General features: G+C 32.4%; 5 protein-coding genes and 1 non-coding gene across 10 annotated transcripts; 3 read left to right on the forward strand and 3 right to left on the reverse strand.

Moving 5' to 3' along the window:
- The first annotated feature begins 1,418 nt into the window (after positions 1–1,418).
- On the forward strand, positions 1,419–6,520 carry LOC11434953 (BTB/POZ and TAZ domain-containing protein 4). 4 transcript variants are annotated; one of them, XM_024784635.2, is made up of 6 exons: positions 1,419–1,576; positions 4,066–4,342; positions 4,723–4,853; positions 5,285–5,591; positions 5,702–6,012; positions 6,100–6,520. In XM_024784635.2, the coding sequence occupies exons 2-6, from the start codon at positions 4,085–4,087 to the stop codon at positions 6,218–6,220; spliced, it is 1,128 nt and encodes a 375-aa protein (XP_024640403.1). In that variant the 5' UTR covers positions 1,419–1,576; positions 4,066–4,084; the 3' UTR covers positions 6,221–6,520. The 4 variants fall into 4 exon arrangements, with proteins under 4 accessions (XP_024640403.1, XP_024640402.1, XP_003611597.2 ...); XM_024784634.2 differs by having other exon boundaries at positions 1,421–1,587; positions 4,071–4,342; XM_003611549.4 differs by having other exon boundaries at positions 1,422–1,587.
- A 1,225-nt stretch (positions 6,521–7,745) lies between these two features.
- Positions 7,746–12,787, reverse strand: LOC11434954 (formin-like protein 6). Its single transcript, XM_003611550.4, has 4 exons — positions 11,137–12,787; positions 10,809–11,020; positions 9,102–9,343; positions 7,746–9,014 (listed from the first exon to the last, which is right to left on the reverse strand). The coding sequence occupies exons 1-4, from the start codon at positions 12,612–12,614 to the stop codon at positions 8,220–8,222; spliced, it is 2,727 nt and encodes a 908-aa protein (XP_003611598.1). The 5' UTR covers positions 12,615–12,787; the 3' UTR covers positions 7,746–8,219.
- Positions 12,788–26,995: 14,208 nt separating this feature from the next.
- Positions 26,996–29,076, forward strand: LOC11418759 (glucan endo-1,3-beta-glucosidase 12). The gene is made up of 3 exons (XM_003611553.4): positions 26,996–27,152; positions 27,316–28,494; positions 28,749–29,076. Exons 1-3 carry the CDS (start codon positions 27,110–27,112, stop codon positions 28,778–28,780), a joined length of 1,254 nt encoding a protein of 417 aa, XP_003611601.1. The 5' UTR covers positions 26,996–27,109; the 3' UTR covers positions 28,781–29,076.
- A 2,589-nt stretch (positions 29,077–31,665) lies between these two features.
- Positions 31,666–31,739, reverse strand: TRNAI-AAU (transfer RNA isoleucine (anticodon AAU)). The gene has a single exon. It is a non-coding gene; the product is annotated as a tRNA-Ile (tRNA).
- A 628-nt stretch (positions 31,740–32,367) lies between these two features.
- On the reverse strand, positions 32,368–39,423 carry LOC11418720 (cyclic pyranopterin monophosphate synthase, mitochondrial). Of its 2 annotated transcripts, XM_003611555.4 has the most exons (5): positions 39,133–39,423; positions 38,917–38,988; positions 37,555–37,618; positions 34,606–34,798; positions 32,368–33,206 (listed from the first exon to the last, which is right to left on the reverse strand). In XM_003611555.4, exons 4-5 carry the CDS (start codon positions 34,729–34,731, stop codon positions 32,616–32,618), a joined length of 717 nt encoding a protein of 238 aa, XP_003611603.1. In that variant the 5' UTR covers positions 34,732–34,798; positions 37,555–37,618; positions 38,917–38,988; positions 39,133–39,423; the 3' UTR covers positions 32,368–32,615. The 2 variants fall into 2 exon arrangements, with proteins under 2 accessions (XP_003611603.1, XP_024640374.1); XM_024784606.2 differs by lacking the exon at positions 38,917–38,988.
- Positions 39,424–47,374: 7,951 nt separating this feature from the next.
- Positions 47,375–52,731, forward strand: LOC11430283 (BTB/POZ domain-containing protein NPY5). The gene is made up of 5 exons (XM_003611559.4): positions 47,375–47,760; positions 48,134–48,838; positions 50,340–50,409; positions 50,576–51,739; positions 51,842–52,731. Exons 2-5 carry the CDS (start codon positions 48,777–48,779, stop codon positions 52,436–52,438), a joined length of 1,893 nt encoding a protein of 630 aa, XP_003611607.1. The 5' UTR covers positions 47,375–47,760; positions 48,134–48,776; the 3' UTR covers positions 52,439–52,731.
- Positions 52,732–62,430: the final 9,699 nt, after the last annotated feature.

Raw genomic sequence — 62,430 nt, forward strand, 5'->3', positions numbered from 1 at the left:
TCTTTAGCTAACAAATAAGGTATTTTCAAAACGTCAGTATAAAACTAATTTATACCGAATGTGCATATATTTTTTCTGTTGGAGAAATACTAATCGTACTTCTCTTCTTCAATGTAACAATCAATTTTCTATTCCCACCATAAAATAAAAATCTTTTTCTATTCCTGGCCCCATTTACCACACCTTATTCACAATTTTGAGTGAGATTAATCTCTATATGTTTTTCTTCGTCTTCCTGCAAGATGCTTCCAGTGGGGTTCAATGTAGTTGAAAGTTATTCATGTTAAGGGTGAAGTCATTTACACTTCGATTATTGTATTCTCATTTCAAATTTCCAATCATTTTAAATTCCTTTTGTAAAATTAAAATTACTCTGATGAACTTGTTTTTGTTGGTGCAACTCTTGTGAACTAATCTGGTTACTTACACATCTTCATAATAGTTGGGCATCCGTATTAAGCTTTTTTACATGATTAATGCAACATATTATTCTTTTAATAAAATGTCCAAACCAAAAATCTATCTTAAATTATTCTATCATCTTTGATACAATGATCCTGTTTGGTAAAAAATAGAAAGGAAAAAAAAGAAAAAGATAATGGATAACTTAATCGATAACAAATGAATTTATAGTCGATATATTAAATTTATAGTATTTTCTAAAATTAACGTTTTAATTAGCTAAAAATATTAAATTACACAAAAAATAATTTAATTAATAAACTATAAATTTAAATGTTATTTAAAATAAGCTAGTAAATTAAAGATACATTACAAGATTGTGAGGAAAAATTGTTATCAAATATGTAAAGTTGTGATATAAACGTTTAAACTATAAGTTATCAGTTATAAATTTAAAAATTAGTCTTATGAAACATAACGAATATCCTAAAAAATTTAAGCCCTATGTACTTAACCAATTTCCGATAGATGATTTAGGTTGCTTGGAGCTCTCTACCCTATCAAATATACTATGTGCATATTTGCTATTACAATAACTTTGTCCAAATGATTTTGATTTTGATAAACTCACCATAATAACAAACATATATATTAAAATATATTTAGGTATCGAATTTTAATAATATCTAATCAAGACATACATTTTTAGTTAAATATATATGTAAGTTGAAACAGAATTATTAACATCATTGGAGATTTACATATAATCTATCAATTGTAAATTTTAGTCAATTTAAGATCTAGTTGCTCATTAAGTGCAAAAATAAAAAAACAAAAACTAAAAATAATATAATTAGCTGTAGTAAAAGTATAACAAAACAGACAATATCTATGAAGTATGAAGATAGATATTATAAAAAGTATGCGTGGCAAAGATGTGGACAAATTCTGTTGATGATATTTTTAGACATCAAAACAACTACACTGACAGATAGATAACTCTCTACAGATTTTATTTATTTTTATTTATTTATATATCTTTCCGTAGAAATCTCTTCAAACAGAAAGAGAAGAAGTAATTCACAAACCCCCCTGGGATTCCTCTCTTCTTTTCTCATTTCTCATTTCTCAATCTAACTTCCAAACTTTCAATTCAAGGAATATTTCTTTCAAGGTTAGATTAAGGTATTCACATTTATCTTTATCTTATCATTTCCATTTCAATTAAGATTTCTTTCTCTTAATGCAAGGTGTTTTGTTATTGAGATTTTGATATAAATAAATTGATTAAATTAGATATATTGTTGTTGATGAATGATTAATTCGTTGATTCTCTGGTTTATGGTTTTTGTAGAATCTTGATTTGGTTCATAGCAAATTCTGATTATTTAAAATATTGATTAATTTAATTAATTAGAAGTTTAATTCATTGAGTCTCTTGAATTATGACCATGCAAATGGATAATCAAAATCAAACTTCATGTTGAGATTTACATGGAATTAATGATGATACTTATGTTTGAGCATAGAAGACTTTGGCATGATATTAGATATTTACGTTACTGTATGTTTGGATCAGCGGTGAGTTAGGCATGTGTGTCTGGCACAATCACGAATCACGATGACACGGTGATTCTATTGAAGCTCTAAAATGTAGCTTCTCTCAAAATTCTGCCAAACTCGGTGTCAATCCAAACACGCAATCAATGATATAAATTCATTGAAGATTTTGTCGTTGTTTTTCTTGGTGATCAATAGTTTCTAGGTAGTTGATTGAGTTGTTGACATGATATTTCTCCCCAACCAACTGACTCGGAGTATGTGCAATGTATAATTTTATGAAAAAATTGGGGTCATCCAGCAATTGTTTCCCAGTTCCCTTATGAAAAAAAAAAAAAAAAAAATGTTTGATATCGTTGTCTTGCAACAAACATGTATGAAGGGATCTCAACTTAAAAATGAAAATTTCCCTTTCTTTGTGTTTTGTTTCTCTGTTTTGTATTTGCGACTCCTACCATACATTTGTTTCAGATTTTGAGTAAATAGGCAATTTTGTCTCTGAAATTGTAAAACATCAGTTGAATTCATTCCTAACTTTGTCCAAGTAGCAATTTCCACCCTGAAATTGTACATGTCAATCAAAATAGTCCTTATGTAAGCTTACCCGTGAGACAACATGATACAACATGTTCATTGAAAATGTGCCAATCCAATCCATGTGTACTCAACAACAATGCCACGTCTCCAGGATGAAACTGCTGCATGTTATAGTTTTGTATGGTAAAGCATAGAATTTACCTTGGCTTTAAGATTTGGGAAAAGAGAGTTCTTCGACTTTTACTGAACAAAACAATTGTCAATTTAGCTCTGGAGATGTGCAGTGATGTCATGTGGAGTCCATGTAGATTTGCCACATTTTCTTTAACGTACCATTGAAATAAAATAAGAATAAGAATCCCACATTGAAATATAAAAGCAAATATAAGTATCCCACGTTCTTCTATAAAAGGAAGACTCAATTTAAGGTATGTATTTTTATAGAGGTATTTTCCGTTCATATCATGTAGAAATAAATTTTTAATTGTAACTTACGGGGAAGTGGTAAATTTTATCCAAACCTACTTGTAATATAGCTTATCTTTACTTTTTTTTGGCGATCATAATATTGCTTATCTTAATCACATAATAGAAGGAAATTATCCACATATTATATGACATTTAATTGAATGATTTCCATTACGATTTGTATACATGGTTAGTGTAATTTTTTTTTTTACATGCATCCAATCACATCTCACCTTTTAGATATTTGTGGAGATATTTTAGGAATAGACATGACGAAATTGATCGTTGGTGTAATTTGATTAGATCCATACATAGAATAATTTTATATTGTGCATAGAAATTAATCTATTATTTAAGAATCTTCATATGTGAGTTGCCATTTTAGTGTAGTGATGTGTATTTATTACTTTCAAAAATAGACTCAATTTTTTATAATTACAAATAGAGTCAATATTGTTATACATATAGAAAGAGGTCCTCGTGAGCTTAGCTCAGTTGGTAGGGACAATGCATAATATATGCAATGTCCGGGGTTCTAACCTTGGCCACCACAAAAAAAAATACATATAGAAAGAGTTGATATTACCAACACTGGATTGGTTCAAGTGGTAAGGGACTTGGGTGCGTTAAGCAAGTGGTCAAGGGTTCGATCATGACTACTTTCTTGCATATAGAGAAAATTTGGTTGGAAGGGGAGAACTCAACCCACCTTGTGTGCTCCATAGGTTCTCTGACTACGATTTGTCACCGGTAAACTGTGGTGGAAGTATCGTACCAATAGCATGGTACCGAAAAAAGAAAAACAAAAGCCCAAGAGTTGAAATATATCATGATTATTTGATGACAATGATGTATTAATATATAAGGAAATTTACCAATCTTATCCAAATCTATGTGTAATGGCTTATCCTAATCATACAATAAAAGGAAAATATTTGAAACTTGGGATATTATAATAATTTTTAATTCTTTTCATTCAACAGTTGCCAGTTTTTTTTTCCTTAATTTCAGCCGTTGTCAGAATAAAAAAAAAGATCTTTATCCTTATCTATTTATATAACTAAAACAAAAGATTTGATGATTTATGTGTTTATGCAGAGCAGTGAAGCATAAGCTGATGGCTAACATGGATGGAAAATCACTCCGGAATGCTAAGAAATTCATTCCGATACCACCTCCTTCGCCTCGATCAGCAGCAACCGGTTATCCTTGCGAGTATGCGGCGATGAATAATTTATCACCGAGAGGGCGAAGCAGCTGTGTCTCTTCTGCAACAAGAGATCTGTGGGAGCGTCTTTTCAATGAAGGGTATAAAGCCGATGTTTGCATTAATACTGATAACGGTGGCATTATTTATGCTCATTCTAACATTATTGTAAGTTCATTCATCCCACTTGATTTTGTATATGCACGGGTGCTACTGGCTAGGTACATCAAAATTTCATTGTCAAAATGTGTTTTTCAATAAACTGCGCTCATATTTCTTTGAACGAATTAGTAGTAGGCTTAAAGTTTTCATAGGCTCAGCAGATATAGTTATGCAATTAATCAATTTTAAGGCTACAGATGTCACTGCTTAAGAGTTGATTAATGAAAAGATAACTAGACAAGCTTAGTATGATACTGTTGTTGTATGATCTACTCTCATCATGAAATACTGATATTTTGTCATTAAACATTAATGTGAGTGATCTTTATGTATTAATCTTGAATTCAACTGTTGTGAATATCACTCACTTTATACTATATGAACAGGCGGTGGCTTCTCCTGTATTGAAAGGCATGCTGAAGCAAGCAAATCGTTCCAATCGGTGGCGATCGATCTCAATCTTTGGGGTTCCACATGATGCAGTACGAGTTTTTATTCGATATTTGTACTCTTCCTGGTATGTTTGATCCCTTTATAAACCTCAAAATCATCAGAATGTTTGTCTCCTTGACCGTAGGGCTAGGCTTGATAATATTCTCTGGAATTATATTTGCTCAAATTACATGTCATTGCTTGATTTTTATATGCAAATACATCCATTCATTGCCGATATGCAAATTTTAAGAAATTTCAATCGGTACGGTAGTGGAGAGTTCCACACCAACAAAACTGAGTAGATCAATTTCGGTAGTAGAACTGTTAAATTGAAACGAATGGAAAAAAAAAATAAAAAAATTTGAGTTTTGTTTGGGGGGTGGGGGAGGAGATCAACATAGCCGATCAAGGTTACAGAGTTACTACTGTCCTTTTTTGAATGCATCATAGTCGCTGTGGCTGAAATGCATTTTGCATCATATAAATGTGCTGAAATTTTGTGCCTTTTTTCAGTTACGAGAAAGAAGAAATGAAGGAATTTGTCCTACATTTGTTGGTGCTGTCTCATGTATATGCGGTCCCTCACTTGAAACGAGAATGTGAACAGAAGCTAGAATTGGGTTTACTCACAATGGATAATCTAGTTGATGTATTTCAACTTGCATTACTGTGTGATGCTCCGCGGCTCAGTCTCATTTGTCACCGTAAAATACTAAAAAACTTCAGAACTGTTTCGGAGTCAGAAGGATGGAAAGCAATGAAGCAGAGTCACCCGGTTCTAGAAAAGGAAATTCTGGAATCAATGATTGATGAAGAAAATGTAAGGCTCTGTCTTTGCACCTTAATTTATTTTATTTTATTGTATTATTTTACACAATAATAGATAATTAGGCCATTGTCTAACTACTTTTGAATGAATTGATTGATCAGAGTAAGAAGGAGAGGATCAGAAAAATGAATGAAAGAGAGGTCTATTTGCAATTATATGATGCAATGGAAGCTCTTGTTCATATATGTAGAGATGGTTGTCGAACTATTGGCCCGCATGATAAAGACTTCAAAGCAAACCAGCCGTGTAGGTATACATCCTGCAAAGGGCTAGAATTGCTTGTTCGTCATTTTGCTGGTTGCAAATTGAGAGTCCCGGGGGGTTGTGGTCATTGCAAAAGGATGTGGCAACTGTTGGAGCTGCATTCTCGACTGTGTGCTGATCCGGATTTCTGTAGAGTTCCTTTGTGCAGGTAACAATATTACGTGTTTTCTAACTATGGTTGTACTTAATTCAGCTCAATCATTCAGGTGAATTGTAACAAATCTTTTCATTTCAGGAACTTTAAGCAGAGAATATCAAAACAAAGCAAGAAAGACGAAATTAGATGGACAATTTTGGTTGAAAAGATCTTGAAAACAAGAGGAATTGGGATTGCACCATGCTTTCGGCCACAATGACAATCTTTTTCCGGGGATATAGAACTATTAGATTACAGCAGTTGAGATAAAAACATGATGAAATTGTAAAGTTTATGTATTATTATAGTAAGAAATGGCCCTCAAGGATGAAGTGTTGCTCCTCTCTACTTTATTGTAAAATATATGTAGCAGAGTATCACTTTCTTCCAACATTTATTTATTTTGTTCTTTCGACCGTTGCTTTTAAATGAACTATATGGCCAAATCAATATATTGAAGATTGATTTTGGTGCTTTATTGGATATTTCAATTTTAAACAAGACAATGATTATCATTCAATTTATTCTGATTTACTGGTAAGTTTCATGCACTGTTTTTACAAATGCATCCTTATGTTTTTCTGATACCGAATTTAAGGTAAATTGCACATAGTGCGCATGTGAATTGCCAATGGCTAAAAGAGTAGAACCTGAATGCATAGAAATATAGAATGCAAGTGATTTCATTCTCTAGAAATCAGAAACCTCTCTTAAGGTCCTGTTCCTCATCTTAAGATCCTTTCTTCAGTAATATTGTATATAAATGTATAACTAATTAATGATTAAAAGAGCAATGGATATATCAATATGAATGACAGTTGGGTCCAGTCGTGACGAATTTGATTTTCTTTATAAAGGAGCAATTCAGAAAAGATAAAAAGGAGCGACTAGCAAGGCAACTCAGTGGTGATTTACAGCTAGTTCTCTACTAAAGAATCAATGACTTTCTTTATTCAACACAAGTACCTTTACTTTTCCTTTGTAATGTTCACTTTTGAAACCCTTTTTGTTGTTTTCCTTGGATCAGCAGTGCAAGGAATTGATAGTCTCGTTGATACAATTATTGAGGGTGGAATTAAAGGTTGAAAGCTGGTCCAGTACTTGGAAATAGAAGGGGGGGCTGTTTGTTCTGAAGCACACTGGAACAAGGAATGTATCACATGTTTGAATTAATATTTAATATGGTAATAATTCTTTGGTAAGTTGTATGTAGCTGAAAAATACAAGGCCTAACTCCGACCTTATAAAAAAAATTCAAAGCTTTGGTCTGACATATAGTCTATCATAGTAATTATTACTATGGTAAGCTGTAGTAGTAGTTGAAAATTGGATGGTGTGTTTGATCCAAAAGGGTAAGTAGATTACCCCAAAAGGGGAAGTCATAACAATTTTCGTAAGGTCCTTGCTTTTGTAGCTGAAAACTTGCTCCAAAATTCTTACCATAGGGGAGCAATTTTGGAGCAATACTGTTTTTGACTCTTGGGATCTTTAATTGATATTTTATTTGGTGTTTTTTCATAAGTTTATTTCCTGTTTAGATGTATTTTGGGTGTACAATAGGGGATGGACTATTTGTAACTTCTCATGTATACACAACTTATGCTTGTGGATTTATTTTGTTGATTGAAATGTTCTTTTTGCTTTCCGAAAAAAAAAAAAAAAGATAAAAAGAAAATTAAATGCGAAATATAATGTATCAATATTATTTTCGAAGATTCTAATGTACTGGTATAAACATTAAAATGTAGGTACAGATAAAGAAATGGCTGCAAAACAGCTATTTATTATCAATATTTGACTTTAAAAAAATTACATTTAGAGCCTCTTACGTAAACCAAAACATTCACATCATTAAAATGTGTGGAACTATGTCTCTGATCTAATAGAACCTAGTTTGACTATAGCATACGTATTTTAGTGGAAGAAACAAAATGATGCATCTCCTATACCTCCCATTTGAATGAGGACAATGGCATTGACATGAATCTTTGTAGCCCATTTGAGTGAACCAGGAATTGTTTCAACTGCATGTTCACTTTCTCTTCCTCATCATGAACATGCATTTAACGTTTTTGCTGTTTGATCTCAATGAAGGTTGTCCTTCACTTTTGCTACTAATGAAATGAGATTAAACCCAACGAGAGTTCAAATTTGCAAAAACATTCATTTACTTTCACTGTTATTTTGAGAGGCTATGTTTCTTTTTTGTATTCACAATACTAAGGGGATGAGCTTTCCTCATCCGAGCTTCTATCTTGTCTCCCATTGTATCTGTTAAGAACAGGTAATGGGGCATTTGAAGCTATTCTGAATGATCTTGAAGCACCACCAACAATTCTATCATGCATCCTTCCCACTTCTTTGCAAACCAAATCCAAAATGTTTAGAAAATCTCTCACAATCATGAAAATTCTTAAAGGGTGTGCTTCTTCCTTTGCTGCATTCCCATGAAAGTATTCAGTAACTTCTTTCACAAGGAATAAAGCCTCTCTTTCATGAGACTTAATCCTCACAATTTCGTCTTCTGCGTATTTCAAAAAGAGCGTTGTGGAGTTGAAGAAATTGCCTCTCATATCTGGCTTCTCATATTGCAAAACTGATCGCACTTTTTCAAGCCCCGTTTCAAGCTTTGTGACGTAGCTGCTTAAGACATCTGAGTCCATTCCTGCTGCTTTTTTGACATTACCAAGGTCTTTACTGAGACCAGCCACAACATGCAATCCGTTCTTCTTAAACTCTTCCTCGTTAAATTTGGAGTCCATTTGGTTGGGTATACTTCCGTTTGTAGATGCAGTTTCTGCACCTTCTGACCTAATGATTTCTTGGACCACAAAGTGCAGTAATGTGGTCTTTCCATCTGTTCCCTTTATATCTGCGAGTTTCAGGAGTGTGTCGAGTTTGAAAGCTTTAGCGTCACCTCGATTAGTGCCAACATTCATTCTGTTTCCTGTTCTGAGAACAGCTTCAAGGAGTTTGAAGAATAACCGGCTATTCCTTAATTCCTCACTTGCTGCCTGGCAGATAGATATTTACAACTCTTAGGTTAGTGTCAAAAGACATCAAGAGATCAAAGATAACAAGGAGTTGAAAGATAGCCATACCTCAAGGGTTTGGAAAGACTTCTTGAGGTAGTTGATTTCAGAATCAAAGTTGGCCCTATATAGCATAGCTTCAACTCTTTTGAATGCAAAAGGTATATCAAGCACTGCTTTAAGAAATCTTTCAGCAGATCCAAGTTTCGAGAGATCTCCGTCATAGTTTTTCAATTTTATCTCTTCCTCTTTAGTAGGAGCCATCTTTACTAGGGTTTCCAATAGCTCAGCACCCAAACCTTCAGGACTCCCTGTTCCATTAAAAATAAAACCACCCCCATGAATCAATTATGTTGGCAAAATGAAAACATAGGATGCAAATAAGCAATTGGTTCAAGGACATCATTTTCTGTAAATAACTCTTCTGATATTTCACATATTTTAGAAATTATTACTGACTTAGTAGATTAATAATACAAGCTGGAAAAAACAATGTGTTTAATGTTTAGTGATTTCAAGCATACAATATACGAATAAATAATTCTCCCCGAGTCAGTTAGACTTGAATGTGATAGAAAGCCTTAATATAGATGAAGCACTTTTAGATATTTCTGCCTTGCAATTAACTGTCATTTGAGGTGGAGGCACACAAGTAATGTGGTTCATCTGTTAAGAATTTGAATGAATATATATAATAAATATGCAACAAAGTTACTATATATTTAGACATCCACACAATTTAAAGTTTATTTACTTTTTAATTTTGGGAATAATGGCCAACAACCAGTAGACTGTAAAGGAAGTTAGGACAGAGTTTTACTACTCCTCAGCTGATATAAAAATCAAGGAATTAGAGATTAGTACTTCTATAATTTGAGTAAATAAAAAGATAAAAATGAAATATTGTGCAGTGAGAGAAATGATAAAATAGTCCATCTTTTGGATTAGAATTTGGAGAATGCATAGATGATGATTTGGATATATCATCTGTGATCACGGCTCTCACTAAACTAGGTTGCTATTGCTTTTGCTTTTAGAGAAAGCACAACCCCTAGAGCAAAAAGCCAAACCTAAGTTGTTAAGGAACATAGGTTAGTTAATTTTGGTGGCAACTGCAGTATCTAGTTTAATGACAAAAATTCTTCGGTTAAAGAAGACAAAAATAACTTGTAAGTTAAAGATGTTCATTAGTTAAGATGTCCTTGTTTTATTCTTTCTTCTCAAGTACATTGTATGAGCTGGACTTGGATTTGGTTTTTACCACATTTGAAATTCCCATACAAGAATACCTAAATTTGCACCCCTCTTAAAATAACATAATGATGCACGTGGCATGATTCTGATTTAGACATTTCCATACTGAATCACACATGTAGTGATGAAGACTTTTTGTTTTTAAATTGTTGAGCCATGGTTCTCTATGACTAATACCTAATGCCCTTCCTACACAACATTTTCTATATCATATACATGAACTGGATTGATTGTTAATTATTTCAAAAGTTAAATCTATGCATATGCGCGGTGAAACAACTATTCGTCTGTCTTTACTTACTTTTTTGTGTGTTAAATTTCATATTACCAGGGTCTCTTTTCCCTAAGATCGGGAGGGTTAACACAAAATCTATGCATATGTAAAGTGTAGATGAATGCACCATAAATACCCCAATTTGTATGCTTTACCAAAATTAGAAAATGTGATTTGAAAGTTTTGTTATCTATCATGCAAATAAGTATAAACTCCCAAAGAGGGAAAAGAATGAAGTAACAACTTACCATCCAAAAGAGCTTCAGAAACTTCATCTCTTGTCACATTCAGTGCCCTTAACAGTATAGCTATATTTTGTGACTTTTTAGGATCTAACACCTTGTTCTCATGATCAACAGAAGGAAGAACTGATTTTCTAACACCTTGCTCTTTTGGTTTTGGAGCAGAATTTGTTCCATTGTTGCAACCAAACAAAGACTCCATCATATCTTCATTTAATCTATTAAAAACAAAAAATAACACGTAAGTAATATTAATTCAGAATTGTACTTCAACTACCACAACTACAATCCCAAAAATGATATATAGAGGATTAAATATTCAATTTATACTCACTGAAACGAGCTTGATTTTATTTGGTCCCACACAGTAGCACGATCAGAAGTTGCACGAACTTTGTCCCAATGCAATGCTTTCAACTTCGGTTTTCCACCTTCCGTTTCATTAGCTTCTTCAACAAGCCTCTCGGAAGAAGATCTCAAATTCAAACTCTCATCAACGTGATCTGAAACTGGTTCTGAACCTTTTGTTACACTACCAACAGAACCAGGTCCTTCACTTAATCTACTTATAGATGCAGACACCGCCTGTGTCGGCGATACTGATTTTCGTGTCATCAGCGGTGGCGGAGGTGGCGGAGGTGGAGGTGGTGGCGGAGGATGGTTAAGTGAAGTTTTAGACACGTGTGAAACTGTATTAGTTGTTGATTGAAGATGAACCAAATTCGGCGGTGGTGGTGGTGCTGAGAATTTCGGTTTTCTTGAATGTCCTATTCCACCGGAGGAGGTTAACTGTTTCTCCGATTGCTGACGTTGCGGCAGTGGTGTTTGTTTGATAGAAGGAATGATGACGTGTCGAATATCCGGAGAAGAAGCAGAAAGAGCAGATTTCGATTTCGGTGAAGTTCTCTTCGATTTAGGAAGCGGCGTAACCGTCGAATTACTCTCTTTCTTCGCCGGACTACCGTTACTGAGAGAACTCTGCCGTGAAACTGAATACGGCGTGTAAAATCCATCTTCCTGACTTACTGAAGAATTCTGCGGCGAATGGAACGCTGTTTCGTTACTTTCTTCATCGGAATCTTCTTCCGACGACATCGCCGGCGGAATGTTTCCGTTCGGAGGTTTACTCAACGGCGGCATTGGCTGTAACTCCGGACTCGGACGATACCGATCGGATCGCTTAACGGAATTCAGTTTATGATACGGTGAACGGTTAGGCTTCTCCGTTTGATTCTGATCGTTGACCGTCGTTGACCTTCTCGAAGGTTCCACAGTTCCAATGTAGAGAAAATTCGAAGCTACTACCGGAGCAGATGAATTCGATGAATCTTGAAGAGAATTGTTCCTCTGTGTGGTAGTACTCACTAGCTTCTGTGTATCCGCGGCGTTTTTTGCTCTGTGTTTGTATAAAAAGAAAGCTAACGCCGACAACATTCCTAACGTTACGATTCCAACGGAGATTGCTATTGCTACTTTCTTTGTTCCTTTTGCAGGTTGTGTTGCCGTTGGATTCGCTGTTGTGGCGTTAGAAGTTAACGGTGCTGCTTGATTCTGATTCGACGGTGGTGCGTCTGGATATTCATGGAAGAATGGAATGTTGTCGGAGGAAGGTTGTGGTGGTGGTGGTGTAACGGTGGTTGGTGATGGTGGTGGTGCTGAACTCGCTGGGAATAATGGTTGATGGAGAATTCTTCTTGTGTGATGATGATCGGATTCATTGAAACGTTTTGCAGTGTTAACAGATAGTGATGAGAAGAAGAAGATGAAGATGATGGTAATGATGATGTTGAAGCTTGAATTATGAGGTTTCATGGTGAATTTTGATGAATTGTTTTGCAAAATTCATGTCTGAATTTGGTTGAATTTGTTCTTCCGTGAATTCCTCAGCGGGAAATAATAGAGAGAGAGAAAAAAGAGGAAACTTCTTTCGGCTGTAAGATCTAGATGCTCTGATTTGCTCTTCCGACAGATTCCGTCATCACAATTTGTATTTATATTTTCTCTTTTACTTTTTTTTAGATAGACGAAATCGTAAATCCATTATAAACTCACACACATAAGTGAAGGCATCGGGGTTCGAATTCCGACCATGATGTCTGGCCTAGAGCTGTCAAAACGGGCCGGTCCGTTTAGCCCGAATAAATATAGGGTTTGGGCCTAAAATATTGAGCCCGAATTTTAATAGGGCTTTTTAGCCCGACCCTTAAAAGTCCGGTACCCGAATGGGCCGCGGGTAGCCCGTTAGTCCGCATAACAAAAAAAAATTATATAAATTATATATATTTTTCAAATAATTATTTACTTAGTTGATTATCAAAGTAAAAAACAAAAGTGAAAATTCAATGAATTAACACAAATATAAATGTAATATAAAATTATATTTATTCATTTCGTTATTTATAGTTTTAAAGATCGAATATATAAATATCTATAACCATAACATATCTAATTTATTTAAAATTATTTTCCTCGTCGTTTTAGTTTACGACGTTCGTACGAAAATATTTACAATTTACTTTTTTGATAGACATTATTTAAACATATTAAAAATATTATTTATAAAAAAAATTATAGCAGTGTTTTATAGTACTTTTTTAAAATAAAAAATAAATAAAAAATTTAATATGGGCCGGCCCGTTTAGCCCGCGGCCCGTGCAGGGCCGGGCTCGGGTAGTATATTTCAAGCCCATTTTGTCAACCGGGCTTTTTGGTCCGGTCCGCTAAAGTCCGAAGCCCGTTAGGGCCGGCCCGTTTAGGACCGGACCGCCTGTTTTGACAGCTCTAGTCTGGCCTAACAATTTTGGTATTTTTTATTTAGAAGAAGAAAACAGAGTGAATTGGTAATCAAAGTTTTTTTTTTTTTTTGGTAGAAGGTAATCAAAGTTTATTAAGGTCAGAACATCCCTCGTAAAGATTAAATAAAGTTAATAAATGTATTTACAAATTATCTATTAAAAACTATCATATTAACAACAAAGTTGAATACATGGTGATTTTAGAGCATCCATAATGGAGATCCTGATCTTTGAGGTCTAAATGAGTCTCACATTGACACATCAGTTTTTTATTACTTTTTAATAATAGTACCTAATAGGCACTCAACTACTACGATGGATATCTTCCAACAAAAGATCTAAATAGGACCCACCAATAACATTAAAAAACAAAGGTAAATTGCAATTGAAAAACAATAGTACAATGACATTGATTATTTTAAACAAAAGTAATGTGGGATCCACTTAAGCATTAAGGTCTTAATTGAGACTCTGGGTCTTAGAAGACCCCCAAAAAATTTCTCAACAATCGAGGTACGTATTAGGTACCGGGTCTTAAATAAGACCCTATCATTGTGGATGATCTTACCGGTCTTTTTTGAGTATATGGACAAAATTGTGTTTTTTTTTTGAAGGAGACAAAATTGTTAGGTCTTTGTTTTATGTTTTTAATTCATGTCATTGTGAATATTTTTTAATTTCGTTTTATGTTTTTAATTGATGTCATTGTCAATATTATTTTGTGGTTTCACGTTAGAATGTAATAAATGAATGCAAGTTATATGCGGACAAAATAAACTATTAGTGGGAATGAAACGTGGTGCTGTTGATAGCATTTCGTGTCTCGTTTTCAAATTGACCTATTTCATTTAATTTAAATAAAATATATAGGTGTAAGAATATAAATAAATGAGGGAGATGGTGGTTATGTAGAAGCAGTGCCATTAAAAAATTGCGTGAGATTGATTATGTAGTGTGTACGTTGGTGTCCTTTATATTTCAGTTAGTAAGTAGGTAGGCAAGGCACAAATTCGATCTTTGAGGTCGTTATATGTTGCGTGAATCTACTGTCCAATAAGTTCATTGCCTTTGCCTTTTATCTTTTCTTTGCTTGATGCTTGTCTTGGGAGTTCCAAGTTCAAAAGGTTAACATACGTGTTTGGTTATTGAATGGTGAAAATAGATTCGGAATAAATTAATTTTGTATAAATGGTTCAACAAAATGATTTATGATTTGATATATTTAAATAAAAGTGAATTGAAAAATGAATTCAAGTATAAAACCAATTGTAAGAGTTTAAAGTTTCAAATTTTAGCTTGAGGTGAAATTACAAGCAAAATTAATTATACTATTAAACATTTAAACATGTCAAAATCAATGATACTCTTTTAGAATCAATTTTAACCCTTCTAAAATCGAAACAAACACACACTTGTATGTTTAATAAAATAAGAATAATATTAAAAATGTAAATATTAGAAAGAAAATAAAAATAAGGTACTCGAAATCTAAGAGGGTTGCTTTACCCAAACCTAGAATATGTAGCTAAACTACGTGCTTTACATGGCCCCGCTTCTGTTTTAAAATTTTGTGCTATGTATTTTTTGTCAAAAAGATTGCGTGTAAATTGATGGAGATCTTTTTTTTTTTTTTTTTGTATAAAAAAATATATATACTAATAATAGATTGATTATATATTGATGGGATCTTTGATCACGATGTCTAAACACGGGATTATTAAGGGTGATTAAAGTCTTTATCTGTACATAGAAGATGATTAAGGTTTGGTATTCATGAGCAATGAGTACTTTTGGCATACCCAATTTTAATTCTGAATTTCACTCCAGACAATAATACTAGTGCACCTCTCAATACGTAACCAAAAAGATGAAATTATAATTGAGTAATTTTTAAGAGTGGGATGTCTCGGGTATTCACAAAGTGGTTAGTTATTAGGTTTTTTCTAAATTATCTTTGAAGAATGGTGGGTAATTTACCCACCAACCAATGAAAATGAACAATTTATTTGTGGGGTCAAAATAGTTCATGAATATGTGCTTATGTGGCTAATGTGTATTGGTTGGGATAAATTACCCATCATTCTTTCATGGGTAGCCTAGTTGTCACCTTTTAAAAGACGCGATTTTTCATTAACATGAACCTTTTTTATAAAAATAATGAATGCCACATTTTTAATATTTTTGTAAAGAACATTTTTAAGATGATATTGTTGTATTAACTTTCTTAACACGTGTCCAAACATATATAGAGAAGAGATGATATTATTATTACTATACTAACTTCTTTAATGGTAAATATGACACACATAAATTAAATATGGAGAAAGGAAAAAGAAATTGAGGTTCAAATATATATATATATAGAGAGAGATTTTGCTAAAAAATACCCATAAAGATGTCTTTTAGTAATTGACACCTTGTCCACACTTCAAGGTGTGATTATCAACTTTTTAGTTATAACTTGCTGAAAGACACTTTCATAAAAATTAGTTGGTGTCTTTTAGGGTTTTTACGATTTAAGCACTTTTATAGAACACCGTTAATCTTTGTGTATGTCAATAACATATCAAATGATTTTAGATTTTTATAAAAATTTATGTGAATCATCTATATGATATAAACTTGTTCTCCAACGGTCAAATTTTAAAAATATGTATCGAGTAAAACAATATTGAGCGGTGTAACATTGGTGTCACATCACATCGGTGTAATTCGATCTCTCCTTATATATATATATATATATATATATATATATATATATATATATATATATATAGTTCTGGACCGTGCAAATGCTCTCTTGCCTAGTTACTACGAGCCCAAGCCAAACTAGTCAATCCTGCATTGGGTCATTTAATCTCACAAAACCCCATCCCCGCAAGTGATTGCTCGCAACACCTCAAGTGACCCCATTCAAACCGAATGTAAACTTATCCTCCCACGTGCCGCATATTCCGCTCGACGGATAAAATTTCCATGATTCTATAACTGTCGCGTGCCTTACAACGAATCATGCATGTCACTTCTATATAACAGGACTTTACACAGTCCCCAAAGACACGATTCATTCAAACCTCTAACCCCTCCATTATTATGCTCTTATTGACTTAAGCATCAGAGTGCTAGAGAGATTTCACTCAAGCCGATCATATATTTCGAGGCTAGAAAATATGCTCTAATTATCAGGTTTAATAACTTTGTTCCAGAATTCTTGCACTTCTCTGCGGTCCCGTAAAACATGCATAGACATCTCTCGGGTTGACAAACATCTCGGGCATATATCATCTGATGACATTCTTCAATGTCAACGCTCAACATTGGTAAGCAATTTCCCAGGAACCATTTTGCATAGGGTGGATCAGATTCTCCCAGGTTCCTTCCATTTCCAAACTCTATATAAAAGGATGATGGGGTTTGAGGAAATATTACCATTAGCACCAAGGTTGTAGGTAGACTTCAAACTAAATTACCCATTAGATGAGGGAAGCTAAGAGGGGAAATCAATTTCCTCATTAGATGACCCTTTGACATGTCCAATTTTATCACAAATAAAAATGGGCAAGATGTGTTCTAATTTCCTCCAATTCCAATCATTCTCTCCCCATTAACTTGAGACGGAAAATCATCTTCTATGTGAGGTACGATATGAGCAAAGTTATCGGCAAGCACATCACAATTTAAGATCCAATTATCTTTCCAAAATTTAGTCGAGTGGCCATCTCCATTTACCCATTTAACAATTCCATCCACCTCTAAGGCCATATTTTGCAAATAGCACGCCAAGTATGAGAAGCAATATTCCACTTTGAATAATGGGGGGTATCCATATGCATAATACCACAATTATACTTTGCACGCAAAGCTTGTCGAATGTACAACATATACAAAAAAAATTATAAGATATATAAAAAAAATAAAAAAAATAAAAATCTTAACATATATCAAACATATATTTCTTAAGTTTTTTCATTTAAAATAATAATAATATAATAATAAATTAATAGTATTTTTTTTGAAAGAATAAATTAATACTCCATCTATCTCATAAATTACGGGTCAACCCGATTCCATAAACACCCCCTACCAATATTTGTGCAAATAATTAACAAAGACTTATAGCTTAAATTCTTACTAGCAATCAAATAGTAAATTACAATTCCTATATCGTTTTATATACTTGTGGAAGAAAATCAATAGGAAAAGAAAGAAAACTTTTTATAATATCGTGCATGTATGTTTGATCCCACCGACGGAATAGACAAGAAAGCATATAGTCGATGCATTATTATCCCTAAATGCTCGTAACGTATATGTAGCACCATCCTCATTACTCGGAATACAACGTAATTAAGCAAGTATAAGGGTCATACATGTAATAATAATTTAAGGAAAAGTGACTCATGGGGTCATAACTCATAACGTCTTCTTCTTCTTGATTTCTTTATGCTTTCTTTCACATTTTTATTAGTCACTCACGAGCTAGGAGGTTGATTCATTCACCGACCTTTCTTATGCTATGTAGGGGACATCCTCACGCGCCCAATTTTGATGCTTTATCACTTTTGTATACTCCTTTTTCTCTTTTGGACCCTTCCACTACACAAAGACAATGTTATCCTCTCTTTGTCCACTCTTCATTAATAATGCTCTTTTCACAAAACGGGATGATTAAAGTTATGCTTTTCTTCTAAACTATGCGTTTTGCCACTTAGATTCTACAGGTTTCAGGTTTGCCTTTAGTTAAACATACGTGTTATTTACTTTTTAAAACTGGAGAATTTCCATTTATTAATTTCCTTTAAAGTACAAATAAACGTTTTATCTTTTCATAATGGGGATGCACAAAGATAAAAGATATTCCATCTATAAACAAGTAATTCAGTTATAAATTTAAAAAATACCGTAAAAGAAGTAGTAATTCAGTATTAAACTCATTGTTAGTTTGTAACTCCCGTTTGTGGGGACACTGAAGTAGTAGAAAAGAAAAGCTCATTTATAATTTCTATGCCCGTTTGAATTCTTGACAATGTCATAAATTATGTCAAATTACTACTATGTACTAAATCAGATTAGAGGAGGTATGAAAGATTTTGAATTAAATATTAGTTGTGAAATGTGATGTAATTAACTTATTTTAAAAGAAAAATTTAGTTGCCCTATTCATTTTGTTTGAATTCATGAATTACATCTCATTCTATTTGTTTGTTATTTTTATTAGCAAAAGTCATACTTCTACGAGATGTCTTCAATTTAAACCTCCCACTTGATTCATCTCCGAATCTCCAAGTAGAATTATATAATCTACAAAAAATTGCATCTTAGGTCTTGACTCTTTGATGTGTTTTGTAAGTATGTCCAAAATATATAAAAAAAAAATAAAAAAAATATGAGCTTGGAGTTTACCCTTAATGTAGCCATATTATTATGAGAAAATCTTCTGTGTCATTTATTTGAAAACAAACTCAAAAAAATTATTCCTTATTCTCTTATAACAATTAATATATGCTAAATTCATAATGAAGTAGAAAAATGTGTAACATATTAGAAGAAATTGTAGTATAAACGAGCAATTATGTGATTTTAAATTAGGAAAGTAGGTACTCCCAAATCTTAGGATTAAACTTAGGTTGCTGTGTTTGCCTGTCTTTAGGTACTCCAAAATCCAAAATCTTAGGATTAAACTTAGGTTGCTGTGTTTGCCTGTCTTTAGGTACTCCAAAACCTTAGGATTAAACTTAGGTCGTTGTGTTTGCCTGTGTTGTATCAATCTGATTTTATCATTAGCTAGTGTTTGCATTAATTTGGTGGGAAGGAATATAATTCATGTTGGTCGTTTTATAGATGATGACTGTATAGTTGCCAAATTGCTTTCCAATTATATTTTATATATCAATAGATTCTCTCATGAGGAATAAAACACCAATTCACCACCTTTGTTGTATAGTGAGTTGAGTTGTTGTTGGATGGTTTTCGACGTCACTTGCGGACCCATGCATGACATGTTAACATCCACCCTTAAGAAAATCACATATTATGGGTTTCTCCATGCTCTTTACACACTCAATCCATGGAATCTGTCCCGCACCATTTGTCCAAACCCTACAATGCTTGACATCTTTCTTTGTCTGAAGCTTTTGGAAATCCCGAATAATAATTTTTCCATAACGAATGTTGGACCTATATTTCATCATGGATGAAGCCTCTATGTAACTTATCTACGGTAACGTCTTTGAGAAATAGTTGGTTGTCCAATTAAAAAATTGTGTATTTATTATTTTGATAAATATTATTAGACATATACTTTTAAGATAAATTTTTTATATTTTTTACTCTCTTTATATCATCGAGATGAGTTGTCTAAGATGGAGCAATTACCGCTGAGATTAATGCTATAGAGTGGTAATTATAAACACTCATACACTCAAGTCAATATGTGAAGAAAAAAAATGAAAGATATTATTTGGATAGAAGTTTTTTTTTTTTTGAAGGAAATTATTTGGATAGAAGTTGTGTGCCTTACATTTGTGATAAATATATATTATTTGAGTTGGCAAATATCCTTTCAAAACTGGAATGTTGTATGAAATTATTGGATATTAATTTGATGTTAGTGTAAAATTGTCTTACATTCATTTACATATTTTTTTAAATCTGCCGGGACTGAGCCCGTAGCTGGATGGCTGAAAGCAAATGTAGATGCTGCTCTGAATTGGTTACAAGAAATCATGACAAACATGTTGTTTTTGCTAGGCAATTGAAAGCAGATGTAGATGCTTAAGCTAGGAAAATGGTATCTTTCTCAACTCAATTTCAGCAAAATAGGTATTTGGAACTGAAAATGATGCTCCAGTGGTGGTTAACTGTCTCAAGGGTTTCGGTCCGTGGCAAGTATTGCCAATATTATAAGTAGATCGTAGGGAGAAGTGTCGAATCCATAAATTTTATATAGTGGAGCAATATATATTTATATGATTAAATCAAACATCGAAAGATTTGTTATTTTCTACAATAATACATATTAGTGGACAAAAATAACTATTTAATTCTGATCCATGAATATGTGTGACATTACTGTTCTTGAATATGTTTATGTGTTTCTTTAATTAATTATTTTAGTCCTCGTCCTCGTTCTTTTTACGCTTACTTGACAAAAATAAATTAGCCCTCAAATGTATCTTTAATTGTTAACCATTTTGATTTTAAATGTATTTTTCTTTAGTAAATTCAATCCTTAAAATTGCAATCAATAGAAATATTTGAAATGTATTTGCAATTTTGATACATTCACTTATTATAATGATATCTTCTCACATATTTAGTGGCCAAAATAATTGTTTATCCTAATACGAGCATATACTCAACAAATTGTTAGAAATATAGCGGAAGAACATTTAGTTTAATTGATTGTTCTATTTTTCTTTTGTGAGGTATTCTTCTATGGTCACAAGATCAAATTTATAATATTTGGATATACACATAAAAATAATTTATTCCTAAAATCTCTTTGTGTTGTGTATCGAATTGTACATTTGATATTGTGACCATGAATAAATACCACTTCTTTAAGTAGAACTTGTAAGGCTAAACTACAGTTTTGACCCTTAAGTTTGCCAATGTTGCAATTTTGGCCCCCTAATAAAAAAAATGAATATTTTGCCCCCTATGTTTTAACCCCTTTGCAAAAGTGACATTTTGGTCAATTTTGACCCAATCAACGCTTATGTGGCATGCCACATGTGTAAATACTGAATTAAAAAAAATTAAAAATCTACATAATCATTTTCTAAATTAAATAATTAAAAAATAAATTGAAAAATAAAAAAAAAATAGAAAAGGAAAAAAAGAAGAAAAAAAATGTGGTTCATCTACATTGAAAAACCAAACCCTCGTAACCAAAAAAAAAAAAAGAACCCTCAGATTCGTTCCACTTTTATCACTTTCATCAAAGCTTCAAATTCTCGTAAATTCCAGTTTTTCTTTTCAGCTTCTTATCATCTTCTCTATCGATTCACAACTTTCAAATCATGAAGATTAAGAAAAAACCCAGAAAATCTCTAGATTCAAACCCTTAGATTCACAAACCCTTTATCCATGGTTTTGCTGAAGAACACGATATAGATGAAGAAGATATGTAAACGCTAAGAAAAAAATGGACCTGTGTAAATTTAAATGTGTGGAATCGAACAAAGAATCGTTTGAATATTCCATTACTGAATCTTCTTGTTGCTTTGGGATTAGGGTTTGTCGGTCATTGTGAAATTCGTTGGATTGAATAGGTTCCATGTGAAAGAGAGAATCTTTGAAATGGAGAATGATTTTTGAGAGATCCATGAAATAGTGAAAGAAGGGAGATGAAACATTCCTTCCAAAAAAATTTGATGAGCCTTGAAATCGTCGTAGATGTATTCTGCTGAGCCTTTCTTGTTTGACTTTCCGCCATAGCCACTGTTGCTTCATCTTCTCTCTTCTTTGTAACAGTAGCAGTAGTTGTTATAGCATAGTTTCAAAAAATTTAGTGTTGATGATTTATCTGGATTTGGATCAATTTTGTGAGTGTTGAAGAGTTGAGGATGAACTATTGGTTTTTTTTTTTTTTATCTTTTCTATTTTTTTTTAATTTTTCAATTTCTTTTTTAATTTATTTAATTTAGAAAATGATTATGTGGATTTTTATTTTTTTTAATTTAGTAATTACACAGGTGGCATGCCACTTAGGCGTTGACTTGGTCAAAATTGACCAAAATGTCACTTTTGCAAAGGGGCTAAAACATAGGGGGCAAAATATTCATTTTTTTTATTAGGGGGTCAAAATCGCAACATTGGCAAACTTAAGAGGTCAAAACTGTAGTTTAGCCAACTTATAATTATGCAGCTCATGAACTTGCTCAAGCTGCAAAAATTATAGGCTCTCGTACCTTGGGGTGGTGAATGTCCAAAACCTTGCTCTTGTAATTGTTTTCTTAATATTAGCTATTTTAATTTCAAAAAATAACAAAATTACTTTTTTGTCCCTAAAATAAGTTGTCAATCACTTACCCCTCCGGGCACTATTATAAGCAAAATTTTGTATTTTAAATTCATTCATTAAATGATGTATTTGGTCTATAATAAAGGTTGTGTACATCATTAAATGAATGTATCTGAAATGCAAAGTTTTACTTATAATAGTAACCGGAGGGTGTATGATTTATGAACGATGGTTGAACGAAAATTACTTAAAAAAATGATTGAACGAAAATTACAAATATGAGTTGCAATAGAGATGAGTTGAACGGTCAATTTATTCCTCACATTAACGTTAAAAAGATGGTGAAGTGAGTAAGGTAGATGTTGACCAGGGGGACCCCAATCACAAGAGAAGTTGCATTCTTGGTTTGTCAGGTTCAATTGAATATTGAATTCTACTCATTACCCAAACACTATCGCTCATTCCTAAAGTAAAAGTCGAAAATGCCTCTACGCATGTTAACTTGCGTAGCGTGAGTTAACATGCGCTAGTTATAAGGAGAACATAAATTAAGTCACGTAGCGCATGTTAACATGCATTAAATACTATTTTCGTTCAAAACCCAGCAAACAACCACAAAGCTCCATTTTTTTTCCCTCCACCTCCAAAAACTCCAAAAGTGCAAAATTTTGGGTAAAAATCTTCATAATCATTGCAAATCGTCAGAAAACAGGTTTCTACGCTCATCAAGAATCAAAGAACAGGTAATGTACCATCAAAACTTATTCATTTTTGCTGGTTTTGTTGGTAGTTTCGTTTTTCATTTTAGTAGGCGTAGGGCTCAGCGTGAGTTAACTCACGCTAGTTGTAAGGGCAACGTGACTTAAGTTGCGTAGGTAGATAGCACTAGCGTGAGTTAACTCACGCTACTGACAATAGCCCATAATTTGAAATTTTACGCCACTTTTTTTATTTGCTTTCCTTGCCGCACAAGTCGCTTATTTATTTTTTCTTTGTTTTTTTTATTGAGTGGCATGGTTGAAAATGTGGCGGAGGATGGCGTTGAGCCGAAACTGGGCCAAAACAAAGCTTCCGGCGTAGGTTCCGGCGAGGGCAAACCAACCAATGATGTGAAGTTTAAAGTGAAAATTCTTTTTCAAGTTGAAGCTCACATAGTTCACAACCAAGCAAAACCGGTACCTACCGGTAACTTTGAAGAGAAGCCTAAACCGGTACCTACCGGTGTTCGTGTTATTCAAGTAAACACCGGGTCATTTTTTACAACAAATGAAAGATGGAAATATCGAGAAGAATTACTTGGTTGGGTTCGTCGACAAGCGGGTAGGGCGGGATTTACTATTTCTATAGATAAATCTAGTACTATAGTGCCATACATGACGATGCAATGTGTGAGGAGTGGTGAATACAAGCCACCTAAGACGAGGAAGAAACCGAAGCTTGAAGGCACGGGCTCAAGGAAGTGTAATTGTCCGTTTAGGTTGAAATGTTTCTTTGAAAAAAAACACAAGAATGGATGATTTTCTTCATGTGAAGTTGAAAGAAAATTGTCCGCTACCATCTCCTTCTAAGGAGTGGATGACTCACAAGATTGGTGTGGCAGAGCAATGGCTTTTTTAGTTTTTGGATAGAAAAGCCGCCTTCGACGAGCTCATGTCTAAGGAGCCGATGCCGCCAAAGAAACCAACAAATGAGCACAATCCTATTAATTTGGACACTCCTGAAAATCCAAAGCAAGAGATCGAAGTCATGGATGAAGACGAAGAATATGCACTATCACTAGTCTAGTTAGATAGGTTATGACATTTTTGGGTCGGTCGGTGTTCGTCATATTTTTTGGTGGTATTAGACCCCGACATATTTTTTTGGTGGCCGGCTGTGTAATTTTGATATTTATGGCCAATATGTAACTAATATTATATAAATATATGAAATGAATTATTTTGAATTGTTTACGTGTCATTAAGTGTGTTTAAATTATTACGGGTAATTACCGGCGAATTTGTGAAATTTGGACCGTTTATGTGTGATTACGTGATTGTGAGGAAAAATGATGTTTTTGAGTAATTTGGATCGATTATGTCGTATTATCCGATAATCTTGTTAAACTGACGTAATTGGGTTAAGTTATGAATGTGGCGTGATTACAGGTCATTCTACACTTTTCAAGTTTCAGTTCTGTTACTGCACTGCATTTATTGCAGTTTCTGCTGTCTGCTATGAACGTAACTCACGCTAGTGCAAATGGCAACGTGAGTTAACTCACGTTTCACAGTACACTAGCGCATGTTAACTTGCACTAAGCATTCAACAAATAACTCACAAATGACACTAGCGCATGTTAAGTCACGCTACTTATCTTAAGTTATGTTATAATTTGCACTGGCGCATGTCAACATGCGTAGGAGCATTTCGATCATTTACTTTGGGAATGAGTGAATCCAGTTGAATAATGAGCAGAAATCTTGAATATTTGGGTCATCTAACCAACCACTTGGGCCTAAGGCCAACAGGCTATGAAAGAGGAAGGAAAATTGCTTTTCTCACATCATTGTTTCCTAAAAAAATACACATAAATAACCAAAAACATCTCAGCGGTAGTTAACTGCGACTGGCTTATAACTAGAAAATCGGCGGTAGTTAATTACCACTGAATTTTTTAATCATTTTCACGTGTTTCTAAAAAACAATGGATGTGAAAACATCAAATATATATCAAGAGGAAGGATTTCCTTGTTTAAAAATGTGAGCAAGGAGTTCTTAAAAGAAAAGGATTAGCTGGAAATTTTCCTAGTTTGTTTATTCCTTAATGAGGAGTAGTGATCAATGATTGTTGTGATTACATGCATGTTGATACGTTCTTTCTACAGTTATGATAAAGGCTATTACCAAATCATCATGGAGCTAAAACGAACTTTATAATTGTCAAGAGGTTTAACAAAAAATTGAAGGTAATTCAAAAAAGTCTATGTTACACTAGTTTTCAAAAATGCATGTATGCATGCAATTATTTATTTTACATAACTAAGTGGTTATACTCAAATGATTTAAAAAGGCAATGTTGAATCACCGATCAATAAAATAACACCTGAGTCAGATCTCTTATTGAAATAGTTATTGTTCGGACTTTATTTGTATTTGTCTCTAAACTGAATTCTTTCTGCTTGTTCAAAAAAAAACTGTTAAGAGGAACAGAGTTGACAAAAAAAATCAATTTACATAACAAGCTAGTACATCAGAATGGAAATATTAAAGACAAGTTGCATTATCTACCAAAAAAAAAAAAAAGAGACAAGTTGCATTATATGTGTATCATACACACTTAATTTAATTGGCTTATTCACATTGTAATTTTTGTGTTCCTAGGATATTTCCACCCTTGAGCCAAATATTAATACCCTTTGTGAATCTAGGGCATCTCCGCTCTGAACATACACATATGTAGAGAAAATACTCTTGTTTACTATGAGAAAAGATAATTATTGATTTTGACATATGATCACAACTTACAAACAAAATTAAAAGACCCCGATTCAATAGTTAGTTCTGAACCTTAAGTTTGAGTGTGTGACCTATCTCCTCTTTTTATTTATAGACAAGTGCTTAGTAATTCATCCTTAAAATGATTAAGTGAAAAAAATTGGAGTTTAAATTTCGACCTCTGTATATTGTAAGGTGTTTGTCAACTGAGTTATGTTTACCGCGACTATGACCATTCTTCATCCATCAATGTTGGTAGCTCAATGAACATTGTTATATAAGGGTCGGAGTTCGAACCTTATATTCTCAATTTATGCGTATGTTTTGTATGTAAGTCTAGCTATTGTGTTACTTTATAAAAAAAACTTTACATGTACTATTTAGTGTATGTTTGACTCGACTTTTTTTGATATCAGAATTGATTCTAGAAGAGTAGTATTAATTCTGCCTTCATAAATAATTATACTTGATACTAAGTTTTTTTTTTTAAGGAATAAAGTTAGAATTTATATTCTTTCATTTTAGAATTAATTTTCACACACAAATAGTTCAACTTACTTTTACATGAATTTATTCAAACATAACCACCTTTTAGTTAGAATTATTTTTAATCAAAATTTATTCTCTTCACCGCACAACCAAACACACGTTTTTTGTGCTTACATAGTTGTAAAATACTAAAATTTATCTTATTTATATTTATGTTTTCAATCAAAACAAAAAATATAATTTCTTTTCTCTTTCCTTCCATTTTATTTTTATGAAACCAATCACTATCAAAGTACAAAAAAAAAAAAAAAAAAAACTCTCTTGTTTTTATGTGGACCACCATGTACTTTTTTTTTTAACGGTGTTAAAATGTTTTACCAATTATTATTCAATTATATATCTTTTTCACCTAAAAGGTCCAAACTTTAGAGGCAGAAAATTACTATTAACAAAACAAGGTTAGAGTGTCTTCCTATGCAATACTCAGGTAGGACAAATTAAAGGTCCTATATATAAGAAGCAACAAAACCAATACAAGACAGTGAGAAACCTTGAGATTATTGGCACAAGAAAAGAAAATGAAAATGGTGTGTCTATTTCATCTTCTCTTTCTTTGCTCTGGTAAGAAAAACAACTAAAATCTCAGTTTTGTAATTTCTCTTAAACTAAAATGTCTCAAAATATTCATCATCAATGTATCAATGCTTTAGTTTATTATTCTTCTTTTTATTTCTTAACATTTTATTATTATTATCTAATGAAAGTTTTTGTTTTTTTGTTGTAGTTTGCATTGTAGTTTCTGGTCAAGAAAACATTGAGTTCCTTAACCTATGTGAAACAAGTGAAGACATTGCAACATCTTCATCTCACAGTGAGTTTCCTTTAGCTGTTTCTTTGAACAATGAAGACCTTAACATGGTCTCTAGCAACATTTTATCAGCTGAAACTTGGCTTAGGTTAAACATTTTCCCATATTACCCTTCATCAAAAATCACCAACATTGTTGGGAAAACCTCAACTTTCTGCCAACAAGACCAAAACAACCTTAATGTTGTTCTGTCTTCTTTGAAAAATCTCTATCATTCCCTTAAAAGATGGGGTTTAGAACAAGACATCAAAGTTTCCATTGCTTTTGATTTGGACTGTTTTACCCTTAACTCAGCTACTTCCAACCATGATTTGAAAATGTTAAAACCTATGATTGAGTTTCTTCAAACTGTTAACTCAACATTTTCTCTCATACCAAGTTCAAAGTTTTCACATTTTTCTGATAAAAGTTTGAACTTTGTGTCTTCCCATTTAGAATCCATGAAAAAGCTTGGATTTTTCAACCATAACAATATCATAAACATTGCTACCATTGTCCCAAAAGAGAGAAAAATCACTATTAGAAAACTTTCAGTTACCACAATCCCTATAAAACCAACCCCAATTCCAGAAATTGCTCAACCCCCTTTGGATTTCCCTGCTGGTTCACCTTATCCAGCTCCTTACAATGTACCAAATCCAAAACCATTACCACCTTTAGCTCAAATAGTTTCATCTCCACCACCAATTTCTTCTCCCTATTTTGCCCCTCAAGAACAACCATCACCATTACCACCACAGTTTGTTTCTCCAGCTAACTCTCCTCAAAATGGTTTCACTTGTCCACCTTGCAATCCAATAGAAAACGGTTCGCCTTCGGCTTCACCTTATCCACAAATTGCACCTGTTCAGAAACTTTGGTGTGTTGCAAAGCCTAGTGTTCCTGATGCAACATTGCAAGAAGCTTTGGATTATGCTTGTGGTGAAGGTGGTGCTGATTGTTTAGAGATTACTACTCCACAAGGGAATTGTTACAATCCTGATACATTGGTTGCTCATGCTTCTTATGCATTCAATAGTTACTGGCAGAAGCATAAGAGAATTGGTGGAACTTGTGACTTTGGTGGGACTGCTATGTTGATTCATTCTGATCCAAGTAAGTGCTTATTAATTTGGGATTAATTACAATTTTTTTAATTAACAATGAGTGATGGTTATGTTTTGAATTGTATGAAATTGTGATAGAGAAAAAATAACTTTTCATTGTTACTGTGAATGAAAAATCCTGCTATGTACAATAACCATAAAGTATGTAACCATCTAAAACAGCTAATTAATTAACAAAAAGTTAATATAATCTATTTATTTATTTACATTAATAATGGTTAATTGGTTATTGTTTTGTTGCAGGTTTCCTTCACTGTAGGTTTATTCTCAGCTAGATTCAAGTGCATGAAGAGTTGTTCCTGTGCTTTCTATGATTAGTTTAATGTAGTTAATTAATGTAGAGAATCCTATGTTAAGACTTAAGATTACTTTGTCTGTTGATTGGTTTATGTATAAACTTTTATATTATGTGGACCCAATTTGGAGAATTTATGTCTTACTTAGAAACTACTACTTGAGTATCATGGACCTAGCTTTGAGCTTAATTTTTGTTATAAGGATTTGGATGCTCTTTGAAGTATTTAACTAAGTTGTATTTCCCTTCAAAAATCTGATTAGTGATTACTGGTTAGTGATTGAACCTTTTTTATTAGATTTTTTTACCATATTATGTTTTTCATTTAGAATAACATTAGCTTGTCATGCAATAATTTAAGGGGTTTATTCGACAAAGTTTTATAACAAGATACTTATTAGGAATATTTGAATTGTGCTATGCTTCTAAATGAGGTATACATCAGGAGTATTTAGCAATATTTTGACCATCAGGAATACATTAAATGAGGTATACATCAGGAATATTTGGATACTTATTAGGAGTATTTAGAATATTTTGACCATATTGTGTTTTTCATATAGAATAACATTACTTGGTAAGCAATTAATTTAAGGGGTTGATTCTGTAACCTTTATTAACAAGATACTTGGGAATAATATTTGTGCTTCAGTGCTTCTAATGACTTCAATTCGTTGCTTTAAAATGCCGTAAGTGTTTTGTGGATATTAAACTACTAGTGTATTTTGACAAGAAACAAGTGCTTTATTGTTTCATGCATTATCCTGTTTTCTTTCCTGTCACTATGAGATGCAATGAAGCACATATATATATTTCTCGAATCCATATCATATTTGATATCCACACGACACTGACATAAATGATCACATTGTATTATGTCATCTTTTTAAATTATTATTGTTGTTGATGTGTGTATCTGTGTTTGAGTTTATGCTTCATATATTTTCTCTAACATTAAAGCCTAAGATAAAATTTTATCAGTAATAATTTTCATATTACTTATTCTATGTATGGTCATGCTAGTGCTATGCTCAATGCAGTTGTGGAACGGTGATTTGTTGATAACACGGTTAGAGGCACCCAATGCACCTCGGTTTTATTGTTTTTGCACTTTGGTGTTTGTTTTGAATTTTGTTCTTCTCTAAGGCTGAAATAACAGTTGAAAGACAAAAGGTATGAAAAGGAACCAACGGTTAGACACAGTAGTTAAGTCATCATAAAAAAAGTTGTATGCTTTGGCCCAGTTTTATGAAGATTTCCATCCACTTTCATAGTTCATAGAATTATTTTGAAAATAAAATAAAGTGGGTGCTAGCTGTTATTTTCCCATGTGGCATGGTGCATGAGTTCTACATTGCAAACATACTTTTGAGAAGGGAACAGATGTACTTACCAAGAGCTGGCTAACTGAAAATCAAATCAAATCTCTATAAAGAACTTTGACCGTCAAAACATTTGATATACTAGCTAGCAGATCATTCATGAATAGGGAGATGATTGATCATTGTAGAACTAGAAGGGTAGGATACGTATTCATATATATATATCCTTCATATCTTTCCCAACAAGAAATGTTATTTTAACAACAAATTGATTTTATCAAAACAAAAAGGTGGCCGGACACAATACATACATAAATAAGGTGTATCTTAACAACTATTAGTTATAATTATAAATAATGTATTTTTTATATTCAAATACATCATTCATTGTAATATCTTTTTCTACAAGCCCTCCTCAGCTCTGATGCAGTTAATATTGATTGTTGAATCAGACGATCTTAATTATACATCAGTTTTAATGTAGTTAAATAATTTTGATTGTTTAATTCGAATCCTGGTTAAGAAAATTAACCACGTCACGCAGTTACTACACCAAATCCAAGTTCTAATAGTTCCTCTTCAATATTCCGAAAATTAATTGAATGAAGCCTTTTGCTATTGTTTTCGATAACTTGGAAAAAAAGAAGCTAAAAGGTATTGTACAATTTATGATGCAGTACTATGAAATGAGGCGATAATAAATGGAAATGAAAAGCAGAACATTAGATGAAATGGAATGAATTATCATAAAATGGTTTCTATTATCATATAATGAAAGCACGAAATATTCTCACACAGAGAACACTCAAAAATATGGGAACTTCTACGGTACACCTCACAAATTGAGGTGTACCGGTACTCCTTGCTTCATAAATTGATAAATTTATGATTATTTTATAAAGTAAAGAGCTATTTGTCAAGGTTATCCTTTAGAAAACATCATTTCATAAGAAGAAAAACATAATTTCATTGTTTATAAGAATCATATTAAATTTTTAACATTACTCATAAAAAATAATCAATAATCTTCATTATGAGTAATAAAAATTCAAAAAAATTAAATTTTATTTCGTCGACACTTTTGGTAAATAAAATTTAATTTTTATAATTGTAAATGATAGATTTCTTCAAAAAAAAACAACTCATTTGATTAATAATTTAACAATTTAGTGTATCGGTACACTCAAATATTTGAGTGTACCATAGAATTTGCCAATATTACTTAAAATGGGATCATGAAAGAAAAAGGACTAGCTATTCTATTCCAACGGTTTCTGACCATACCATGTGATCTCCTATCTCCATTTGCTTCATTAAAGCAAATCTTACTATATCTTACATCATCATCATAATCATAATATAATTCATCGTAAGAGTGATTCTAAAGGTTTTAAAATTGATTTTGATGTTTTTGAGTGTTTTCAATTAAAATTTATTTTGCCTTCTAAAGCAAATATTTGGATCTTATGTTATAATTCATTTTTTAGATCCACACAGTAACGCTATATCAGAAGGTTAAATGATGCAAAAAAAAGACGAAAATTGGCCCATGCAGGTTTCGAACCTGCGACCTTCGCGTTATTAGCACGACGCTCTAACCAACTGAGCTAATGGGCCTCTTGTTAAATTAAATCATGAACATTTATATCAAACCCGACTTTTTATGCTCAAATTTATTGTTAAATTTTGTAACCAAAAAAAAATATTATTGTTAAATTTATTCGGTTTCAATCAAATGAATTTTGGTCACGTAGAATCACACACTGGAAATAACAGCAAACACCTTGTTCCTCATAAGTAATATAAACTAAGTTTCAAAATACAAAGTTTAGCATTTTTTTTAAGTTTAATCAAGGAAACACAGTTCTTATGCATTGTAGAATCAAACTTCGAGAAGGCATATACATTTGTTCCAAATATTAAGTTTCAAGAAGTTTAAAGAAATTTCGTAAAAAAACAAATGCTTAAAGAAATATATAAATTTCAAAAGGTATATTGCTGGTTTAACAGTGTATGATATGTGCAAAGCTACTTCAAAAGGTATATCAATTACAGATATTAGACTTAAGCATAAATCTGGTGGAAAAAGTGGGGATTACTCCTGGGGACAATAAGAAAGAAAACTAAGACTAAGACGTCTCAATTATTAATAAGAAAATCCATAGTTTGTTATGTATGTAGTAGAGGTAATATTGATCATTGATTTATTTAAGAACAGTTGATTTTACTTATTCTACTTTAGAAATTCTTCTGAAGGTAAAAAGCTGAGTTAAAACTAGGTGGCAATGTAATATGAGACAATCAAAATGCAACCATAATTTACCTAAAATTAATTTAACAAAGTATTGTAGGACAAGTAAAATGTCAGCTATCAAAATATGCTTCATCAAAGCTAGCCCAAATATTGATGCACCCATGTTTAAAGACTACTATAAGAGGAGGAATAGGATTCTCAGTTTGTTCTAAGAAATTTGAAGTAATGATTCAAAACCATTATTGTCCCCAGGAGTAATCCCCACTTTTTCCACCAGATTTATGCTTAAGTCTAATATCTGTAATTGATATACCTTTTGAAGCAGCTTTGCACATATCATACACTGTTAAACCAGCAATAGACACTGCTGTCATTGCTTCCATCTCAACCCCGGTTTTTCCCATTGAAGCAGCTTCCCCTTCTATTGTTACACTGAAGTCCTCATGATTCAATCTCAAATCCACTTGAACGTGTGTAAGGCCTATGTTATGGCACAATGGAATCAGGTTACTAGTTTGCTTTGCTGCCATTATGCCAGCAATTTTCGCCACCGTAAGTACGTCTCCTTTTTCCATTTGATTGGCTAATACCAAATCAAACACCTTCTTTCCAAGATTTACTTTGCAAACAGCAGTGGCAGTTCTCTTGCTACTTTCTTTCGGAGACACATCTACCATTTGAGCTTCCCCTGAATTTCCAGTATGAGTCAATTCAAAAGAGCTTTCACCTATGTTTCGAGATGACAAATGAGATTCATCATTCGCAGGACTATTGCTTACAGAGCTAGGTAGTCCATCTGGCGGAAAGTCCCCAAATACAGATTCCATTTCCTGAGACGGAATAAGCAATTTAGCATGGATTATAGTTATTCTACTAAAATTTCTTGATGCAAAAGTAGATAGCGAACAACAGAATAGAAATCACATAAATTTGGCTAGATATTAATCACTTCACCCCCCTGCTTAATGCAATATTACTAACATAGTAAGTTTATGTATGAACCACCTAGACATGTGAATGGATTTATGATAGATATGCTAGGGCAAGAAGATCTAGTAAGTGGATTCAATCTATTTGCATTGTGCTAGAGTAGTATTACTAACAAATGATCGGTTGAGACTAGACATGGTTAAATGAAGATGACACAAAAAAAAAAACCGAAGAAAATGAAATCACAGATCAACTAATAGCTTATATAAAAACAATATAACTTCATTTTATCTTTCCGCAAATTACACTCTCTCCTCCCTTGAGGTTTGTTAAACTGTCACTCACACCCTCTACATTTTTTAACCAAACACAACTATCCCCTGCTTAATTTTCAACGTGATAAACATCACCCACTGAATGCGCTCTGTTAAAACACAAATTGTTTGATCCAAACACAATAAATCGTGACATCCTTCATTTTTGAAACAGTTAGTGCTGATTCTTTGCTTTATTCCACCCACTAAGTTCCCTTTTATTTCTTGTAATTAAAATTAATAGATTTACAATCTGAAATTAGTATTTGCACAGATGTCAAGATGCATACTAAATCAAGTTGTTGATGAAGCACATGATGGCAAAGCTATTGGAGATGCTCAAAAAATGACAGCACCTATACTAATGCTACTGAAAGGAAAATAATATAATCTTACTCAAATCATCATCAACTCGTCAAGTTACACAAACAAACAAGAAGAAAAAAATTGTTAACAAAGTGATCAAGGAGATTGTGTTGAAAGGTTTCATTTAAGCCATCTTAGAGGTAAAACAGCTCAAAGAACTTGAAGGCAAATATTAGGAACTCGTTCAAAGAATTTATGAGAAAAACGTAAAAATATATCCACAGTTCTAAGAACTTTAGAGGCAAAGTGTAGAAGTCAATGTCGTAGCAGAACTTGAATGACCAGGTATTGTTCCGCAATACACTATTAAGTACACAATGGTGTCAAATAGAGGCTATAGCAGCACTATAGCATAGCGGAATTTGAACAAACCGCTATTCTCTGTGTTTTTCTTTTTCTCACTAACAGTGTTAACCTGAAATGTTTGTGTTGTTTTGTGAAACATAAAGAGAGGTTAATGTAATTAATCTTTTGCATAGAAATAACTTATTGATAATGGTTTCCGAGTCAATAACTACTCATATTAAGGCTTGTTAATTGTATACGAGTATTTTGACCTAAACATAAAAGACAAAGCATTTACCTAAGTAACAGAACAAAGAAAAGAAGGAATTTTTACCTTATTGAGTTCTTGGATTGAAGTTTGATAGTCATGGGTAACAGAATAAGATGAAGATGTGCTGAAGATCCTTTTTGATCGAGGAGATGCAGCAGCAACAGCAGCGACAATTCTTCGAGCAAACATGATTTTGCCCTTTCTCTTATCGTTGTCTTATGATGCAATTTGAGTGGTTTTTTTTTTTTTTCCCTATCTGTTGAAAATTACTCAACTGGTTAAACAAGCACACTCAATGATCAAATATGTAAAAACTTCTATTGATGGTCGATTGCATAACTTTTTTTTTTAGAAATGATATTTATAGGACCATTTTGCGACAATTTTTGTTAGAAATGATATTTATATGACCATTTTACTATTTATAGTTTTTAAAGAGTGTCTGGGACACTCGTTTATATTTTCCTTATCTCTTTATCCTTTTTCTTTGTATATATGTTAGTTGTCAACCAAATAATTGTTTAAATAACATACCTCTTGCAATGTTAATAATTACCCCTCAGTTGCAAATTATTATAAACAAAAGGGAGTAATGATGTTTTGATCAAATTTAGAATTATATATATAAATTTTGTCTAACTGACTTACTATTGTTTATATTTTGTAACATATTGTTAAATTAATATTTAATATTTCCTCCTTAGTCTAGATATCTTTGATTTAAATTAAGTATAACCAATTTTGTTAATGTTTAACTCAAAACAATTGAGTAATCCAACATCTGTTGATTGCGTAATATAGTACTATATTGGTTGCAATTTTTGTTTTATTAATTTTTTAAAATTAATTTTGGGAAGGGAAAAAAAAACAAAATTCAATGCGTGGCAAAACTCTCTCAAAATTTAACACTATTTATTTTAAGCGAGGCCTCACAAATGAATGGTAAAATTTGACTTCTTGGATAAGTTTATCATTAGGTCGGATATCGAGTTTTTAATAAAAAAAAAACCAAAAAATCAACAATGTTGTATTGTGAAAACTATATTCAATTCAGCATCACAAGGTTATAAGACTCACTGACCTCTTAAATGTTTATCCAATGCATATACTTGAGAATAATACTTATGAAAACTAAAAAAAATTATATAGTTTTAAGTAACACAAAAATTGATTAAATTATAAAATTTCAAATTTATGTTTTTATGTGTACATAAAATAAATTAATGAATAAAAAAGTCCGTTTATTAAAAAAATAAAGTGTTTGAACAACCTAAATGGTTTGAAAAAGTAACATAAATTGATATATTTGATCAATTTTTTAAAATAAATTAAATAACATTATAAATAAAAAATATTCCTCTCAAGAAACAAATATTGTACAAGATAAAAAGTAATACTATATATTACCCAATATGTCAACTCCTGCAACCAATTCACACTCAAAATCTTACAAATTTGTACTAACACCACTATGTTAATGCATGACTAGATAATAGTTGCGTCCCATGACGATCCCTCCTAATATAACATACTTAACCACATTGAAATCAGTGTCGTAGCTACCCATGACGATCCCTCCTAATATAACATACTTAACCACATTAAGAATAACCATTCAACTTGTTTCTTGAGAGAATCCTGTTTACTACCTCCTTAAGTTTTTTTTTTTTTTTTTTTTTTTTTGCCTAATTTGGATTGTCAGACTTAAAACCTCCGCAAAGTTTTACAATTAGATCCAACCACTAATTCAATTAAGTATAACCTTAATCTTATAATGAACCACTTGAAACACATCTCTTCTTTAATAGGGTGAGGATCATGTCTTGAAGCTTTGTAAAACAAGTTTTGTACTCTAAAATTGACATAACCTCAATTTGTTCCAATCTTTCACACTCGTGGGTTAATTCATCTCCAACACTTTCTAGAAGTAAACGAGCCATAACCAATCAAGAGATCTCACTTATTTTCCACGTGTAAGTGTATCAAACGAGTTGTATAGTAGACCCTCCAACTTACATGAAGTAAACTCCCAAGTATTTATGTGTAAGCACCCTAATGCCCTTCATAACCTCTTGACACTTTCAATGAATTATAATGGATCCAAACACACACTAGACTTATAAAATGTAAGGTTTAAGTCTATAAAGGTGGATTTTTGCTTGCTCCTCAACTAACTTCTTATTAACCGTTAAGATTTGTTTGTCTTAGGTTAACCTACTGCTTTCCAACAGAAACCCCCCAACAAGTTGTTGTAATACCTATAGCAATCTTAGCCTTTCTATTTACACATCAACACTAGCTACGTTCGTCGACATGAGCGCAAATCCCCAATCATTTGATTTACGTCGACCACAAGTACGTCTTGAAACACGACCTCTTTAACTAAGGTTTTACGGTTGGGCGACCCATAAGGAATTAATTTCCCTTCTAGTGGTGATCATAGAATTGGAGAACATCATTACTGAATGAAAGAAAACTGACCAAATATAAGACGAGACGACAAACAAAGTGAGACAATTCAAAGACCAAAAGAAATAATAAGATTGGACAACAAATAACACTACCATAGAATGCAAATAGATTCTTGCAAGTAAATGGTGCCGCGGTTCACAATTTACTAGCAAGAATCTATTTTAATTCTATGTCTGCAGTTATTAGGACCTACAACCGGGCTCTGATACCAACTTTGTCACGACCCAAAATTCACAATCGTGACCGGCGCACGAACTAGAACATCATAGTCCGGCAAGCCTATTGACGACACTTAACAAACTATAATTTAAACAATTTTTAAATCGAAATTCACTTAAAATGATATCCACTGAAATTTCAACAGAGTATCCTCTGTATTTTGAATATTTTCCAATATATAAATCCTGTCTATAAACTTGTATTATCTACCAGAATCTCAAAGTAACATAGCTAGATGTTTGTACACTCAACAGAACAGTTCTAGACTACCAATAGCTGCAGATACATCGACCATTCAATTTATACATATAGGAAACCTACCAAAAGAGTGACATTGATAGATCCTTAACCCTGCTAGAAGCTTTTTACACAATTGACTTTGAATCTGAAAAAAATAGAAAATAAAAGAGTAAGTCACAGGGACTTAGTGAGAGACAACAATCACCACCAAATAGAAGGGAAACACACAAGGGCACGATTATTTATTTTTCTCAAATCTAATTTTTAATTTACAAGGCTAGTAACCGTATAAAAATATAATAAACTCACAATCAAGTGTACCATGAAAATTCATAAAACTTTGTAAATTTATCAAACCAAATAAGACTATCAGAATTTCAATGTCTTCAAGAGGTGAAATCAAATCCACAACTTTAAAGAAAATATAGAAATCGATTATAATGAAAAGGAATCGAGATAATCAAATCCAAATAGAATATAAAAATCGGACTTAATGAAATGGAATCAAAATAATCAATTCAAAGAAAATATAAAACCATATTCAATTTCATAATACCAAAATAATCAACTTTAAATAAATTATAGAAATCCAACTTTAGTGAAAATAATCAAATGGGTGAATCGAGAACTAGCTCCATCTCGTTGATAGCCCTCTCCTCCTAATGGTGGCCTTTCCATGGGGCGGCTCCATCTAACGGATAGCTCTTTTCTCTCGACTCAAAACAAAGTGTAAAACATTTTCAATTAGAGAGTTTACCTCTCATTGATAGCCCTCTCCTCCTAATGGTGGCCTTTCCATAGGGGCGGCTCCATCTAATGGAGTAACTCTACCTAATCGAAATCACATACTAGGTGCACCTAGGTCGTCGTCATTATAACCGTAATTTTCAAAACCTCATTCTTAAAACACATGTCTAAAACCATATTTCGCAACATAACAAAACTTAGATCAACATACGTTCATCAAAACTCAATCGAAAATCTACCACTTGTAGTCATAAGTAAATCCAAATCAAATCCACATCGCGTACATATTAATACCAACATCTTTGAAAAAAACACAATTCTAAAACCATGCTTTAGAACATATCAAAACTAGTCAACACTAGTGCACAAAATATATGCAATCAAATCTCCATTTCAAATCCAAAACTTTATAAATCATAAGTAGCGTCAAAGTGAGTATATATTAATATCGAAAATTCCCAAAAACATATATCTCAAAACCGTATTTCTCCATATCTCAAAACTCATATCAATAAGTCATAGATAAATCCAAATAGAGACCATAATAATATCGATGACTTTAAACATAAGTATCAATGAGAGGAAAAATGTTCAAAGGGTGTTCCCCATTTTTATAAACACTTTAACATACAAAATCACCAAAATATCAATAATAGCTATAATTAAAATAAGTGATAATGATCGTCATCAACTCACAGTTATGATGAATCAACTAAGTTTGCTCTCTAACCACTCCGAAGGAAGCATGTGAAGCGCCCGGCGTCATATCTAAGCACCAATAATATTTTCTCATGAATTAGAAAATCATTCTACTACTTCTCTAACAATATTTACTCTAATTTCAAAAATTAATTTCTAACAACTAATCATGTCTAAATATGCACTAATTGAAAGATAAGTTGATAAATATACCTCAAAGAACCTCAATGAGTAATTACCAAAAGCGGGTACTATTCTTTTCTTAGAACCCTAGCCCCAATCTCCAAAATCAAACCCAAATTAACCTGTAGGATCTGGCTATAGCTTTGCTTAGATGAAGAGTTTTCTTAAGGATGCTTGATTTGGTGATGTAATTTGATGATTTGGGAAAGGAAGAAGGAAAAATAAAATAAAAAGGAAAGGTGGGAACAGAGAGTTATGGGAGGGAGGGAGTAAGAATGAGGGAAAGGGTAGATTTTTTTTTTCTTCTTATGTGAGTGTGTGTTGTTATTACTCACGTGTGTTTAGTAAGTTCTATTATATTATTATTATTATTACTTATTTATTTATTTTTGTTTTTTTTTCCATTTACTAAAACGGTGTGTTTCACTTAGGGTCTGTTTGGTAACACCCAAAAAAGAGCTTATAGCTTATAAGCTCGTTTGACAAAAAAAATTCTGTTTGGTAACACTTTTTCACCATGAGCTTATAGCTTATTTCACGAGCTTATAAGCTATTTTTCAGAAGCTATTCTAAGTAGCGTTTGAGTTTATAGCTTATAGCTCATTATCTTTTCTTCCAATTTATAAAACCAATTCTACCCCTTTATAATTTTTTTAAGTTACCTTTATATATTTTGTTTCGACTAACATATTATGTTTATATATTATTTTTTTACGTGCTTTTATATATTATTTTTTTGGGCTGGTTTTATATATGTCATATTGTTACGCTTTTTTTAAGGGACATTATAGAAGTAACGTAATTTATTATATGCGCTGTTATGTTACTTTTTTCTTTAAAAAAAAATGTATTGTTACGTTGCTTTCATAGTTACTACTGTCAGTTGCTGCAATAAATTATGTTTATAATTTTCTTTGTTAGTTGAATTTGACGTTCTTTTTGTTAAGTTTATAGTTTATAATTTCATTCTTAGGTTTATAAGTTAAAATGGATAGATAGAAACATATATTTTTTTTGTTACGTTATAAAACTTAATGAATAAAAGTTTAAAATAAAATTTTAGTGGAAAATAATTAATTTAATAATAACATATAAAATATATATTAAATTAGTAAATTAAAACTACTAAATTTTAAGTATTCTAAATATTTTGGTAAAAGAAAGTATTTTAAATATCAATTGTTGTAAATTTTATTATGAATTAAGAATGTCTTTTTCTGTCATTTTACATTTATAGTTAGTTGAGCCGCTAATTTTACCAAACACTTCAATTAACTTATCAACTATCAGTCATCAGTCATCAGCTATAAACTATCAGTTAAAAGCTCTAAGCTAACTTATCTATTAAAAGCTATTTTTACCAAACAGAGCTTTAATTCCAGCTCACAAAGGTGTAATGACTCCCTTTTATTAGTGTCAACCAAAGTATGTTTGGTCATAAACATATGGCATTGTCCAATCAAACGAACACATTATTAATTGTTTCCTCCCATTTCCTAAAACTAATTAAACATTCAATCTTCAAACTCTTGAATTACTATTTCCCCTTTAGTCTTCATGATGATTCCAAGCTGACTCATCCTGCAAGAAGAAACTTTCACCTTGTTTCCTTTTAACCATATATATACACCCATTTAGAATACAAGAATTTATCAACCAAAATCACAAGAGCTCTTCAATACTTCTCACAAGCTAGTTTTTTTGCATAAAAACATCCTCAAAGGCTCCAACTCAAGATAATAACAAAAATGAAGACTTCATTCCTTCATGAACTGCTTAATGGAATTTCTATTAGCTCAACTTGTTCGGTTGGGAAGTCATCAAAAAGATATTTGCCGGATTCTTCTAGCGTATACAGCAAATCCATTGCAAAATCTAGGCAAGGTATTGACACCCCTACATTAACAAAACTGTAATTCATGAATACTTCTTTTAAAAACTAATTTCATTGATCATGGTCATTTTTATATTTTCAGGTAAACTAAATTCAGTTCTGACTAAGATGAACATGTTTGGAAGAAAGGGTGACAGTTTTGCACATGGAGTCCAAGAGCATGGTATGTAATCTCCAAAGATTAATCTTCAATGTTTCACCTTTGCTTATTATATTAGTGTTGCAAGCAAATTTGCTAACAATGGCAGGAAGGTAACACACCAGTTTCGAGTACTGGAAAACTCCAAGAATTTGAGAAGGGAATTTCAGAACGTATGATAACTCAGAAAATTACTTACTTTATTGAAATCAAATTGGTGTATTTAAAGAGCAACTAAGAGTAACTAAATCCCTGGAACTTAGCATATTCTGTGTAACAGAAATATGATAAAGATGTTGTTTGACTAAATCTCTATTAATTTGCTAACTTAGTTATAATAAAACCAAAAACCGTAAAACTAATAAAAGATAAAATGAATACTCTAGATTATACTAACTAATAAGATTTAATAAGAGAATTAAATAAATCCTTTCAGCCAACTGGGCTTTTGTTTCATTCTTTTGGGTCATTCCTTCTTTGTGTTCAACTGCTCATTTCTTATCCCTGGTTCAGTTGCATGTTTGCTGTCTAAACTATACGTATCATTACCATCCCCTTCGACAACCTTGTCCTCAAGGATCGGTGATGGCCACGATGTTCTCATCTCATCTTCATCTTCCCATGTTGCTTCTTCAGGCGACAGTCCTTTCCATTGTACAAGCATTTGAGTTTTGATTCCTTGTGGTGTTCGAAGTGAACGCGTTCCCAAAACCTTGAGAGGTTGATGATCCATGGTGTATCCGGTCAGATTGAGAGGAATAAGTGGTGGTGACTCTGGCGGTTTCCCATGAAATGGACGCAGCTTGGAGATGTGAATCACCGGATGGATTCGGCTGTCCGGGGGTAGCTCGAGTTCACATGCAACGGGTCCAATGTTTCTTGAAATGCGAAATGGACCCAATACACTCAGTTTCCCCAAGATAAGCAGCGACGAAGTCTTTGTGCCAAGATAAGTACAATGGAGATTCTATAGTTCAGATGATTTTTTATGATTCTTTGTCCATTAATGGCCGCACTACTCAGGTATGGTGCTCTATTCACTTCTCTGTAATGTTTTTTACTCTTCAATATGGTTTAATCTTCAATAAGGTTTGAGCATCAAGTATAGAAAGAGTTAAACTTCAATATGGTTTAAACTTTTGTTTTGTTACTAGTTGCTGATCTAATACAAACACTTGTTGGAGGTTATTTTGATGAGTTAATTTGACAGGTTTTTATTATATACTCATACTTTACCTTTTGGAAAGATGAATAACATTGTTTATTAAAATATAGTAATGAATATTGTAGTTGAACTTGGTCATTTAAATGTTTGAATAGGTAGGGGTGTCTGTTTTCCTTTCTAAGCAGTTAGGGTGTGGTTGTGTTGAGTTGTTTGAGGTCTCAATGGATGTAGTTCTGTTTTCAGCAGTTTGTGGGTTTGCAGTTACTAGGGACATGTTTTCAATATTGGTGATTGACTAGACTGATGAAGTCATAAGAAGAGTAGTGATTGACTTCAACAATAGAGTTACTACTATTTTCACAAACTTTACAATATTCAAAGAGATCCTCTAAAATGAGTTTTGGTATTTTATACCTTGAAAGGAATATGCCTATAGACATTCTAATGGTGTGAATAGATACGAGCAGCTATACACTTACTGCTTCAATTTATTTTTTGGTTTAATGAGTTGGAAATATGAAAATCAGTAGTTTATTCATTTGAAAAGATAATAATGTAAACTAAGACTATTTGATTTTATTCTATTTTGACGGTAGTTATAAATTAAGAATGAAAGATGTTGAACTAAAATTTATTAGTTATAATAACATGTTGGTGGAAGTAGTGAAATATGATATCATTTGCTGAGTCAAGATCTCTAACACACTGCTTAATTATTTTTTATGAATTGTAACTTTTATCAATCTAGATTGGATTTATTTTGAAGTAGATTATCAATCTAGTAATCAACGAAAGTAAGTAAGTATGAGCATAGCAGTCGAAGTGACACCACATTTGGAAGTAGAGTTACTGCTATGAAGTAGATTATCAATCTAGATTGGATTTTTCATTGATCCTTTTGTTTGACAATGAAGCACTGACAGTGACACCACATACAACACTCATTTTTTATATCCTTCAGTTTGTTAGATTTGAGATTAATGGTTGAATGTTTATTTTGTTATAGCTACCCTTCAGTTTGTAAGTAAGTATGAGCATAGCAGTCGAAGTGACGGGGATACTGAGAGTTCTGGAACACATTTGGAAGGTGATAGAAGATCTGGTAGCTCAGTTGTAAGTAATGGCAGTGCAAAATCCGATTGTTCTTCTTTATGGACATTTCATAAGCTCTCTCAAACAGTATCACAAGTGCTTATAAATTATAACATTTCATATTTACTGCTAGATGGTAGCTTACTTGACTACCTACCAATTTTTTGTTGTCAATTTTTTTTTGGGGCAATTTTTATTCCTTATTGTAGATGATTGCAGTCACAACAAAGTTTCATTCTTTGGTTTGTAGGAAGTTGTTGTCAAAAGGTTTCTAGATCAAGATATATCTGGTGAGGCACTTGAAGAATTCATAAGTGAGGCATAGGTCACTTATCCTCCTTCACTATGTGTATGTGTCTATATATAATGCATGAAGAACCACTGTATTTCTTTTTCAACACAAGATTATAGAGCAATCATTTGTGATTTTCTGTAAGTTCATGAATATCTCTATGGTGAGTTCCAATGTCTTGATTATGCTACTGCTACATTTAGATGATGGTAAAACATATTTAACGTATGATATTTTTTATATATACCAGAAAACTTACGTTATTTAATTACAAATAGGTCAGAATAATGAAAAGATTGAGGCATCCAAATGTGGTTCTCTTCATGGGAGCTGTAATTCGACCTCCAAATTTGGTTACAAGACTTTATTATTTGTGATAGGTTAACCTTTTATGGCACTGTTCATGTACCTCCAAAATAGTATTGATAGTTGATTATGGTTTGTACGGAGTTCTCTTTTGCTTGTTGTTATGCTTTTTAATGAACAATGTTTCACATTTGTTATGGTGATAGAGTCTTTCAAGTTTCAGGTATGCTAAGGAGGTTCCATTTGGTTCACAAGAAGTATGAGTTTAATTCATTCATACTTTTAGAACTTTTTTTCTTTTGATGTGAAGTTGTTATTGTTGTAATGGTGTAAAATGAAGAATACGAACAAGATGGATGAAAAGAGATAAAAATGATATGAACAAGAAAGAATGAAGCAAAATATGAAAGAATGAGATCGAATATTTAGAAACTACTCTTTTTCTGCGTACTAAATAAGAATATGTAAATTGGATATTATGCAATTCTATGATAATTTAGAACATTTTATGTTATTTTAAATTGAATTGATTTTCCGTATTTAGAAAAATAATTGTAAAAAAAAGGTGCATGTGATAGATGCGATTTGTTTTGTTTTAGGGAATGTGATAATTCTTGTTATACTTGTTCTTTTCAATTAATTAAAAAAATATATGTAAGTGCGTAGAACGAGCAACAATTTTTTTTTTTCAACTGTTCTCATAAAAAGAAAACAGCTCCAAACGACAAATGATATTAAACATAATCATTCTAACCGTTGACTATGACTTAATTGAACTAAGAGTGATCTAGGAAGACGAATTTCAGCAATCAGAATCTTAGAGATAAATCGATTTGACAGACCATCTCTTTGGGAATCTAGTTAACATGAAATTACACTTATCAGCTAACTGAAATTACCCAAATGACAAACGGTATCCAACAGAATCATCCCTATTGTTGAATATGACTTAATTGAATTTTGAATGAATCGGAAACTTAAATTTTGACGAAGGGATCGTCTGTCGCGAAAGCTTTCGATCGCCAAAATTCGAGTTTGTACTTCATCCTTAGTCCACTTAGATCTTATTCAACGGTCGAGTTAATTAATTATATAGAAGATAAATTCTTAGTTGGACACAACTCCAAATCAATAAATTTGGACACACAAAAATGATCACTTTTCAAAACTGTTAACATCAATTAAATAAAATCAAAATTCGAAAATTTCACATGTGCTTGATTGGTTCTGATGGTAATATTAATTGCTTTCCAAGTTACGGGACTCTGGTTCGATCCCTGCTTTTGTTATATTTTGTTCTTTTTTTGCCAGTCATCTTCTTCGTCCGCAAGTTGCATACGGGTTGTTTCGACCCGTGATCCGAGTCCGATCGGATCTCCCTCGATATACAATGAAATGCAACGATTTTTTCCTAGTTTTGATCGGATTTGAAAGACAAGGAGAAAGCACATACTTATTTGGCAAATCCCCTAGTCAATCACAATTAATTTTGTTATGGTTTTGCAAAAACAAACATGGTTAAAAACTTGATTTTTCATGGAAGTTACAACATTTCATACTTTAATTTCATATGGTTTTCGATTTAGCATTCGATAAAAAGTTACCATATCAATTTGAGAAATAAACCTGACTTAAATCGTAAAACAAAAAATGGATTTCTCGAAAAACTGAATCTCAGTATGGTGGAGGCATCTTGGACGGCGGTGGCGAACTGAAGAGTGTTGAGTGAAGGGCGATTGATTCTAAACAGTGTGAGTGTTTTGAATTGGTGGAGGAATGTTCGACGGAGGAAAATGCCGAACAGCAGTGGCGCGACGAGATAACGATGGCGGAGATTGGAAGGTGAAATGGCAATTCAAAACGGCGGAGATTGGAAGGTGAAATGGAAGTGATATGTAAATAACAATGTTGATGATAAACATAATCTTTCTAGTCTGATGAAGTTTGCTGATATGCTATTATTCATCCATCATGAGTAAAATGTTGTTTATCATCAACATTTGGACTGTGAAATGGGAAAAGGATTCACTCTATGTTATGGTGTCTGAGATTGATCAAACGGGTGAGATTGGAACAAACTTATGGTATGTTAGTGATCGAGTGTGGAGAGTTGTCAATGTTCCTTATGTTTAATCTAGACCACATATTTAATCCAATGATATTTTTTACTCCCTCATCGGTGAGGGACCTATTAGCTACCTCATCCTAGCCGTCATCTCAAGAGATATATTGTTTACTACTCCCTCCGTCCTTAATTATAAGACCTTTTTGAGAATTTTTTTTGTCCTTTTTTATAAGACCCCTTTGTTATTTTCAACTACATTAATTATTTCTTTACATACATGCCCCTATTTATTATACATATTTTTCTTCAATCAACAATAAATAACATGTTGAAAACATAAATTAACCTTCTTTCTTAAAGGATAAAATTGTAAAAACAGTAGTGATTACAAACAACTTTAATACAAATATCCACTATTTTAATTCCGTGATTTTGACAAAAGAGTCTTATATATATATATATATATATATATATGGATGGAGGGAGTATTTCCTTTTCGACACCAAAACGAATCGTTTTGTTTATGGTAAAAAGGAGCAACAAAGTGGCGCCTGTCAGAATTGGCGTGCATTGCATTACATGGCAATGAATAGTCAGTCATATATAGTGGACGGAGGTGGTGTGAGAAAAGGTAAAAGGTAAAAGGAGGATCCAAAGTTTTTCTTAGTTTTAACCTCAAAAATCTCAAATCAAATTAAAGTTCATCATTCACTTTTTTATAATCAACCATCATGGAGCAGTGATTCACTTCTCAATTAAATTTTCTTTACCAAGTAGTATGTTTTTATAGACACTTATACTCTCATACACTCACGATCGTTAATTTGATTGAGTAGTTAGTTATCGTTAATTTGATTGAGTAGTTAGTTGATTCAGTTTACATTGAAAATTATGGTTAGTTTATATAGTTTGAATTAACCATGATTTTGACTGTGAAAACAATTAACCATTTACTTAACTAAATTAATCATATTTTTTCACGTGATTAACCAAATGTTGTTTGATATTTGTCAAAAGTGTCTAAAGGTGTACGAGTTGCTTGACACTCTAAACCTATGTTTGTTTTAGTGGTACAATTAAGTAGATGTACGTTTGGACTAACTCTACAATTAGTAGCTTTTCAAAAACCACGACAAATATATATATTTCCTTTGTTGCCTCTAAACCAAACACACTCTAATTAAGTTTGTTATTTTATCATCAATCCATTATTTGCATTCAATTCAAACATGCACTAATATAAAGTCCAAAAAACATAGCCCTAAATTTTTATTTCTTCCCCTAAACTAAATAAACAAGACTATTGTCTCCTTTGTCCATGTTTTGTAAAAAAGGTTAATGAGAAACAAAGAAAGGGAAAAAGGAAAAGTTAGGGGGTGGTGGGGGCATAGAGAGTGCTACTACTGATTCAAAAGCCATAAGTTGAGAGAGAGAGAGAGAGAAAGTGGGAACATTCTGAAATTGGTTGGCTTTTTGTGTTTGTGTAGCTAGCTGTGGTGGCTGTCATCAAAAGATGAGGAACAGCTCATCTTTTTTCAAGCCTCATCTTTTGCCATTCTTTTGATTGGTTCATGTAGTTTCATCCTTGTTTATGTTTATGTTTATAGACATAAACACCTCTTCTTTTTTCATATACTAAACCAAACAAACCTTTGTGTTTCTTTGATATCAACTATAAACCAGAAACAATTTCTGTGTCTTCTAGGTATGTCTTCAAACTATTCATATCATGTTTTTGTTCTTTCTCTTTCTTATGTTTTTTTTACTTTTGAAGCCGAAACATGAAAATCCCATGTTGATTTTTTTGTTTTATGTATCTTTTGCTAAAACTAAAAAACCATCATTATTCCACCTTGTGACCAATTGGGTTGGTTTCAATGCAGCTTTTTTATTTATAATTCTGATAAAATGTTTACTTTGTTGATGAAAAGAAAAAAAAAAAGCATTTTTTTTTTCAATCCTATGGTAGTGTATAACGTGTCTAATGATGTATAGAAACCACAAAAAACGATGCTTTATGTCTACAAAATAGGTGGTTTTATGAACTAATACCAAAAAATGCTGTCTTTTGTTTTCAGGAGTTCAAAGAAGGGACATGGCTACACTAGTAGTGTGTGAATGTTGAGTATGGAATTTGGTTTCTGAAATTTTGCTGACCAGAAAGTGTGTGTGTTTGTTTGTTACTTTGTGGTGTCTAAATCCATTGTTGGAAACAACAACAAAAACAAATACCAAGATTCAGAAACATAATTTTAATAGAGAGTGGGGCGGTGGTGTCAGGTAGAACTAGTGGGGGTGTCTGTAACAAAGTTACTCTTTCTTTGAGAAAATTATTATTTTATAAATATATGAATGTGTTTGTGTGTGTTGGAGATAGTTTGTTTTGTTGGTAATGTCTCCTAACATGGTTTATCTTGGCCGGTCTCTTTGGACTTTGTTACCAATTTAGTAAGCAACATGTTCTTTGAGTCTCTTCTCATTCAAGTTACAAAAAGAATAATACTAATACCCCAAAAATAGTTTAAAATTTCATCTAACTAGCCTTGGTTTGTGGGAAAGATTCGGTCATACAAGGAAAGAACTTGAACTTGATCCTTTTATCTTCTACTTTGATCTAGATAGCAATTTACTTGCATTTTCTGTTTTATCCAAACTTGGTCAAGAGTTTGTGGAGTAGGTGATTTGAGAAGCTATTTTGGAGCTTTTTTCTTTTTGGTCAAGATGAAGTTTATGAAACTTGGATCTAAGCCTGATTCTTTTCAAAATGATGGAGATAATGTTAGGTATGTAATTAGTTTCCTCTATACTTAGATCACTTACATCTTGCTTTGAATCCTATGTTATTTGAGATTCTTATTTATGATTTGTTCTTTTTGATTTCCTTCCAAATCCATTGGTTGGTTTCTTATGTTTGATTTCGGCACATATTTCAATTAGGCTTATTACAAACTTCATTAGTATTATTTTGTCATGATGGATCTTTTGCTTGTACATTAAAAAAACTTAGAATTTTTCTAGCAATGTATTGAGATTGATTTGTTATCCTAATTAGTTCTTCAGCTTATAGGATAAAGCTACATGCTCATATTTATTTTTGTTAAAAATATATTTCATCTCTAATTTGTAGTATAAGCATGCACACTATAATTAAGCCTAAGAATATAAGTGCTTATGAATAAGCTATTTTGATAACAAATTACTATAAAATAAAGTTTAACGGTTTCTGTATAAGCTAAAAACTTCTTTCATAAGCAATCCTGGAGAGCTTCTGGAAATAAGTAAAAACAACTTATGGACATATCATAAGTTGTTTTCATAAGCTCAGATTGAAGATTGATAAGTTTGAAGTTCCATTCTTTATCGGTCAAGGATATGCAGCCCATCTCCATAGTTCAGATATATTTTCTTGATCTTTCCGGAATGTGATAAATTTCTTTCTCACATCCTATTCTCCCTTAACTCCAACAAGAGCTTCCACCTCGCTAGGGTCCAACCAGAAAGAAGCAAAAGTTAACATTGTCACAGGAATCAGTTGCATCTCTGACAAGTCCGGAAATGATATCTCACTCATTGGTGTTCATTATATAAACCGTTCTTTGTAGATGCTGAGTGACAGTTGGATATAGTATCACATAGTGTTCCATATTTCTTTTCAGATTTATCGTTGAAAATGATTTTCCTTTCCAATAATTTTTTCAACTATAGATATAGAAATGAATGATAGTTCATACATTTTTAAATCAAACTGTTTATATGTAGAAACCGATCCACTTATTTTAAAATTTCACATGACAAAAGAAGCATTTGATTCTCATCTTGAAACATAGTAGTTATATGGATCTAATTTTGATTGAGTGAAAATGTTAAAAGCTCAGCAATGTTAACTAATTATATTATATGATACCACTTATTTAAAAATTGTTAAAAATTCTTGCTTCAAGTTAAAAAAAAGCTTAGTTAGTACAATGGTGTACGGTTTCAGAGTGTGACCATAGCCATATTTGGTTTTGTGTCCTGTGCCTTCTGCATATTTATGAACAATATTAGATACATGTTTGTTGTTAATTCAGAAGAACTAATGTGTTTTCAGCAACTGTAGAATAAAAGAGATAGTTCTTTTCATTTCCCCCCCTAATTTTGTAGTTAATATGTGTATACCAGAAAACATAATATTGCTTATCATACTGCAGTAGGTTCAATATAATTATCTTGATAATTTACATTTTCTTTTGGTTTGTTCATTTCTTTCAAAATTAATGTGAAGTGGCGTATATTTTTGTTCAGGTATGTGGCAACTGAGCTGGCATCTGACATAGTCGTTAATGTTGGGGACGTAAAATTTTATCTACATAAGGTAAAGTTCTATTTTGCACTTTTGTGAAATAGAGCCAAAGAATACTATTTTTGCAATTATTGTATACAATTGTTTTGTTCAATTGTTCGCGCTCGCTGCATAAGTTTATGTTGTTTGATTATCCTTGAGCCTGTTGATTGAACCTTTACCTGATCAATATCTGCAGTTTCCACTTTTGTCCAAAAGTTTACGCTTGCAAAAGTTGGTTTCAAACACAGATGAGGAGAACGACGAAATTCACATCCACGACATTCCTGGGGGACCTGTTGCTTTTGAAATATGTGCAAAGTTCTGTTATGGTATGGTTGTCACTCTAAATGCATACAATGTAGTTGCAGCTCGCTGTGCAGCGGAGTATCTTGAGATGTACGAAACCATTGAAAAGGGAAATCTCATCTACAAGATTGAAGTTTTCCTCAACTCCAGCATTTTCAGGAGCTGGAAAGATTCGATTATTGTTCTACAAACAACTAAATCACTTCTTCCGTGGTCGGAGGAACTTAAGATCGTGAGCCATTGTATCGAGTCCATAGCTACCAAGGCTTCGATGGATCCATCCAAGGTGGAGTGGTCATACACATATAACAGGAAAAAGCTCCCATCGGAAAATGGGAACGATGCACACTGGAATGGTGTGAGGAAACAACTAATGGTTCCAAAGGATTGGTGGGTGGAAGATCTTTGCGAGCTCCAACTTGATCTCTATAAGCGAGTCCTGTCAACTATTACAACCAATGGAAATGTTTCCGGGGCAGTTGTCGGAGAAGCTCTAAGTGCGTACACCTCTAGAAGGTTGCCTGGTTTTAATAAGGGTGTTATCCAGAGTGGTGATACCACAAAGAATAGATTATTATTGGAGACTATTGTCGGTTTATTGCCAGCAGATATGGGAAGTGGCTCTTGCGCTTTCTCGCTGAAGTTATTAAAAGTGGCTATTCAACTGGATTGTGAAGTGTCAGTGAGATCTGAACTGATGAGGAGGATAGGCCAGAGGCTTGATGAGGCTACGGTGGCTGATCTTTTGATTTGTGCGTCGGCTGGTGAAACAACTCACGATGTTGAAACTGTGCAGAAGCTAGTTGAAGTGTTTGTAGCACATGAACATCAATCTTTGATGGAAGACGAATTGCAGGAGATCAGAAGCCCCAAGATGGTATCAAACACTTCAAGCAAGATAAAGGTTGCAAAGCTTGTCGATAGCTACCTTGCTGAGATTGCACGTGATCCTAATCTGCCTCTTCTCAGTTTTGTGAATATCGCCGATTTGGTATCAAGCTTTCCTAGACCGTCTCATGACGGTCTTTATCGTGCCATTGACATGTATTTAAAGGTTAGTCACCATACATGTATTTAACCTGTTTAGATGTACCGAATGATTCCATTGACTTCAACCGAACTGAATTTCTGAGACTCACACTATTATGTTATGCAGGAACATCCTGGAATCAGCAAAAGTGAGAGGAAAAGAATATGTAGGTTGATGGACTGCAGGAAGCTGTCTGCAGAAGCTTGCATGCATGCAGTGCAGAATGAGCGACTTCCTTTACGTGTCGTTGTACAAGTTCTCTTCTTTGAGCAGATGAGAGCTTCAACAACTTCATCATCAGGTGGCACGAGCACTCCTGATCTTCCCGGTTCCATCAGGGCATTGCATCCCGGTGGTTCTCACGGTAGTTCAAGGTCTACCACAACCAACACAGAAGAGGAATGGGATGCTGTGGCAACAGCAGAAGACATAAAAGTTCTGAAAGGCGAACTCGCCGCACTAAAACTATCAAGTGGAGGTAGCCAGAGTAGTGATAGAAACAGCAACAACAATGACGGTGGTGGTATAGGCAATGCAGAAAAAGTCGCTGCTAACAAAATGAAAGGCTTCCTTATGTCCAAGAAGCTATTCTCCAAGCTTTGGTCGAGCAAAGAAAAAAACGGAGAGATTACTAGCTCTGATACGTCCGAAAGCCCCGCTTCTACTGTTGTTGAGGAGACAAAATCTACACCATCTAGAAGTAGGAGACATTCAGTATCTTAAATTTTTTATTTTCTTGCATCGTTGTATAATCGTCGATCACTTTGGTAGCATTAGGAGATAGAGCTTACTTAACACATCTTCTAGCTGAGATTGACTGTGGCTTGAAGGTGTGAAGGTTGTTTGTGGCTACATCTTACAACTACTGCTAGAGCAGCTTCCACTTAAGATGAGCTTAATGAGGGACCCGGTTTTGTTGTACTATATAATCAGAGAAGGATTATCATTGACTTATGAACTGTTAAGAGAAAATTTGTAAGCATTTTTAAGATATAAAGTTAATTAACTAGAATCAACTGCTGATGAGCTTATATAACTAACTAGAATCAAATGCTAGGCTCAATTGCCTAGTGGTGTTTGTATTGGTTCTTAATGAACTGTTTTCACTAATTTTGACCTACTTTGATGATTGTACAAAATTGACATTGTTGCAATTTCTTTGTTAGGGAATTTCACTTGACAAGCTTTAACTTTTCACTGTTTAAAAACTAGTTATTACATAGCACATGCAAAAGGGTAAATAAGAAAACAAAACGTTTAAGGTGCATTTGATTTGTTTTTGTCTGTGTTTACTTGATGTTTTCATAATAATCATGAGAATGCTAATATATTCTAGTATTTTGTTGCATGATCTTGTCTATGTTCAAGAGTTTGCTCCTAATCACTCATTCATCACTCGTTTCAAACGTGCACTGGTAAAAAACACACTACTTACTGACATTTTCTCCTTTTCTGAGTCTCTATAGGAACCTTATCACACCACTCTCTTCCTCCAATTTATTTCAGAGTACTGCTATTTGTCGTGAGGTATAACAGCGCAAAGCTGTCACAAACTGTGCATGTCCTTAGATTCTCATTTGGCGGAATAAAATCAACAAAAACAAAGTAAAAAAAAAAAATGATAAAACATGATAAATAAAATAAAAAATATATATAAAAGTACCATCAATTTTTTAAAAAAATAAATAGAACTAATGCAAATTTTTTCAGATTATTTTGAGAATATGAAAAATAAAATAAAAATGAAAAATTGGTCTAAACGATGGAATTTATGATTTTGATGGGCGGAATCCCACAAGAAGTTCCTTCTATGAAAGTCTTGATCCTTGATTTTTTCTTCTTCTGATTTCTTGGAAAAGTTTCGGAGCAATTTGATTAAGTAGTTCGAAAATTGGATTTTCGACAGGGCACGACGGGAACAACTAACAATGACCTAAAACACAAGGATGAGGTTAGGATGATTAGTATAGTCCTTAAACTGGTTATTCATGTTTCAAACACGCTCAATATTTGTGCTGATACGATTTAGATTATATAATCGAAACTATTTTTCCTTTAAACTTTTGGCACAAGAGGGGTGTTTAGGGGTGTTCGGATTTTATAATCTGAAAAAAGCAAGGAACACGCCCTTTTTTTATTGTGTTCGGATTATAAAATCTAAATTGGTGAAAAACTCATTTTACCACCTCAAATCGGAGGAACGCTCATTTTGCATTATAGAATCTAAAAAATTTCATGGTCGTTTTCGTAAGAAAATAGGATGCGCGAGAAACAGATAGGATGAAAAAAGGGTTGTGTTTAGCCTGGGAAAGCCCAAACTTTCCCACCATGGTGCATAACCTGCACGTGGCAGTTCAACCAGTTGTCAAATAAAATAGGATTTTTTTGTCAACCAATCAAACTTTGCCATTTGGCCAAACATAAACAACATTAGAAAAGAAAAGAAAAATACCGCATCCTTCTCCGACATTTTATCTTCATCTTCTACGTAACTCTCCATACTACATGTTTTAATGTTTCTGGAAAATTACATAACTCAAGAATGGTTGATGATAAATCTCTCTTGGTTGCTACTCTAAAATGCATGCATAAACTCTCCTCTGTTTGCAACCTTAGAGCAAACGGAGTTGAGGATGTTAAATATGATTTATTATTTCATAGTTCACCTTTTATATTAATGTTAATGGTGAACAGTTTTTAACATTTTATTAAATAAAAATAAAGGCTGGGGTTCGATTTTTTCGGATCTGAAAATCAGCTTCTTCCTCTTTTTTACCAAACTTCTTCATCCTCTTCTTCACTGTTTTTGTTCTGATTTGATTTTATTTTCTTCATCATCTTGGTTTATAGGTTTGTATAGATGGAACATTTAGTTTTTGGCTTGATTTTGTGAATGGAGAAGAAGTTAGATTTTCTAGGTTTGAGATTATGAAGATTGAAGAACTTGTTTCTTTTTTCTTGAAACTTTTTTCTTCTGGCTTTGACTACCCATCGAAATCCACCAAACCAGCTTCAAGCAAGTAGTGTCCATCAACGAATTTCAAGATGGGATGCACAATAAAAAAAATAATTAACTCAAATTGGATTTGATTCTTGAAACTAGCTTGACCCTTTACAGCATTATCATCATATACAAAGGATCTTTACATTTAAAAAGAAAAAAATCAATATAAAAACAATCAATTAAGGGTGGGGTCTCTATTTTTATTTACCCATAAAATCAAAAAGTTGCTAAGAGGTAACCAATCTTAGATCTGGACCGTTGATTAAATAAAATAATATATCTATGGTTGTAACATAAACTTTTCCATCGTGGGAAAAAACTTACTTTCCCATGCTAAACCTCACCTGAAAAAAAGTAAGACTCTTTCTTTTTTCACCCTATTAATTTCTCGTGCACCCTATTTTGTTCGAATTATATATAAATTGAAATAAATTATGGTTTTTCTTTAAAAAAATATAGTTTTAGCATTTATTTAATGATTTTTTTTGAAGGAATTTAATGAAATGTTTGGTAGCTACATAAATAAATTAATTCAGCAAATAATCACCATGCCCTTTAATTTATAATAGTCGATTTCAATGTACAATTAGGAATAGTGAACGATGGTTAGTGCTTAGTGCAGATTTCCTTCTTCCTTTTTGCTTTTCCTTATTTTTGAACTTGAAGAGTGTCACTCAAAGTTGATTTTTAGATGCTCGCTCTATTTAAAAAAGGTGGACCTAATTACAAGGATAACATTAATTGGAACATTATCATGAATTCATCAGAGCAGATGTAATCACACATGTCAAATCCCACCTTAATAGATTTTTTTAATAAACCCACCTTAATATAGCTAAAAGAAAGAGATAGACCCATATTTAAGATGTAAGAATAGACCCAATTATAAGTGGAGTTTATATATCACCTGACCTACGAATCGAATTATTTGATTAAATATTTTTGCAAATTTAGATTTTTTTTTTAAGTTAAACTAACTCATCCAAATTGACGATTGACATCAAAGAATTTTTGTAAACTCAATTAATTTAACTAAATATATATAATGTTGTAATTTTATATATTTATCATAATTTTTTGAAGGATTAAATATGTTTTCTACTAAATATTTTTTTGAGAGGTTGTTTGACTAATATTATATACTTGTTTATTATATTTATCGTTAACTTAAATAAATAATTCTCTTAAAAAATATCAAATAATAATTAGGCCAACTAGTAATTTAAATGAATTTAATATAATTCGATACTTATTCTAAAATAAGTTTTTAAATAAATTTTTAAGTTAAACTAAATTCCATGATATTTTGTCACTTCAACTATGAATATAATATGAAAACACACGATTGTCATAATTATTAATTGATGTTATAATATATGAATATCATTAGATGTAAGTGTAAAATAATTTACACCATCAAAACATGCACATTATCATGACAAGATTATTGCATATTTGTTGAAAGGAATTCAATAATATGTTATCACGTCAATTATTAAATATGAAAACATGATCATTAAACGATGTACAACACATCCTTGAATATGCATTTCATCCGTTGCTTTTACACTCATGCTCCGTTTTCTCTCCCAAAAAGCTTGACTAATTTGTATAGTTATCAGCTTTTTGATTGATCAATACTAAAGAAGCTACAAATATTGGCTTCTGATTTTCACGGTGAGAATATCATCAATTGTTGTATGGTTGTGGCCATAAAACACGTATCCAAAGTCGTTAAACTTCAAGAACATATTGGATGGACGGAACCTCTTTTTTCATCCATCCATATCTGTTACAAAAAGTCCTATGATACGTGGTCGTTCTAAAAGATAAGTACATAATCAGTCGATCAAAATAAACCTTTCATCAAAATAACACCTCAAATATTAAATCAACATTGACGATCTTTATCCATCAATGTCACACAAAACCAAAACGATCTTTTGCAGTTGTTATCTAAGATTATGACTTTTCTATCGTTATCAGCAATGAGTTGGGATGTATTCTTTAGAACATTTAACTGTTTATAGAAGTGGATGAAAAATAAATATTGGTCTGGCATTCTAAATATTTTTAAACATAAACGACTAGCTTAACAAAAAAAAAAGATTAGATTGCCAATTTTTTAAAAAGTAAATAAATATGTGTTCACGTGTGTAAACACAAGTTATTTACAATAGGTAAGCTGCTCAATGAAATGTCTTAGATGGAGTTCCAAGAACATTATGAATAAGACTTAGATGAAAGATACATTGTTCAAGATAATCCCCCGCTCTCTAGTTGTCTCCTTTTATAGATCTCACTTTGTTGACTTAATGAGCATTTCTTTGGATGTCTAGTCCCATTAACCCTCTGAGGTCCATATGGCTTCTCTGTACCACGCGCATGGAGTCAAGGACATAGCTTACGTCACTTGTGTGTGCAGGACATGTGGCACGTTATGAGATACCCTCAAGAGGAGGATCAAAAAGTTGCTTGGACAACGATTTGAGAGAGCTAGTGACGTTGATGGTGGAGCTCACATGACCTGAACGATCAAACTGAACTGAGCAGATGGAGCTCACGTGACCTGAACGATCAAACTGAACTAAGCAGGTGAAGCTCACGTGACCTGAATGATCAAGTTGAGTTGTACATGTTGAATAGTCAATGTATAGGAGAGTCCACGTGGTATGGTCCTCCATACCAGTCCACAATCCACCAAGCGACAAGTCTGTTAAAACGTAGACGTTTGTTCTTCATAACATCGACCTGAACCAGTCCAATAATAAAAAAAAATATGACTAATGACGCAATTTTATCTTATTTGTATGTATTATCACAAAAAAAAAAATCCAATTAAAAAGGTTAACGTACTCCTTCCTTAAAAAAAAGTTTAATATAATTAGTGTTTCCTTTATAGCTCTTCAATCAACAAATCAATTTTATATCATCCACATGATCACTATATTCTTGTGTAACTCTTAAAATTAGAGTTATGTTATTTAAATATCGAAAAGTCGACGGCCAATAAAAAGCACTTCATTTATAATTGATGTTGGAGGGAAGAACTTTAATTTGAAAGCAAAAAAAAAAAAAAAAGCAAATTGAAGGAATATAGAATTTTGTAGGGGAGGGTTTTCTTAGGTTCACTTTTCTTCGTAATAGAAAATTTCCTCTAATTTGGAGAAATTGAAAAATAGTATTGGAGGAGAATTTTAGAGAGTTTTTTTTTTTGTTGGCGGTTGGGGTTCGAACCTGAACCTTACATATTTTATGCATTGTCTATACCAACTGAGCTATACTTACGATGACAGATTTTAGAGAGTTTAAGATTTTATATAAATTTTTCGTTATTGCATTCTCAAAATTAAAAATATCCTAATCATAAATATTATATATCATCATTCTCTGCAAAAACACTCTTTAAAAAATATGATTTTTTTTTTCCTATTTTTCCCTCTACTTCTCTCCTCCAAAAGTCCACCCTTCCAACTTGCAAACAAGGTCCTAGTGTCCGGCAAGTCCAAGCCAATTAGTGTATGCATGATATCACAATAAATTTTGCATAAACTATCGATTGTAGCTTTTGGAAATCACAATAAATCATCATGATTATGCAATATCCACCGTAATACCTAATACTCCATCCGGTCTCAAATGTAAGAAACAAAAAAAAAAACATATATTAAGAAAGTGGATTGATCACATTTAAGTCATTATAAAAAAGTGTGTCTTGAAGTAGTAAAGACATTAATGAAGTGGGTTTAATGTGGGTAAACTTGGAATTGTGGCATTTAATAGGTTCATTTTACTATACTTTTTCTCATATTTAAGAATACCAATTTTATTTTTTTGTTTCTTACATTTGAGACAAGAGGAAGTATAAGTTTAGTTAGTCGAATTATCCACTGTGACACCAAACATAAGCTTTGTCAGTCACTGAGGAAGTAACAACGCACGGCATGCACCTATCAGCTGATCTTTCTTTCCCCTTGAAAAAAAAATAAAAAATTCAATATTCTGTCATAGTTCTTAGTTCGTACATAGCAAATTGTCAATCCCTTTCCTTCATTTCACGACTCTTTCCTATCTTATTAAAACTCTAAAATGTGACTTGGAGAGTGAGCCTTTACACCTAATATTTGTTTAATCAGTGACAATTAGGCAAGACTAATTAGCATCTTCGATTCGAACCTTGCCTAACGATCCATACAAATAATTGACTAATACCAATAATATCGTACTTATAATTTAATGTATGTGGGGTTTAATTATTAATTTCTTGCAGGATAAGAAAAATCAATCAAACTTGCATGGGTTCGTTGAATTGGCCTAATTATAAGAATGATCATGTTATAGACTATAGTGTAAAGTCAATTCATTGCTCTTTTTTTTCTTCATGGAGAAGCAGATCAGAGAGAGACAGGGATTGCATGTGTAATATTGTTTTTCTTTTTTTGGTTTTAATTAATGTCAGATGGTTACAAGTACTTACAATTGTAGGTGGAAAAGTTTTGAACCTAATTTACACTATACAATTTTAAAATTAGAAAGGTTGACTTGAATGCATTGTCTACTCAAAGTATCGACGAATATTTTTAATTTTTTTTTTCGTGAGGAATCAATATCAATATAATAAATTAAGAGAGAATAAATTTCAGGGTTTGGTATAATGATAAATAACGCAGGTCTTGGATTCATATAAGTTTCAAGTTTTAACTCCTCTAAATAATGTTATTGGAGGGGATAATTGAAATTCTCCAATGTTCAGAATTTTAGGTCTTTATTACCTTAAAATTGAACACCATTTTCTCATCCTATATTTTTTAAACCAACAAATTCAGGCGATCTACAATTTATCTATATAATCACAATGCATGTCTTAATCTTTGTATAAAAAGAAATAATTCCCTTTGCTGAAGATAATTATATGCACGTCAATGTTGAAAATTAGTTATGATTACCTATTTTAATCAAAATTTGAACATTTGTTTGTTACTTCGTGAAAGACAAATAACTAACTTCTTACTTTTACTCAAAATTACATTAACGTTCATTAAAAAAATATGATGTCTAAACAATGCAGGCCACGATGTAAGGCCTCACTAGTTTAGTATATAATGGGAGGAGGGGGTGAGTATATAATGGGAGGAGGGGTAATTTTGAATTTTATTATAAATAAAGTTTATACGGATAAAATAAAAATAACACAATTCATGATTTTGGTGCCACAATCCTTGGTGTTGGGTCACGAGAGGAGTTGGGGACGGCGACATCACACTTTTACTCATGATCGTCCCTCCATTTATACACACTTATACCGTCGTTGCCTTCGTACACAACGGAACCCTCAACATGAGCACTTTTGGTCAGGAAGACTTCGGACAAAGGGGGCGATTGAACCCTTGTCGAACTTTCGCTCTGATACCAGAGTTGGGTCACGAGAGTAGCCCGAGGGACCACCGACATCCAGAGCAACCACACAAAAGAGACACCTCACTTATATAGGGTCGAACATCCACTTTTCTATCCAATGTAAAACATATAACTCACACTTGCATAAAAGTTGAACATGACTCATAAAGTTGGGAGAAAGTTGTTCTTATAATACTTTTCAAATAGTGGAAGTAGGTATACTAGGTATGTGATCAAAATCAATTCTATTGTCCATCTTTTTTGTCAAGATTATTTGTTATTGAAATTGACCAAGTTATCATCTTCTAGGTACACTCCATCTCTACATTTTTTTTTGTTTTTTTTTTTTTTAAAGGAATCCGCTATCGTCTTCTAACTAGTAGTCATGTCGTAACAAGAGCTGGAATTTTAAAACCATTGGAAAATATAGGGGGGAAGTAGGTTAAGAAAGGGAAATATATACTTTGCATGCCAAATTATTATAGTTGATTAGTATTCTACATTTGCTAAATATAGGGACTCGATCAGTGTTCACTATTCACACCGATTTATTATCTTCTAATTAATAGATCAGTCCAATCTCACACTAGACCCTCCCTCCTAAGTCCTAACTAACGCCGCATGTGAGTAGTGAGTTGGTAATATGATCATTTTGGTGCAATTCTGGCGAGAGTTCTATTTTTGTTTTTAATCCTTCATATTATAGAAAAAATGACTTTAATAATCTAAAGTTCGACAAATTTTGTCAACTAATGTTATATCTAAAAATTAAACTTAGAAATGATTCAACATTAATTAGTAGAGTTCATTTGTCAATCAATTTGTTAATTCTCGTGATAGTCTACTGCTACATACAGTTATATTTTCTTTGACCATTACTTTCACATATTACTAGTTTTCTACTATGTGCCTACAGTACCTCTAAAAAACAAAAAATAAACATTATTAAAAACAAAACCAAACCAAAATTATCTGTCTAATCTTTTGCAGTCTTCTGCCAATCTAGTTAACCAAAACATTTCATGAGATTCTTTTGTTGGCTTATTAAATTTTATAAAATAAGTCAAAATAATATATAAAATAAATATACAGGTTAAGATTTTAATAATCAAAATTAAGATGGATTTATTTGAAAATAATGAAAGAGTTAAGATTTACGTAATATTTTCAATTTTTATTTATAATTTTACAGACAATTATCAAATAGATTAAGAAAAAAATAACTCACAAAAGTGTTGCTATTGACAATATTACATTGGTTTGATCCTTAAACATAGTGACATATTCAAATTTTCTGGATAAAAAAAAGGTTGAAAGGAGACACTCCGTTAAGAGTGGTCAGTCAAGTTATCCAATAAAAATGAAAATTAGTCATCGTTAACATTTGTTAGATATTTCACATCATGGTTAAAAAGAATGTGTTCATACAAACAATATGTTCTATTATGTAGGGATCTCATATTCAAATCTAGTATTTCTCATTCATTCATTTTAATGATAAATATTTAACCACGAAGTGTACTTGACCCAAAAATAAGTACTCCCTCCCTTTCAAATAACTCAACCGACATATTTGATCATATGGTCTGTACATCTAACATTTTCATACAAAACTGAACAATGATACAGGTACATTTCTAATTTCCAAAAAAGCATTCAACATTTTATTTTGTCAGTCTCTTTTATTTTTTTCTTTTTTGGTACAATTGTCAATCTCTTTTTATCACATCAAGTCATATTCATGGCCCTTACGTTACAAATTGAAAATTTAAAGGTCAACATAAAAAATCAATACAGAGTCACACTGCTGATACTTCCTCTTTCATTTACTTACTTCTATAACATTATTATAAATAAAAATTCTCAGCGGAAGTTTATATTCAACTGCAAGAAGAACCAACGTTAAATAACTCAAGTCAAGTTCTAGTTTCATAATGAAACTATAAAGCATGTCCAATTATACATGTTAGATTAAAATCATATACCTGCTTATTTTAATATAAAAAGAGAATCTCAAAAAGGCCAAATTAAATACCTGTATATATTGGCTAGAACTAAGCTTAATGTGGGAGCCATTTGACCCATATGCTTCCCCCATTAAGAAAAATACCAAAAACTAAATCAATCATGAAACAAAGTTGGGCAGGATAAGATCATATTTGGCCTGGTTGTGTGCATATTATTATCAAACGACAGAAGATATTATAAATATTATTAATGTCAAAAGGTTTAGGAAAAGTTTGGCAACATATAGACATGTCCAAACAAAATGATATTGGGATTCATACACGAGTTGATATCACTCACCTCCTCT

This window comes from Medicago truncatula, chromosome 5 (assembly GCF_003473485.1).
Source record: "Medicago truncatula cultivar Jemalong A17 chromosome 5, MtrunA17r5.0-ANR, whole genome shotgun sequence".
Classification (NCBI taxonomy): Eukaryota; Viridiplantae; Streptophyta; class Magnoliopsida; order Fabales; family Fabaceae; genus Medicago; species Medicago truncatula.

Coding starts and splice junctions, on each gene's coding strand:
- LOC11434954 (XM_003611550.4), bottom strand. CDS start 12,614: ATGAAACCTCATAATTCAAGCTTCAACATCATCATTACCATCATCTTC. Junction 11,021..11,136: donor ATAAAATCAAGCTCGTTTCA/GTGAGTATAAAT, acceptor TGTTTTTAATAG/ATTAAATGAAGATATGATGG. Junction 9,015..9,101: donor AGTCTTTCCAAACCCTTGAG/GTATGGCTATCT, acceptor TCTATCTGCCAG/GCAGCAAGTGAGGAATTAAG.
- LOC11430283 (XM_003611559.4), top strand. CDS start 48,777: ATGAAGTTTATGAAACTTGGATCTAAGCCTGATTCTTTTCAAAATGAT. Junction 50,410..50,575: donor TAAAATTTTATCTACATAAG/GTAAAGTTCTAT, acceptor CAATATCTGCAG/TTTCCACTTTTGTCCAAAAG. Junction 51,740..51,841: donor CCATTGACATGTATTTAAAG/GTTAGTCACCAT, acceptor TATGTTATGCAG/GAACATCCTGGAATCAGCAA.
- LOC11418759 (XM_003611553.4), top strand. CDS start 27,110: ATGAAAATGGTGTGTCTATTTCATCTTCTCTTTCTTTGCTCTG. Junction 27,153..27,315: donor TCTTCTCTTTCTTTGCTCTG/GTAAGAAAAACA, acceptor TTTTTGTTGTAG/TTTGCATTGTAGTTTCTGGT. Junction 28,495..28,748: donor GTTGATTCATTCTGATCCAA/GTAAGTGCTTAT, acceptor GTTTTGTTGCAG/GTTTCCTTCACTGTAGGTTT.
- LOC11418720 (XM_024784606.2), bottom strand. CDS start 34,731: ATGTTTGCTCGAAGAATTGTCGCTGCTGTTGCTGCTGCATCTCCTCGA. Junction 33,207..34,605: donor CAATCCAAGAACTCAATAAG/GTAAAAATTCCT, acceptor ATTCCGTCTCAG/GAAATGGAATCTGTATTTGG.
- LOC11434953 (XM_024784635.2), top strand. CDS start 4,085: ATGGCTAACATGGATGGAAAATCACTCCGGAATGCTAAGAAATTCATT. Junction 5,592..5,701: donor CAATGATTGATGAAGAAAAT/GTAAGGCTCTGT, acceptor TTGATTGATCAG/AGTAAGAAGGAGAGGATCAG. Junction 6,013..6,099: donor TGTAGAGTTCCTTTGTGCAG/GTAACAATATTA, acceptor TTTTCATTTCAG/GAACTTTAAGCAGAGAATAT.